The sequence below is a fragment of the Centroberyx gerrardi genome, chromosome 2, assembly GCF_048128805.1.
Source record: "Centroberyx gerrardi isolate f3 chromosome 2, fCenGer3.hap1.cur.20231027, whole genome shotgun sequence".
Lineage (NCBI taxonomy): Eukaryota > Metazoa > Chordata > Actinopteri > Beryciformes > Berycidae > Centroberyx > Centroberyx gerrardi.
Genome location: NC_135998.1, coordinates 22,280,730 through 22,344,602, shown reverse-complemented (window position 1 = coordinate 22,344,602; position 63,873 = coordinate 22,280,730). Strand labels below are relative to the sequence as shown.

The window sequence follows — 63,873 nt, the reverse complement described above, 5'->3', positions numbered from 1 at the left end:
GTAACTCATTAAATGTTACTCCGCTCCTGCTTAACTCAAGGTTTAATAAGTAAATGTATGACATACAATTAGGAAATAATAACAAAAGTAAAACCCAGCTGCTCACAGCAATCAAAGGTTGCTATGGATATATAGTCAATCAAACAAAGTTGGACTGGTAGTAGAAACCCTCTAACCCAAAACAACCCTAAAACAAAACAAAGACATTTTTATAATACATATGCCAGAAGATACTTCTCAGATAGATGCATGCTGAAAGCAGTGTCTAATGGCACATCAAACACGGGTGCACACTTACACATACCATCAACTGGGAAACAACTGTGGTCATGGCACTGTTTGCAGAGCTGAAGGTGGTGGTTCTGACACACGTCTCCAGATCTCCAGGTCATGTTCCAAAAGGGGAACAGAGTCAGAAAGGCAAGGTAACACATGTTTAGTTACTGCTTCCTTACCAAGTACTTAAGCAATAATTAAGGAACCATATGTGAAATGTTACGCTCAAATCTACACTTTCAAACCATGCCAGCAGTTATACAGAGTAAAGTTCACACAATAATGCATCTTTCAATCCTAACAGGGCTGGACCAAAAATGCAAACTAACCATTTAGGCCCATTTTTCCAAACTCTTCAGATGTTGATTTATTTTTTTTTGTATTGAAAATGTTTTGTTTACCACATAGAATGAAGGTTTTTATTAAAGAGAATGCAGAGTGACAACAGATGTGTGTGTTTACTTTTCACATTTTGCTGTGTGTCACCTCCAGTAGAGTTGGTCCTGACCCATTAGCCCACTCAACAAGGGGCAGAGCAAAATATTACATCCTACACTTACTTCTCCAGACTGCTTGTCAACAAGTTATCTCCAGTCTTGGGGACCTTGAAAGTTGTCTCTTTTTTTTCATTTTTTGTGGTACGTACTGAAATAAATACATTTTTCATGTCATGCTTCAGGAGAGGAAGGCAGCAATCAGTTCTGTGTGCCACTTAAACTGCAGTCTCACACTTCTCTCATGACAACTTCTCTTGTAATATCTTGTGATAATAAAAAGGAACCTGAGTGTTTCATTGGAAGCTATGCTGTGAGAAACCTAGATGTCAGGTGATACCAGAACACAATGTTTTCCTCTGGTCTAGTTTCTCTCTAGATTAGCACATGGCATGACCATAAATTAGAGCTATTAATGAAAATTAGGATAATTTAGGGTCCAGCATATAGCTGTGTGTGGACTGTAAATTCCCATCTGGTTATGGGTTCTGAAAATGGCAAAGGTCCTTTCTTTGTTCAGTGAGTGTGCTGCAATAAACATATATTATGTCTTAAAGACTAGGGCGAGGAAGCTTTGCAGTCGCTGTAAATGGTAGTCATCAGTCTTCCACGCACCAGTAAACTGATTATCTGAGCTATCCTGTCTGTCAACAGGAGGGAAGGACTGTCTTGAGTATGTCTCATTCAGCGTGTTCTCTTAACACTTGTGGAGAGAGTTTAGCTTCACTTGAATGTTCCCAGCAAACAGCAGCCCACAAGGCCTTTAGTGGCACTTCAGTGTGTCTTTTCCATGCACTATTAATACCTCTGGGAGCCATATCAATGCAGTGCAGTTCACAGAGGAGGCAGGAGTTGTCAATACTTTTCTGAGGAGACAAAGCATCAGTGACATGAAGGTGATGCAGCCTGTGGGGAGTGTAAGAAATAAAATTAATATTGTGCTTTTTTATATGGATAGTACACTCTGTTCTTGCTTTCCTTTGTCCTGGAAAGTGGAGTGTTTTTTGTCCTGCTTACTATAATGATGTAATCAGTGCTTGAATGCATGCATGATCACTATATATGGTTATGTGTGGTTTTGAGTGATTCTATAGGTGGACATGCAGTTAAAAGTCTGAACTAGTGGGTTGGTTTTGAGCCAAGTAGGTTTGGCTATGGGCCAAGATTTATAGTTTTGTTTACTTTAACCTATATAAGTGGATCCTGAACTCCGTTCTTTGTCACTTCTTTGTTGCTTGTTTGGAACACTGAACTGAACCATGCATGTCTGAATAAAGAATCCACAGAAGACTTTTGAACCTTGCTTAGTCATTTTGACCCACAACGGGTGAAGTAAAATTTTGCATTTACAGTTTGGCGACGAGGATGGGATGGACACAGCACTGAGCGACGCCTGGGGCTAGACTGAGGGTCAACTGCCGGCAGGAGTCTCTAGGAGACTCAGGGAAAGTTCCGCTCCAGCAAAGGAGGTCTGGATCCCGCCCAAAGTCAGGCACGGGTGGCGTTCAGTGGGTCGTCCATCTATTTTAAAGAGCAAGTGGTGAGTTTCTGTGAATTTTTTTTCTCTTCCTCAGGGAGGGAGTAAAACATTTTTCCTCAGGGAGGTATTCTCATAGTTGCAACAAGTAAGAGAAAAGAAAAAACCTAGGTAGTTAATGGGGGCGTAAAATTTTAGCTCAGGGAGGATAGTTAGGCCTCAGGGAGGTTGCCGTTATTAGATAAGGAAGATTGTCAGGGACAAAGCCCAGGGGGTAGAAAGAGAAATAGCCCAGGGGGTAGAAAGGGATCCTAAGTGAAAAAAGAAAAGAAAAAAAAAGGAGGAAAAAAAAAGTTTTTAAGGGGAGATATTGTTTGTGATATACTGTGAGTGGATGGGAATGAAGCAGTGATATCAGTGTCCTGTGGGTATTTATCCACACAAAGGGTACGTTGCTCTGAACGAAAGTGTCGTACAAACTACCTGGCTGATATCATGGTTCATTTCATTGGCATTGTGTGAATGAAGTTGTGAATGAGTGATGGGTGTGTAATAGAGTAGGGTGAAGTGGTTGTCAAGGTACCGAAATTAATAGTGTATGTTGGAATAATAATAATAATAATAATAATAGTAATAATAATAATGATATATGTTTATCATAGCGGGTATAGAGGAGTCATCGCCTATAAAATTTAGAAAATAGATACTTATTGTGATATTTAGTGTAAAATACTTTTGACATAGTTATTTGTCAAGGGGGATTTTATTGTGTGGTCCGAGTGGTAAAAAGAAAGAAAAAAAAAAGAAAGTGAGTAAAGTTGCAGAGCAGAGAGAGCAAAGAGGGGAGAAGTAGCTTGTCGGTGCTGGACACCAGCATCATAAATTGTGTCTAGGGAAGAGGCCACACTGGCCTTCTAAAAACAAAAGAAAGCAACCACAACTGAGAGCGAGATGGAAAACACACTAGGAAAAGTAGAACTACTTTCAGACCCACTTGCAGGTCCTGTAAAAGTGATAGAAGAAAAATGGGGAAAAAGCGTGGTTGAGGATGTTCCGTTTTGGCACTACGTTACTGAAGGTGTTTTTCCCATAAGAGGCACTCTGAGCGTAAACTGTTTAACTAGATGTAGGGTTATGCTAGAAGAAAAAGAAGAGCAGGAAAAGATGAAATTGAGTGAGGAGAGTAAAAAGAAGGTAAATTGGAATGCGTTCCAAAAGTGGGAGCGAGAAGCAGAAGCTAAAGCAGTAAAGTTCATAGCTAATGTGATGCTTTCAAAAGGGACAGAAGAGATGACTAAGAGAGAAGAAGAAAGGGTTAGCAGAAGGAAAAAGAAGAAAAGTAGGGACAGAGAGAGGGACCTGCTTCCCCCCTATGCTCTTTCTCGCACAACTCCACCATCAGGAATGTGTGACGACGAGAGTGATGATGAGGAAGATGACAACAAGGGGGCGGTCCTAAAGATGGCAGCTTCAGCCCCTCCTACATCTCAGGCTCCACCTCAACCATCCACTGTTTATCCATCACTACAAACTGTGGGAGGGTCTGAGCTCAAGGAGAAGGAGGTTTCATTGGGGTTTTTAGCTCCTCCTTCAAATGTAGGTTCCACCTCTGTCACTCCTGTTTCACACCGCCCACAGACTCGTAGCATGGCAGCGAACCTACAGACAGAGACAGTGTACCAGATGCCTATGATGATGTATCCGAATCCACAATCAGATAACAGTCAAGGCCTCTGGCAATCGCATGTCCTGGTCCACAGGCCATGGCAACCTGAGGAACTGAAGGAAGTTTCCAAAGAACTGCCGGATCCCCACAAAACCGGAGGTGAGAAAAGGGAGGTTGCAATGAAACAGTTGTTGATAATGTATAATCCTACGTTGGCAGAGGTGGAAGCAGTATGTCGCAGGTGTTTTCTGTTAAGATGGCCAAACATCAAGCCAGCCAGCTGGGACACAATCTACGATCCAGGCTACCAGGAATACAGAGACCAGGTGGATGAGCTCTACTTTGCTGTGAAAACCGCGCTTTCCCTGCGTACCAGTTGGCCTAAAATCTACAGGACCAAGCAGAATGATGGTGAGTCTGCTACTGATTATCGTGCTAGAATGGAATCTGTGTTTGCTGCCCATTCTGGTGTTGACCAGGATAATGATGCCTACAACAACCTGCTGAAGACTGCGTTGATACAAGGCCTCCATCCAACTCTGAAGAATCAGACCATGACTACGTGCATCGCCTGGGAAACCAAACCCCTCAGCGAAGTCTGGGCTCATGTCCTCCATGCGGAAAGGAACCAGACTGACATCGAGCAAAGACACAGTAAGAAGATCCAATCTGCACAGTTAATGTTTTATCAACAGACGGGAACTTGGGGCAATGAAATGCGCAGAGGACGAGGAAGAGGACGAGGACGTGGAGGAAGAGACTATGGAAGAGGGCCACCCACACAGTTTTACAACCAGCAACGTCTAAGGTGTTTCAACTGTGGGGGGTATGGTCATATGGCTCGTGATTGTTCATCAGAACACAGGTCTGGCATACAAAGATGTGAGAATGCACCTGATGGATCCTGGCCACATGCAACCCTCAAGCCTGTCTGTGAATGCTCCAGGATTCCAGCCAGCTAACCCATAGGAGATAGCGGGGACAGGTCAGATAGGTGAACAGGATAGTTTAGATGGACAGGCAGACACTGACCCTATTATAACTCATGGTCAGTACTCTAAATTAGACCCAAGGAAACAGAAAGCAGCTAAATTAAGTTTGAAAGTAGGAAATGTAGTGGTGCCCTTTTTTTTTTTTGGGTTGATTCTGGTGCTGATGTTTCCGTTGTGCAGTCCAAATTACTCCCAAATGCGCCCAAAATGACAAAATTTCTTAAAACAGTTGGCTCATTAGGAGTCCCAGTGTTAGAACCGATTTCTGAACCATTTTCTGTCACTTATGGTGAATATTAAGGAGATCATCCTTTCTTACTGACAGATTTTTGTTCAGTGAATTTGTTAGGGCGTGATCTCATGTGTGCTTTGGGAATAAATATGTACTGCAGTCCGGAAGGTATCATTCTCTCTTCTAAGATGCTAGGTATTTTTACTATGACAACATATGAGGGTTATTTTTAGGATCTCAAGAGCATGTAGATGAGGATGTTCTTCTTCACCAAGAACCAGACACCACCTCTTTTGTTCATATGCCTTTAACAACTGAAGAAGAAAATATGATTTCCAAGGTTCCGCCTATACTATGGGCTACTAGCGGTTTTGATTTTGGTTGTAGGAAACTGCAACACCTGTAGTGGTAAAACCTAAATCCTCTTTCAGACCATGTAAGAGGCAATATCCCCTCAGCCTAGAGGCTGTGGAGGGAATTGCTCCTGATATTGAGTCACTGAAAAAACAAGGTGCCATCGTGGAGCATCCTCATTCTCTTTGTAATACCCCTCTTCTGCCCATTAGGAAGCCTAATGGTGGTTGGAGACCTGTTCAGGATTTGAGAGCTGTAAATGACGCTGTGCAACATCCAGCGCCCACAGTACCAAATGTGGTAACTCTGATGTCTCAAGACCCATCTGATTCTTGTTGGTTTACTGTGATTGATTTGGCTAATGCTTTTTTCAGCATTCCTGTGCATCTTAACTTCCAGTTCTGGTTTGCTTTCACTTTCAATGGTAAGTGCTACACATGGACTCGTATGCCTCAGGGTTTCTCAAGCAGCCCCACTTTGTTTGCTTTGGCTGTAGCTGAGAACCTCTCAGGTTGGGAGGTTCCTTGTGGTAGTACATTGATACAGCATGTGGTTGATTTGTTATTGTGTTCCACTTCTGAGCAGGCCTGCAAAACAGACACTGTCTCCATTCTCTGTTACTTAGCAGAGAACGGACACAAGGTCTCAAAACCAAAATCCAGCTGGTTTCACAGTCCGTGCGTTATCTAGGACATATAGTCACACCTGAAGGTCGTAAACTCGGTCCCGAATGCGTTACAGCAATTTTGGAGGTACCAAAACCTCAAATAAAACAGCAAATTATGTTGTTTTGGGGTCTTGTAGGCTACTGCCGCCCATGGATACGTGACTATGCAGAGATATCTCAACCACTGTATGACATCGTGCACAGTGGTAAACATTTGGCCATGACTGACTTCCTGACTTGGACTACTGAAGCTGTCAAAGCATTTACTAACTTGAAATTAGCTCTTTCTAATTTTCCCTGTTTAGGACTTCCTGACCATAACCCTTTGATCTGTTTGTCTCTGAACGAGATGGGTTTATGTCAGCTGTTTTAACTTAGTCCCATGGTGACAAGCAACGCCTTGTTGGTTATTTTTCTAAACATCTGTCTACAACTGAGAGAGCAATGGTCTCGTGCCTAAGGTCTGTTGCTGCAGCTACTGAAGCTGTCCTTGCAACTGCTGACCTTGTTGCTATGTGTCCCTTAACTGTACATGTTCCATATGCTGTTCATTCTCTCATCCTTTAGGCTAAGACTGCTTACCTGACTCCTGCGAAGATGCTGCATTGGGAGAATGTTCTATTTATTATGTCTTATGTTACTTTGAAGTGTTATACTGTCCTTAACCCTTCCATACGTCTTCCTACAGCAGAGGAAAGTGAACCCCACTGCTGTTTGCAAGTGATTGACATTGCTACCAAACTTTGTGATGCCTTGTTTGAAACACCACTGACTAACCCTGATTTTGTTTTCTTTGTAGAGGGTTCAACAGGACATCTTTCTGCGCAAGCAGCAGAACTCTTTGTCTTAACCCATGCTTTTATTCTAGCTGCTGGAGAAGATATCATGGTCTATGTAGACTCTCAGTATGCTTTCAATGTGTCATAATTTTCATGCTGTTTGTAATTGTCAGGCTCATACAAGTGGTGTTGATCCAGTTTCATAGGGAAATGCTGTTGCTGATGCTGCAGCTAAAGCTGCTGTTCTTTTTCCCTGTCTGTCCCATTTTGCAAAATGCATCTGTCTTCTAGGATGATAGTGACAACGACGAAGCAGCTCTTAGATGAACGAGGGGAAACCACTCTGCATCGAATGTGCTAGTAAACCTCTCCAGAGTGGTAGCCCTCTACTGAGTGTAAAGCTCATGGGTTGAAGACGAGGGTTTTTTTTATTCCTTTTTTGTTTTCCTTTATTTCTGGTTTTTATTCGTGTTGATTGAAGCTTGTTTGTAACTCTTAGAAGAGATGTTTTCCTCACTGTTTAAGTGAAGTATACATAGAGTAGGATGTATCTGGCATTATTTTATTTTAATCTTAGTTGTCACCTTGTGACAAAAGGGAGGAATGTAAGAAATAAAATTAATATTGTGCTTTTTTATATGGATAGTACACTCTGTTCTTGCTTTCCTTTGTCCTGGAAAGTGGAGTGTTTTTTGTCCTGCTTACTATAATGATGTAATCAGTGCTTGAATGCATGCATGATCACTATATATGGTTATGTGTGGTTTTGAGTGATTCTATAGGTGGACATGCAGTTAAAAGTCTGAACTAGTGGGTTGGTTTTGAGCCAAGTAGGTTTGGCTATGGGCCAAGATTTATAGTTTTGTTTACTTTAACCTATATAAGTGGATCCTGAACTCCGTTCTTTGTCACTTCTTTGTTGCTTGTTTGGAACACTGAACTGAACCATGCATGTCTGAATAAAGAATCCACAGAAGACTTTTGAACCTTGCTTAGTCATTTTGACCCACAACGGGTGAAGTAAAATTTTGCATTTACAGGAGTCATGCTACAGTATGAGTGGGAGAACATTGATAGGGGATGTTGAATTGCTTTAAGGGTCACCAGCAGCTCTGCACCTTTCAAGGTTTATCCATTGTCGTTGTCGTTGACAACCTTTTTGCACATCTAGCTGATACTTCCTTGTGATTTGCTCCATTACGAATTTCCTATTTTTATGGGTGTTTTCTTGTGCCCTTAATATCCCTATGTCTAAGTATTGATTTTTGCTTAATTCTTAACTTCCATTTCTGCCCATTAATGGAGTGGGAGCTACATTTATTTCTCTTGTGTCTTTAGACTCTGTTAGCATCAGCTCCACTCTTTTCTCTGCCTTTCTTTTGGGGATATCATACACTGCTCTATGTTTCCTACTCTCTCTGTAACATACACGTGCCAATGCACATATCACACCCCCCATATCAATTAACAATGTGAGTCTGTGTCAGCTTGGCCCTGGGAGCTGAAGGACAGTTTATCCAGGTAGGTGTGAGCCTTGTAACTGCAAGCCATCAAGCCACAGTAGGTCTCTAACTGTGAACATTTTCAAGCCTCCTACCTGCGTCGTTCCACTTCCCATCTCCCTTCCCCAACTGTCCCCAGCTCCTCACTGGCTATCCCAGCTGAGCTGATAGTGGTAACAGGCAGCGTCGTAGCAGATGTGCTTCTCCCCTGACAACCGGGCACTGTGGGTCGATGTCACACTAGCCCCCTCTGGATACAAAGGCCCACAAAAACATCAGCTGGCATAGGGCCATGGACTACCGTCGATGCTACTCACACTTTCCCAATCACATGCTGGGACAGAGCATAGGCTGTTTTGGCACAGGGAGGTAATCTCGGGATCCAGAGGATGACGCTCATCTCATATCACTCTCTGGATGACCTTCGCTGGAGGTCCTCAGGGTGCACGTGTTTCTCTTCTCTGAGACTCACGGCAGCCTCTCAGGGCAGGCACGTTGTCAAACACACCTGACACATTTGTCAGCTGGACAAAGCAGGCCACTGGACAGAGGATCAGCACCTAGCAGAGCTCCAGCACTGTCTTCTCCATCCAGCCATGGAGGGAGGACTATAAACTCATTATGGCCTTTTGTGCAGCAAAGATCTTGTTTGCTGTGAAACTGAAGTCTAGAGTGAGGAAGAAGAGGTCAGACTTAAGGCAATAAGCCTATCCTAACCCATTTAACCTGTACTGATGAGTAATTTGCTTTGCACTGAAGGTAGGGACAGATTACTGAAAGTCAAAACTGCACCCACAATCCATTAGAGGAGCTACTGCAAACTGTCATGGGTGAAATGTAATTACCAGGATGCTCAGGTCACACTATGCAACCAGGTGATTGTCCCTGGTGAACATGCCAAAAACATGAATTTACTACTATGCACAGACTTCAATGGGACAGTGGAGACAGACAGGGAAGAGAGGAAATTGAGATTTTGCTGAGCATCAGTTCAAAGCACACATCCATGGCTGGCATGAGAAAAGAGGAGAATTCTATTTCAGATGTTTGCCCGCTCTATATGAGAGGGAGAGAAGAACAGCGCCGTCAGAGAAGGATTGGACATGAGAGACCATGCATGCCCCCTCCTCCCTTCCAGCCTTGGGAAGTTCACATCTCAGGTTTTTGCTCATGGTACAGTCACACTGAGTATTAGGATCTGTATTTCCTGTAACTGATGTTCTGCATTTCTCAACATGTTATATTCATTGTGATACATTTTGTGATTGAGTTAATCTGGGAAGCATTGTGTTTCTGCTGTACGTAATTAGTCATTTAGTGTATTGGTTCTGTCATATCTTGAGCAAGCGTCCAGATCAAGGGCACAGCCAGAAATTATATTAACTGGCCGTGGGTTGTGCTCTGAACTATCAGTGTATAATTTTAAGAACAAGAATAACTCCCCAATTTCTTTCAGTATTAACACTTGACCTGTAAAGTGTTTATCTGATTCCTCCTCTAAAAGTCTTCTCTGTGTAAAATAGTGTTCACTAGAAGCTGTCATCTGGAAACCTCTTACTCCACACATATTAGCAGCAACACTATAGCACATAGAAAGGATTTCCACTGACAGGTAACTCTTAGCAGCACCATTACATGCTAGCCAAGAGTGTCAAGAGTTTTACTGCCCATAATATTTGTTTGATTCACATTTTTCATTAAGCTACCTAGTCTCATACCTTCTCAGTTTTTTCCTGTTGATAACCTTGTTTTATAGTTTTTGATTCTCCCAAACCATAGTCACATTCTATTATTATAGGGCTTGCAGCTATAAGGTGGTAGTCACCTAAAAGTCAGAGAAGAGCGTTTGTGACCAGGTGTCCAGTGTGAACTACCATCCAGGTATCATTGAACAAGGTATATGTTGAAACTATGCTACTTGTTTTCAGCTGCTTTTGATAATGTTCAGTTGTTATTTGAAGTAGTGAGATGATTGATTTATTTGTGCAATATAATGCTATTTGTAAAATTATTATATATCATTTTTTTTGTTTAGGTCTGATGATCAAGACTGAATTTGAGATTCAACTGGGATTCTTTGTTATCTCCACTAGATGGCAACAGTTTGGTTCTGCCTCCCTCAGTGGTTAATTAATGTGAAAGCCTCTCAGCCTTTTAGCTCAGTCTTAAAAGTCCTAACTGCTACAACCAGTGACATTACATAGTAGTTAGGTCCGTGGCCACTATATTTAAACAACCAAAAGCACATTATTTGCATTTCTTTGACATTATCACACCAAACACATGAAGAGTAACACTTTCATGTGTTCACCATTTGAAATTTGCCATTACTTTCATTAATTTCATTAATAAACCTTATGCATCTACAATTCATACCAAATGATCCTTCATGGAAGATCAGATACAACCTGATGTCACCTCAGAGGTGAAGGCATTTGTGATGTGAGAGATCATCTCTGCTCACACAGGTATGTGCAATTGAAAATTAAACTCAAAACAGAAATAGAAAAGATGAAACAGCAATTTGAAATTTAAAAGTTTCATCTTAAATGTAAAAGTCAAACGGAAAATCCAAACAGTAAAGATACAAATAAATGGTTAAAAAAAAATCTAGAATAAGTTAAATTCAAAGGCTTTGTTATAAAATTAGTTATTAAGTTGAAATTATAACTGAAACTACAAGAGGATCTCCTCATTGCCAGCATTTCACCATAACCTCTCATCCCAAGAGTAGGGTGTTAACCCAGGTGATCTGGTGGCCTCTGTGCCCCCCATGCTGTCTGCCAGAGAGAGCCGAGGCTCTGCCGTCTCTCTGGGTTTGCTCTATGTGGCGGAGTGAGCTGCTGCTAGAAACTCAGCACAGCTGACAAGTTTGACCCGGAGAAACACTGGCACCAGGCACCGGGCTGGGAGGGACTGTGTATGTGGGAAATTCTGATTTTTATTTGAATTACCAATCAGTGTACATTATCAACCTATTGTATTTCCCATCCCGTCTCCTCTGTGTTGTGAGTGGTTTTGCACCTTCAGGTGGTCGAGACTGTGTTCCACACAGGTGTCCTGGTTGCTCAATGGGCTAAGCTGCATAGCATGTTACTGTGATGTCTGAGGTTCGAATCCGGCCTAGGACCTTAGTCATATGTCACACACCCCCCTCCCTCCCAGTCTGTCCTGGCTGGCTCTCTCTACTGTGTCTTTCAAATAAAGGCAAAATGCCAAAACAAAAAAAAAAAGATTGTTTTGCAAGTTTACTGTTAACTGTTTTAGTTTGTGTCTCTGGTGGTTTTCAATAGTTTGCTCCTGGCTGTTGGAGACCCGAATGGAGATCTGTGAGCATAAGACAAACTCATAGCTGGTAGCCTACCTTATTTACAGTTTTTCCTCAAAAGAAAATATCATGCTCAGGCAATCTCCCATATCCTATTCTGTGCACAACAGAATATGATACGTATAGTATATTTTTTAGTTCACACTGCTCCTAGCCCTAACACCTTCGAGGTAGGGTAGTTATCATTTTTTCAGGATCGTATTAATCTACTCCCTAGTCCATTGCAGCTGTTAGCAGGAATGCTATCAGTGACATCAATAATCAATCACAATATCACAAACGCTTTCCATAATGCATAGGCTGAAAAGAGATACACCTCTCGTGCCTTCCTCTAAAGGTACACATTTGCACCTAAACCTCAGATCCCACTTCTCAAAGACAGACCCGCAATGGAAATCAAGAGGCCCAGAACCTCCAACAGATGGCGGTAATCGCTCTCCCTTCATCAAGAGTTGAGTGATAATTCAACATTTATGTCATTAGGTGTACCACTCTACCTCAGGAAGGAAGGCTGTCACAACTATTCTGTTGCACTGCTGAAAACGTGTCTCCTGCATCTCCAGGTGATCTTTTCCTCGGACACAGTGAGCCAGATTACTTCAAACTCTTAAAAGATTCTCAGTGTTTTGCGTCTTCCCATTTAAAATAGTTATACTTGGAGCTGTCTGCCCCAAATCCCCCTGAAGCGGCCCCGGAAGATGCACCTGAATAGGTGAGGCAGCGCAGAGGCAGAGATCTTCCGGGCTTTTAAAAGAGCGCGTGCTTTCTCCGGGAGTCCACTCCTTGGCGGATCATCCTCCGATGCAATTAACCCAGGAAGACGACTCAGTCAAAGGGGACTCAGCATCGACCACCGCAGCTCTTCACTCCGACGGCACCGCCGGCTCTCCGGCCAAAATGTGCAGTGAATGTTACGTGAATCAATCATTCGTGTACGATGATGGGACCGCGAACGACCACAAACCACGGTAAGAAAAAAACAGACAAAAAAGTAACGAGGCAAACTTTAGGTGTCCCTATATTGTGTGGAGATTGGTTGAGACAATGGCTTATTAATTAGGCTGTTGCTTTTAAATAAATTATCATATTTTCAAATGAATTGGCGTGTTTGCAGTTTGCTCATATTTCTAGGTGAGTTTAATAAGTTTCCATCATTGGTATGATTTGCAGCTGTGGGATTTGGATTTGTGAGAATGAGAAAGGTGGATAGTAGCCTACAGGTTGGCTGTGTTTACACATTTATTCAGTGTGTTGTAGTGCAGTTTGAGTGTGTATGATGAAGTCCAAATAAACACCATCACTTTTTACCCCATTCATCTCTTTCTTTCAGCATGGCTCTCTTCTTCACCAGGGCTCCATCCATATGCCACCCACCCATGTAGTACTGTCACCACTGCTGTGTGTCCGGCTGTTTTGACTTGCTCTCTCTGCTTTCTGTGTTACGGGGTGGAGATTATCCACTATAAATGTAGTTCACATTGTAGCTGGATTAGACTATACTGAAGCCCATAGAGGGTTAATAAAGTTTACAAGAAACCCATCATCCAGCCTGATGTTTTGTTGTCTGTTGTGCTTCTGTTGGATTGTTTGCTTCAAATAACCTGAAAGGTGATTTATGGGATCTGTGTGGTGCAGTTTGCCACTGGGTTGTATTTGGTTTTGTCAGATGATTATTTTTTTTTAAAAAAGCACATGGGAAATATACCCCACATCTATTATTTAGGAAGTTTGACAAGCACAATATACAGCATGTGCAAATAGACAAAGGGAGATGGAGAGAGAGAGGGGGAGAGATGGAGGGAGGATGAAAGATGACATGGTCTCCCCTTGCTTCTCTTTGTTTTCTCTTGTACATCAGTGGTTGTATTAAGTTCACAGTCGCTTCATTAGCAAGGCCACTGAATCATCTGGGAGAGACTGGAAACAGAAGCACACACCCTTCAGCCAGTAGGAATTCACACCAGAGTAGTGCGCACAAAACAAGGAAAACATCCATTTGAGACCAGTTCAAGTATCTTAACTGGCATATTCATCATTTAAATTGCATGACGTTGTTTTCAAGATCACTAAATTGGGCAGCCAGCTGGCCAGTGCCGGCTCAGAACACACGTAGGCATTGCGTTGCATCTGAAAAGGTGATTAGAGGTAACCGCACTGTGAATCCTATACATTATCTCATCAGAACTGGTGACTCTGCCTTGAAATCACTCTGGGATGAGCAAGAATTTAGGAAAGGATGCATTCTCCTGCAAATAAGCGGCAAGTGCTTGGCTGGTAAGACTCCTAGCAAATGATGGCTTAATCAAATCTTTCCTCATCCCTGATGCTGTCGTCACCTTGCAGTATACTCTGATGTTAGTACAGCTTCAGGACTTTACCCTAAGTGAGATGACGATGTTATTTAAGGTTTAAATCAATCCATTCACTGAACCCTGGGATTTCTGATTCCTCTGATTCCTTCAAGAGGCAGACATTGGTTCATCTTCACACACCCTCTGCTCACGGGGTCACAGGTAACATCTCCCTATATTGTATTTTCCCCCTTTGCATGTTTCTCAAGGACCTCTTTGGCTGTGACTGGATAAGGCGTGGATGTAGAAGTGACTCAACATCTGCGGACATCCAGTACAACATGCCCCCTTCAGCTGATCCAGCCCATCAGATGTTTTTCACTTACAAACAGTTTACTTTAATTATGGTTTAATATAGAATAATCTGAATCCTGGATCTGTGAATGTCGGCAAAGTCCACCTCAACTTGAATGATGGCATGTGTTGAAACCTCCCCACATCTCAGTGCATAATGGGAGTTTTGACTCTAAATCTGAGTTAAACCCTTCTTTTCTAACATGGAAGCACTGTCTTACAGCTTCAACAGATAGTATCAGAACTTAAACAGCATTTTTCTATATCAGAGAAGTACCTGTATGCATATATATCTACAAAACAAATGTGTTGCTGCTGTTAATAACGCTGATACCATGAATTTTATTGGAAAGTGCTTTTCAAATTGTGAGCTGTAAGAGCAGCGTTGCCAGATATTGCTGATTTCTGCTGATGATTAATCTCACTGTAGAAGAGTAACACCACTCATTTTTTTGCATTCAGTATCTGCACTATCCACTTATCTTGTCAAACAGCTAACCTTCACTGGAATGCATGTAAACGTCTGTTGTTTGTTAACTTTGATGTATGCTTAAATGGGCAAAATGTATGCTTACAGCCACAGTAACTGCATTGTGCGCCTGCATCTGCACTACGGTATCGAATCAGCATGCATGACTTCTCAGATGAACCGATGTTGACTGGTTCTACTTTTGCATTGCCTGTATGACTTTGAGATGTTGTTCGAACATGTTTGAACTGGTCATGTTACAGAACAATCTGCAACCACGCAGCTGAATATCTCTTCGCTGTTTGGAGGCTAATGACATTGCTAGTACACAAGTATAGAAAACTCCTCCCTACCTCTCTCCATTCCTACCACCTCCACCCCTCTATCCCATATTTACCTTTCTCTGCTTCCTCTCCTCCTCTCCCTGCTCCCTATTTCTGCTCTCCCCCTCTCCTCCCTTTTGCCCTCCTCTCCTTCTCCCTTTGCTTTCCCCTCTCCCTCCCCCCAGCTCCTCCCCAGCGCCCCCCCAGACCAACAGCAACAGCAGCGGGGTCATCTTGGACATCTCCACCCTTAAGATGGAGCAGCCGGAGAGTGAGGTGCTTCCCCTGCCGCCCCGCTTCCGCTTCAGAGACCTGCTGCTGGGGGACCAAAGCTTCCAGAACGATGACAGGTAGGCAGCACTGTGGACATGAAGACAAATACTATGAAGACATACTGAAAAATGCTGTTCGGCACTAGTGAAAAACATGGTAGAAAACGTTTTTAGTACATGATGGTGAATGATGAAAATTATGTGACAAAGACAAGTCCAGTTTTGTAGTCTTATCTAATCCATTAAAGCTGTTATGGTGTATGCAATGTTTGTGCTTAAGACTCTTTGCAATTCTTGGACTGTAAGCTTGCGAAAGATCAAATGAGGGCAGACCAACCATGTGTTGTGCGTTGGCTTAACCATGAATATCATCATCTGTGCAACGGCAGAGATAGTGACGCTGTCCGTGGTGCTGAACAAGACTGGAGTTTCTGCAGCACTCTGTTTCGGGGAGATATTGTGAGGTGTGTGTATGTGTGTGTGTGTGTGTTTGGAGGCTCAGTTGGATGGGCTGCAGGTTTACTTTTGCCAAGATGTATAAGAAGTTTGAAATCTTGTAACTCTTGGTTTGTTTTGGAACAGGTTTTTTCAGCACCAAAAAATAAATTGTGACCTAATTCACTATGAGAATCTAAAATTAGTCGAATCAGTCCCGCTGTTATCTACCTTTCCTCATCCACACACTGGCTTTCTCCTCCTTCTCCTGTCTCCTTTACTCTGCTGCCTCTGGGGCCTGATAGGAGAGATCAGCAGCAGTCTGCATTGCTCTGCTGACTGATTGAGATCTGCTTATTTTTTCTATCCTGAGATTCAGAGAATGGATTTACATAGTTCTGCTTCTGAAGTCTAACCAAAGAGTCAAGAAATAACTGGAAAAATAAAAACACATCTCCCTTTTTCTGTTATTGCAGTTGTTTTGAAGAGCACTGAAATCTATATTCTAGCGCAACGAGGACTGTGTTCACACTTGCTGTTCTTCAAAATATTTAGTACATCATCTGGGGTTCTGGCAGATGGACCTCATGAGAATGACGATCAAATCTATCTTTAGGTGTGATTGCAATGCCAACAAACCTTTGCTGTGAATCTGAAATGCTGTTTATAACATTTGACATATCTATTTGACAAGGACAAACAGTGCTGCCAGTGCTTTCAGCCAAAGGTGAGCTTTTCCTCAGCTGTCCTTGACAACCACAGTCTTCTCTCTGATAAAACTGCCTTTTCAGGTATTTAGACGGTTGCTTTACTTTTTCTGTTCTCCCCCTGCATATGAACCTGTTTGCTGTTCCTGGTAGATAGTGGGGTTTGAGCTGACTTAGTTATTTAATTATCAGCCTCCAGGCCTCCGAGCGCCAGCTGCCTGTGAACTCACAAATGTCACTGGTCACATCTGCCCAGGGATCAGCCTCATCCATCACTTTGCCACAGTGACTCTTCACAAATGCATGAACAGAAACACACACACAATCAAGCATGCAAGCAAACAATATCTACACTGCACACCTGCAGATAACAATTGACCGTTCTTTCTGTCCTGCCCACCTCCCCATTGGTACTTTTTCTGTACCTTTTGTAATATTTCATTCTCTGTGTCATATCTTTCGCACTTTTGCCTGTCAAATGCCTCCATTATTCCTTCCACGTAAGCTAATCCATCATGCACTAAAATTAGCGATACATAAGTGCAAAATGGATAAGTGAAAATGTCACAAAGGAGCTGTGGCGTAAAGGTCTCAGACTTAATTCAGGAGCCATGTTGCGCACCAGAGACAAAGAGCCTGTGCCAGTGTGGGCGAGAGGGGAATAAGTGGAAGGGGCTCTTCCGGTATTCTCAAAAGCACTGACTCATGGAGGAGGTCAGCTATAAATTACTACTTCAAACTCTTCAAATTTGGAGAAGAGAAAAAGGTGGGAGGGATAGGGAGGGTCAGAGAAGAAAGAGTGAGAAAGAGAGAGAGAGAGAGAGAGAGAGACAGAGAGAGAGAGAGAGAGAGAGAGAGAGAGAAAGAAAGAAGTGCCTCCCACATTATTCTTGTTTTTTTGTCTGCATTTTCTCCTCCAATCCCAAGTCAAAGCAACTCTCTCTCTCTCTCTCTCTCTACCTATCTCTATTTCTTTCTGTCTGTCTTTCTTTATCTAACTTAAGTTGCCAAAAAAGCCACTAACAACACGAACAGAACATTCTCTCCCCTCTTGCTTTCTTCCAACATGCAGAGTAGAGCAGAAAGAGAGAGAGAAAGAGAGAGACAGATGACAGCACGCTCAGTCATGAGAGGTTCGGATGACACGCTTGACTCAGACCTCAGATACAACTTACCTACTTATGCTGACGTGCTGGAAACTGTTGAATGCCTCTTTTCTAATTTTGAGACCAGATACAGTAGATCAGTGCTACTCATAATGTACAGCTGAAGCATTTACAGGTCACCTGCAAAAGAAAACAACAACAACAACAACAAAAACATCAGTATTCATGTGCGTCTGATCCAACTGACCCTTCCCATCACACAGTGAATGTTTGTCAGGAGCACTGGTGCTTCTGAGGAGCTTAACAGGACCATGCATTGGTTTGGGTTATTCTTGTCATAGCAATGTTGCTGTGGCAACAGGCCCATGAGAGAGAGAGAGAAATGAAGAGAGAGAGAGAGAGAGAGAGAGAGAGAGAGAGAGAGAGAGAGAGAGAGAGAGTTGTTTACATATCTCAAAAACATGTTCCATTAGTACTTTATTCCCATAAACAGTATGTTAAGCAAATCCATTTCGATTTTCCCTCTCATATAGCTCTCTGCCCCCATTACCGTGTTTGGATTTTTTTTATTTTTTTTATTTTGCCAATGCTCAAAAATTAATTCATCTTGCGACAAACAGAGACAGTTGTTAGTAGCTATTTTAGAGCTGTGTGGAGGTGCATCGGCCAAGACGCTTACAGTAGGATAAGACTGACCGCGCGGCGCATCATTTCAGAAAGCTCAGCGGCTACAGGTGTTCCACTATGGATCCGAAGATCATCATCCCAACCTGGGTGAATCCGTCCTTGGGCACCTGGAGGGTGGACCCCTTTGGTAGTGATGCTGGGCAGAGGTAGGGCCGCCTCAGGAGTGTACACTGACATATAGAGACAATAAGGTTTCTCCATAGCTGTGCATAATGTCACGAAGGTGCGCTGGATGCGCTGCATGGTGTGCGGGGGCAGGACGTGGTAATGCGGCTGTCAGCACTGAGTGCAATCTCTTTTATTTTACCTACGAGACAAATATCAATTAAGATAGATCGGTTATGGTTTTATTGTTTTTTTTGTTTTTTTTATCTATTGGGATCTTATGCAGTTAATTTGCAGAGGAACGAACCTAACAGCGTGCGCTTTGACCAATTTGATAAGCGCGCGCAAAAATGCTTGGAACCACATAAATGCTGGCGTGTAGGACCAGGATGGACCAAACTAGACTTACAGGTAGAAATACCTGGTGTAAGATAGACTCTCTTATGTGGTGTCAAAATGTGGTGGATTTTGCATTTTACTTTATGCAATTGCGGGTAGCCTTGTTAATGGAGACTATGCCTTGAATTGATTTGAAAGTATTTGACAAAGAGCCGCATTTTTGTTACACTTGCTGAACTTGCTCTGCCGTAATTAATCATTTAAAGGACCTAATTACTGTCTCAGAGCCGTGGGTCTCTCGCTCCTGATCTCCATAAAAACTGATGTGACTCCGCAGTATGACTAATGTCAGACCACTTCAGCTAGTAATTGTGTGCTCTATAGGAGCTGATCATTATGTGCACCATTGTGTGTGTGTTAGTGTGTGTGTGTGTGTGTGTGTGTGTGTGTGTGTGTGTGTGCGTGCGCGTGTGTGCGTGTGTGTGAGGGGTGGGGGTGGGTGGGGGGTAGGGTTGAGGGACTGAGACAGCGAGGCAGAGAGAGAGAGCAGTCTGTAGGGCCCTCATATGTGCCAGCTAGCTACAGTGCGCAGAACAATTTTAATGAGTGGCTTTCAGTTTAAGTGCTTACCTCCCAAACCCATCTCTGCCCTGCTGCAGTCCAGATCAACTCTGAGAGCTGCTTGTCAGAGCCCACTGCAGAGGCTTTCTCTTCCTCTGCTCTCTGACTCCTCTGAATGATTTTCTCCAATCATGGTGCTGTTTTACCATCAAGCAGGCCTGAAATAGCTGTTGCATTGTAAACTGCCGGATGTGTTTGTATCTAACTGCCCACACTGCTTCTCTTTGCCCCCGTCAGCCACCAGCCAAACGTTGGGATTACCGCAGCAGCACGCAGGCTCAATCTCTCTCAAACTCTCCCCATCACTCTTATGCTTGCTCTGTCTGTCTCTCTCTCTCACTTCTCTCTCTCTCCCTCTGTGTTCACTCTCTCCTGAAAGCAAACTGTTGAGCACACAGTTTGTATGTAGACTTTCCCTATAGGGATGCTGCCAAGCTACCTTTGAGTCAGCTGGTTGGACTTCTGGGGTATCACTGTGGTTCTCCAAGCTTCTCCAAGTTGCCCGCGGCCTCCAGGGCAGAACAGCTGTGATTTGTTGATGGAAGGAAAATGTTTTATTCATATTCTCTCTCTCTCTTTCTTTCTGTGTCGCTCTCTCTCACACACTCACACCCAACACACATACTAAGGTTTCACAATTTATCTAAAAATTAATTGAGGAAAGTTGTTCCAGATTCCAGTTATGGTGTATCCCCAGCTAGCAATCCAACGTGCAAATCATGAAATTTTTTATTTCATAGAAAAAGTTGTGTTCACTTCACAATTCATACTGAAATTGCATTATTCAGACCAGACTCTTCTTTGGCTCATTTTGTCTTAGCCGCATGTTCTATATATGTGATCATAAAGAGATTTCAGAGGTAGATAATTATCTCGCTCCCCGCAGGCAGATGATTAGAAAAACAACATCATGAATATTTATGCTGCGTCAAATTTGGTGCTTCGAAGACCGTTTCGAAAAAACAGCTGCATGCCTGTTACTCCAAGGGTTTGGATGTGTGTCTCTCTGTTTGCGGTGCTGATTTTTGTGTGATAATTACTCTCTCCCTCTCTCCCTTGTTAGGGTGCAGGTAGAGTTTTATGTGAACGAAAACACCTTCAAGGAGCGCCTGAAGCTTTTCTTCATCAAAAACCAAAGATCAAGTAAGTGGATGGTGTAGGCCGCTCTATTATGTCTCCAAACAGACTCTTGCATAATTGAGAAATCGACAGGGTCAACAAAACAACAACTCAATGAAAGCAATAGCCAAAAACTCCTAATGAGACCCAGATCCATAGAAGAAGTCCCTCCTTTGCATGTTTTCTGCGCTGCTGTGGCATTACTCAAACCCAAAGAGGATTTGTTTGGAAAATTGGGCCTCCTCTCTCCTTCAGGCCTGAGGATCCGGGTGTTCAACTTCTCCCTGAAGCTGCTGACCTGTCTGCTGTACATCATCAGAGTGATGACAGACAACCCCGGTCAGGGAGCCGGCACCAGCCACAGCCCGGGACAGCCGGCCGGGCCCAGCGGCAACAACAAATGGTTTGTTCACACTGAGAGCCGCGTCTAAGTCTCAAATCTGATTAAAGACTTTGCTGAGAGCGCCTCAGTAGGTACTGATATATTTACACCATAGCAACATATTGTGGACGTCATTATCTTTCTGTAGTTTAGACTGAGATATTAACATTTGTACTATGCAGCACACTCAGGTGATGTCTGCCGCATGTCAGGGTTTCTTGCTCTCCTCTCTTTCAACACATGCATCATCACTGTGTTTCTCTCCCTGTGGCCCCCCCCCCCCCCTTACTTTGCAGTGTTGACTGCGAGTGGAACGGATCAGTGCAGGACAGCGAGATTAACTGGTGAGGAGAAGTTTTGATGTCTGTTAATGGGAGGAAATAGGAGTATTCTATATCAGAAAAGATTGCGTAGCCTCTAGTAAGAGCAGTGTTCTGTGTTTGTGCAGCTCCTCGTTTTGATCTCTTTCCAGATTTCTTCCACACCCTTTATTATTTGACCTGGATGAGACCAATATTGGATATTGTTAATAGGATCAATTGTCCTATCTATAAAGGTCCCATATGGTGTAAAACAGGATTTCCTTTGCCTCTTTGATTATGAAGGAGTTGGATGTGCTATCTAAACATGGTGAAAGTATCAAAACACGGTTGGCAACTAAATCCACACAATCCATATTAGAAAACCGAGCCTCTAAACGAGCCGTTTGGACTTCAATAACTTTGTGGCATCACAAAGCTTCGCTCATTATCATTTTTGTAAGAAATAATAGACTAACAAAGTGTTTTTTTCAAAGCGGTTGTCATTGTTTATTTACCGGAGAGTTTTCCCTGCCTGTAGCTGCCGGCGCTGTGGTGTCTCATGTTTCACTCTTGAAACGGTTAGCCAATCAGAACAGAGGGTCGTTAATGTTAATCAGCCTTTTTTTTTTTTTTTTTTACCTTTATTTATTCAGGGGAGTTTCACTGAGAGCAATGCTCTCTTTTTCAGGAACGCCCTGATCACATTCACACACATTCACACCTGGAAGCTGATCAGTACAACCACAGTCTGATCTGCTGGCCACTGAGCAGCTCCACTGGAGCGGTTGGGGTTAAGGGCCTTGCTCAAGGGCACCTCAGTGGTGGTAATGAGGGAGGGGCAAGCACTGCTTTTCACTTTCCCCACCCAGATTTATCCTGCCGGTCCGGGGGATTAAACCGACGACCTTCCGGTCACAAGCTCGCTTCTCTAACCTTTAGGCCACCACTGCCCAACAGAAACAGTCTTAAAGGCACAGCAACAGAAACAGTCTGTTCTTGGTAAGGCTCAAAGAGATGCTGGAAAATTAATGTGTAAAAATGGATTGAGAGTGTTTTTGGTACATGACACCACACAAACGTTTTTTTAATGGACCTCAAGACATAAAATAAAACACTGGAAAGTGGAGAATATGGGACCTTTAAGACGGCATTATTTATATCACAACTGACTCCTCGTTTGACTTCAAACCTTATTTTGAGGACTGGGTTTACCCTTCACTGATGGGATTTAAGCTAATGATAGTGAATTTCTTCTCTGATATAAGATATGTACTGCCTAGTTTCTTATTGTCAGCTGAAGCACTGCCGCACTGTTGCTCAGTGTTTCTGCTCTCTCTGCCAGGGAGTTGATCTTCTGGGTGGATAGGAAGGTTCCAGTCTGGGCCATTCAGGTGAGTCACCACAGAATAAAGACAGAAAAAAATTCTATTAATTTGTTCAAATAAACAATATAAACACTAAGAACTGCAGTTACATGAACTGAGCTTCTGTGGTTTAGGTGAACAGCCCAAAGAGCAAATCAAATTTCACCAAGTCGCTTTCTCAGAAGCTGATTTATGAAACCAGTGGTAAATCCATTCTCTTTTAAAGAAGACACAGACATGGCAAAGTCATGAGTCATTCTTGACTTTATCTTTGCTATTTTGTTATCAAGCAATTACAAATCTGTTGTTTTTCTTTGCTCAGGTGATTGTGGCCATCATCAGCTTCCTGGAGGCGATGTTATTGATGTATCTGAGCTACAAGGTGAGGCACTCTCACACACACACACACACACACACACACACACACACACACACACACACACACACACACACACACACACTCAAACACATGCTCCCAATCCATCAGCCTAATTAATACATTCTGTACAATTAGTCACATACAGTCTGTGAGACTGGCAGTCCAAAGTGGAATAATTAGTAAGTCATTTGTCAGTCACAGATACATTAAGGATGTAGAGAAGATGGTAATTATAGGATCTGGTTGAGTTGAAGGATTAAGTGGTCCTGGTCTTGTTGAAAGTGCCAAGCTACATTGGAGGGGTGTATCTTTGTGATGACTCACGCTCTATTTGTGTGCTAACAGGTAAAACTGTGTGTACGTGTGTGTGTGTGTGTGTGTGTGTGTGTGTGTGTGTGTGTGTACGTGTGTGTGTGTGTGTGTGTGTGTGTGTCTTTAATCATAGGGGAACATCTGGGAGCAGATATTCCAGGTGTCCTTTCTTCTGGAGATGATCAACACAGTTCCCTTTATCATCACGGTAAAACTTACACCATCTCAATATTGGGAGATACTCCCTACCTCTCCTGTCCCTCATTGGTAATCCATACACTCTCAGCTTAGACAAAACTCTTACTATGAGAATATCCACTGGAGGGCATTAGGCTCAAAGACACACATGTAAATCACAAAAATGTCAGCACTTTTTCTCTCTTGTACTCTTTCCATTAGTGCGAAATGATAGCCTGCAAGGAACAGAGGCCATAAAAAAGTATTGAGAGTCAGCCTCAGCTACAAAGCCCCAGAAAAAGTTAACTATATGCATTAGGAACAGCTCCGGGTTCATTTGAAAAAGCTATAGAGACTGGAGACTATATCTCAGCACTACAGTAGGTTTGGGAGTCTGAGTGTCATAATTGCAGGTAATAAGTGTTCAAAAGTGAAACATCAAAAGGTAAGTGTGGAAAGTGTTTAATGTGTGATTGACACTGTTGGAGAAAGGTGTAATGAACTGGCTCCTTTGAGAGTCGCATATCAGTGAGTTTAATTAATTCACATTCTCCTCAGATCTTCTGGCCCCCAATAAGAAACATCTTCATCCCTGTGTTTCTCAACTGTTGGCTGGCCAAGTGTGCACTGGAGAACATGATAGTGAGTCAAAAGCATGAACTTCAATGTTTCTGTCAATGACCTTTTAAAATAATAAATAAACATTTTACTGACATTTATGGTTAGCGAACAACGTCTGATGGACCCAAGTTGATATTCCTCATTGAATATCAATTGTATGATATATACATGATATCATTATTGTACAGAATGATGTCCACAGAGCCATCCAGAGGACCAACTCCGCCATGTTCAACCAGGTCCTCATTCTCATCTGCACCCTGCTCTGCCTCGTCTTCACCGGGTGAGGCTTCAAGCACCGGATACACTTACACCTTTGAGGATTACTTGGCTCTTTGTAAAGTCATTCTGTCATGCTTTCCCTAACCTGTACTGTGCAGCACATGTGGAATCCAGCACCTGGAGCGAGCGGGGAAAAACCTCTCCCTCTTCAACTCCTTCTACTTCTGCATCGTCACCTTCTCCACTGTGGGCTTTGGGGACGTCACTCCCCGCATATGGCCCTCCCAACTGCTGGTAGTCATCATGATCTGCGTGGCTCTGGTGGTGCTGCCTCTCCAGGTAGGAAGATATTGAAATGAATGTGCTGTCGGGGCAATAAATGGGGATATTCTCTGTCCAAAGTGGAGTTTTATACCAGTGTTGTGTAAATTGTTGGTGAAAAATACATAACACATTGCTGATTTGTGAATGTCATGAGGTAAGCTTGTATTAGGCTTCTAGTCCCCTGCTTTGGGTAACCTTTGAATGTTGCAATTGCCATTTGGATCTTCTCGTTTAACTCAGTTTTACTTGTTGTGTGTGTTAGTTTGAGGAGCTGATCTACTTGTGGATGGAGAGACAGAAGTCAGGAGGGAACTACAGCCGCCACCGGGCCCAGACAGAGAAACATGTAGTGCTGTGTGTCAGCGCACTCAAGATAGACCTGCTCATGGATTTCCTCAATGAATTCTATGCCCATCCCAGACTGCAGGTACAACTCATGCACACTGCACAAAGTACACACATGCACATTCATACACACATATGTTAACAGTACAGATGGCTGACGCGACACGTTAAGAAGTTAACATTAGTGGTCAGTTGTTGTGACGTTGACTGGCCCTTTGGCTGTCTGCATATTGATCTGCTGCATGGTTCTGTATGCGCTCCACAGTAGGTGTTGATGTGGTTGTTGTGTAATCTGTAAGGATTACTACGTGGTGATCCTGTGCCCCAGTGAAATGGACCTCCAGGTGCGGAGAGTGCTACAGATCCCTCTGTGGTCTCAAAGAGTGATCTATCTGCAAGGATCTGTTCTCAAAGACCAGGACCTGATGAGAGCCAAGTAAGTGAAAGATCCTGAAACCGCTGGGCTCAGAGGAGGAGGACTGGAGGATGTCAGGTGATATCTCAGACTCCACGGGTCTGATTTGGATGGAAGTTGGAGGGATGGTGCATTTTCACAGTGGTCAAAATTCCAAACTTTGAAAGGCCAGATATTTGAAAATCCAGCTATCCTGGCAAATTACACCAATTTGCCTAATGGGGGCACTATAATTAAAGGTCAAAATGTTTTATATCTCCGACACCACTAGACCAATTGGGGGGACGATACATCTTGTTAGTGATTGGTCCAAGGGGTGCCTGAATCATCTGTGAGGGGCAACATTATTTTCTTTTTTTTCTCCCTCTTGTTTTACTTCTATTTTCTGATTTTATTGTTTGCCTTGTCAGTATTTCTTTTATTTTTGTTTGTCTGATTTCATTCCGTTAATTATCTTTTATTGTTGCTGTCCCTTTTGTTCTGTGAAGCTCTTTGTAAGCCTGGTTCTGAAAGGTGCTATATAAATAAAGATTTACTTTACTATTTACTTTAGTTTACTTCTTTTAAACTGTTGATGTGTGTCCCGATGGTCCAGGCGACTTCCTGGATGAATATCTTTGGTTTCCTCCTTGCCAATCCAATATGCAGTTTGCACCTGCGTTAGCTCTGCAGCTTTCTCCCAGCTCAAACTGTCTATAGTGGATGTTAACATTTTGACATTTTGCATTGTGGGATGGGTATAAGTGATGACATCAAACCATGAGGCAACCATCACTAGGACATGTATCTTTATTGATATCTCTGTTGGCATAGACAAAGGTATTGTCCTGCCATTCCTAAATATCACCCTGATGTCCTCTCAGTCTCTCCCTAGTAAATAGGCTTGTCAGAGCTATTGTGTGACCTCACTGACCTGAGTATACTGAGACAACATGGTAAATATTAATCCAGGCTATACCTGCTGAGACTCTGTGGAAAGTTAACTTGATGTGGCTTAGAGAGGTCTCATATTTTCCAACTCTTTATGGTTGAGTCATGTACGTTTTTGTGATTAAGACTTTGAACGTCAACACATGTTGATAAGATTTAAATCCTACTGATGAATTTGCTGTCCTCTTATTCTTTTGATTACTATTGGCACTTGGTATTGGGACTTGGAATACCTTACCCCGGAATAAGTGTTATTGTGATGGAAACAGGCTGTATAACTTCATTGTATACATTTGCTATGGCTTTGTCAGAGCACAGAGAAGTCGAGGAGTGGGTGAGTGTTGAATTAACATCCGTTCTCTGGCAGTGTTTCAGAACCTCCCGCATACTCCGTTTGTGTTCTCCACTCCACTGATTGCTTTTATGCTATGCAAATACAGTCGCACACTCACCGCACATATACAGAGCATTTCAGGGGGATCTTTGTATACCTCGCAGGCAATGTTGAATTGAACTGCACTATTTGAATTAATGAATGATGTTCTTGTCTTTTCTGATGGGTCAAATGTCATGTCTGTTGTTACCTGATTGGCTAGATTGTTAGCTCTTTTACAATTGGGCTTGTGGTTTTTCTGCCTTTTTGTAATTGGGTAATTTGCCTTTGTTTATATGATTGTCAATTGTGTCTCACTGCTGCAGAATGGATGATGCAGAGGCCTGTTTTATTCTGAGCAGTCGTAATGAGGTGGATCGCATGGCTGCAGTAAGATTAACTGTTAATCAACTATCAATTAATGATCATAATAATTTATTAATAATCAGTGGTTAATTCAGTTGTTTACAACAATTCAATTGTTATGTTATTAATTCAGTCAGACTGACTTAGTAATTAATTAGAGAAGAGTGATGACTGAAGAGTGAAAATAGATCTTTTGATCTTTCCCTCCAGGACCACCAGACCATCCTGAGAGCCTGGGCAGTGAAGGACTTTGCTCCAAACTGCCCGCTCTATGTCCAGATACTCAAACCTGAAAATAAGTTCCATGTTAAATTTGCAGGTGAGATTTTCTAAACTTGAAACTGAAAGCGAAATGCCATATTTACATCATATCAGCCTTATAATTTCCCACGCATAATGCACCGTGCTGACATAATTTCAGATATAATTTCAGAACCACGGACAGTTCCTCTGATCGACTCAAACTCATTTTCTCTATCCCGTTCTTTTCAGATCATGTTGTGTGTGAGGAGGAGTTCAAGTACGCCATGTTGGCTCTCAACTGCGTGTGTCCTGCCACCTCCACCCTGGTCACCCTCCTTGTCCACACCTCCCGTGGACAGTCAGTAATCTTACATTGTCAGACGTTTTGCTTTTTCTTTAGTAGGATCACAAAGTTCAAATGTCTTGGTCTCTCTGAATAGATGTTCATACATAGCTTCGATAGAACCGGCACAGAGATGTGAACAAAAGTAAAGACCAAAGACTTGCTTCATTGCTGAACACACCAGGAAGTAAAGAGAGTGCATCAGAAGAAAGCAAAGAGCAGGAGGCACCTAAATGGAAATTGGATTGAATTTTTTTTTTCTCTCTATACAACAGTGTGAAAAGCTCTCCAGTAGAAAATGATTTTTCACAGCATGAAAACAGGTCACTTTTTACAGCTGATTACTATAGCAGAGGGAAACCACATTAAGAGGAAATCAATGGGTCATTGCACTTCCTCTGTTGCTGACGACTTTGGAACCTTGCAACTTTATGTCATTTTATTAGGCAAACACAGTTTGCACATGGCCACAATAGTCACAAAGGTGTGTATGTGTGTGGTCTGCATTTGTGTGTGTGTGTGAGAGAGAGAGAGAGAGAGAGTGAGAGTGAATACATTCAAGTGGTAGTGAGTTTGTGTGCATGTGTGGGTCTCTCTCTGAGTGTGTGTGTGTGTGTGTGTGTGTGTGTGTGTGTGTGTGTGTGTGTGTGTGTGAGTGTGTTGATGTGCAGCTCATCAAGGTTCTTCACTGTGACACTGTTTTAGTGGGGATCTGGAGAGTTGCTGATAATGAGGGGAATCTTATTATTTTGTATTATTTTACAAGGAGGTGTGGAACCCAGGGGGGCTGAAAGAGGATTTATGTCATCTTATGTAATTAGTAACTAGTAATAATTAGCAAGTAAGCAAGTAGAATTTGTCACCTTAAGGTTGTTTTGGGCCGCTTGCAGCCTATTACTCTCAGTCAGGGGGCTGCAACATTAAAGTATAATTAGCGAAAGTCATTACAAAGGGACAAGTTAGAGCCAAGCAGACTGGCTGACAGATGGATCAAGCTGTCTCTCTCCACAGGAGGAACCAGGAGACCCGGAGAGGCCTCAGTCTGGAGGGATGGTGGAGGAGGAGGGGGGGGGGGGGGGGGGGGGTTTGCAAATGATGACACCTATTTAGATTTAATTGTGAATGATAATGTTTGAGATTGTGTTTAGTTTGACAAAGGGAGGGGAGGGCTGAGTTTATCAGGATTGCATGTGTGCAGGGTAAAATTGAGGTTTTTTTTATATTGCTTTCAAAGGAATGGGGGTTACTGTTTGTGTGTTTGATTGTATTTTCATGGCATTAATGCAGAGAAGGACAGCAGTCTCCTGAACAGTGGCAGAGGATGTATGGATGTTGCTCTGGCAACGAGGTCTACCACATCCGGCTGTGTGACAGCAAGTTCTTCGGAGAGTACAATGGCAAAAGCTTCACATACGCCTCCTTTCATGCTCACAAGAAGTGAGTTGACATGTAAGCTAAAGCGTCTCCTCAGATGCTGACAAGTCGGAAATATTCCAAAACATTTATGGGAATAGTTACATATTGTGATACTTGTCTGTTTGATCTGGTGACACCTTGTATAGCACTGCAACAGTGAGCTATTATGTTTTTTCTTTTGTCTTATCTATTATGTAATATGAATTTAACAAAAAAGATATCAAAGATGTCAAAAAGAACAAACTAAACTCTAAGCTTTTGATTGTAGGTGTTTATTTGTCTTGCTAAACAATGGCATCAAATGTGGTAATAATGGGCAAGGACAATACAATACAATACAATGTTACAATACTCTCTTTTAACTTTGTTTTTGATGTCAGAATAGACAGAAATATCTTGCATGCCCTGTAGTTTCTTTTTGTTTTTGCACCATGGTATTGGATCAAACAAACAAGTATCACATCCTGACCCATGGAGTCCTGATTGAAGTACATGACTTCAAATATGATGACAAGGTTCTGTCACTTTCCATATATTAGAACTTGCCGCGAGTATGCACTAACAAGCATGTGATGTCCAGGTACGGCGTCTGTCTGATTGGAATAAAGAGGGAAGACAACAAGAGCATCCTGCTGAACCCTGGCCCACGCCACATCATGGCTGCTACAGACACCTGCTACTACATCAACATTACCAAGGAGGAGAACTCGGCCTTCATCTTCAACCAGGAGGAGCGGAAGGGGCGCGCTGCTGGGGGGATCTATGACGGACCCTCGCAGCTGCCTGTACACAGCATCATCGCTAGCATGGGTGAGAATAATAAGCTGCTCTTCTTGGTGAGAGAAGCCACTTATGGTTATTGTTTGGTTTCAGGAGATGGTTACTTGTCTGTGTTTTTAAATTCAAGTAAATATATTCCACAGGCACTGTTGCCATGGATCTTCAGAATACAAGCCCGCCTGACATCCCAGGTGGGAAACTGGTCCCGCCCACGGTGAACGGAACAGGAGGCCGCCGGCCGAGCATCGCTCCGGTTCAGGAGATCGCTGACTCCTCCTCAATCCTGCCATGTGACCTCCTGGGTGACCAATCAGAAGACGACACCACCTTCTCGGATGAGAAAGGCTACTCCTCTATTGAGTGAGGGTTCTGTCTGTGTGTGTGTGTGTGTGTGTGTGTGTGTGTGTGCATGTGTGTGTACGGAATGCAGCATTTTTTTCTTTTAAAGTGATTTTACTTGTTAAATGATATACCAAACCACAAGGTAGGCGAAGCAAATAACACAGGACAAAACAAATTATGCTTTGCACTCACTTTGCCACTTTTCCTGTTGGCTCTCTATGAATAGTAACTTACTCAACATGCAGTTGAGGCTTAATGTTTTGATTTGCTGTGCTGCATGGGGGCTCATTTCCAAGATAACATGTATAGAAAGTTTTGTTAGTTTATAGTGTAATTTTCTATCGTACTCATTTGCATGACAGTATATCACTCTGAATTGGGCCTCTGTATGAATGCTGGCACAAGAGATAGTAACATCATATCCTGTGTATTGATAGTGATTAATTTTGATTATAGCGCAATATAGTGATTTCAAAAAAGGTACAATCATTGTCGTAATTACTGCAAAGCATGACAAAGTACAATCTGTTAGAATAGATGATGATTGCTTATTTTTTTTTACCCCCTTTGTAATAATGTGTAATCAGTTGCTGCCATTGAATATTTAGCCAGCATTCACCAACACAATGCACTCTCCCACTGTTCAATTCGGAACTTACTTCCCATCCATATTTCCTTTTCATCAGAGGAATATGTCATCAACTGAGCTTTGATTTCTGTTACAGAAAGCTCCTTTTAAGCTGAAATGTACAGTAGCCTATTGAATTCATCTTTTTTTCAAACATCAATTATTTTTCTCATAATAATGAGATCTTTTCTCATAATTATCAGATCTTTCATGGTTGCTATGAGAAAAAGGATCACAAGGCTGAAGTTGGTTTCCGATTTGCAACTTCTTATTCACATGTTAAGAAACCTAAATCCGTTCATAACCCCATAAAACATGTCAGTACCCACATTTTTAATTTCAGCTATGTAGAATAGCATATTTTAACGTTGTTCAGTTAAATTATGTTATATATCAATAACTATGACAGAGATAGACTAGAAATAATTTGTTTGGAAATTAAATGTGCTTGTAGTTATAATTCAGTTGTCTCATCAGTGGCACGGAATATATAAAACCAATACAAATCTGGGCTGGGAACACCGATAAGATTATGGGGACTACTTCAACTATGTCATACATATTAATATATAACATAATTTAATTGAATAATGTTAAAATGTTACTCTACATATCTGAATTGAAAAAAAAAAAAGTGTTTTGACATGTTTAAAGGGGATGAAAATAGATTTGGGTTTCCACTTTAATTTTCCCTTAACTCATGAATGAGAAGCTGCAAACCAACTTTAGCCTTGTAAACCTTTTCTCTTTATAAAGGGAAAAGATCTAATTATTACAAGAAAACCTGACTAAATAGTTTTTCTAAGATGAATGCAATACGCTTCAATAAACATGTATGGTTTATTATGTCCTACATTTTTTTTTTTTTGTTTGTTGCCAGGTATGTGAAAGGTTATCCCCCTAATTCTCCCTACATTGGGAGCTCCCCCACCTTATGCCATCTGTTGGCTGAGAAAGCCCCTTTTTGCTGCCTGCGGCTGGACCAGGTGAGCGCTCGCTGTCACACTAACTTAGTCCTGCAATCACTGACTGCCTCCATCATCCCCCTTCATCCCTCCTTCACTCCATAAATCCAAATCCAAATATTTGTCTTCCTTTTGCTCCCTATGCAGGGTTGCCGGCACAACAGTTTTGAAGATGCCAAGGCATATGGCTTTAAGAACAAGCTCATCATTGTGTCTGCCGAGACAGCAGGGAACGGTCTCTATAACTTTGTAGTGCCTCTCAGAGCCTATTACAGACCCAGGAAAGAACTCAACCCCATTGTCCTGCTGCTGGATAACCCGTGAGTTAGTCCCCCTCCAAACACACACACACAAAACATACACAGCCATATATACGTACATGTATACATACTCACATACGCAGTTCCTTTCTTTCTCCTCCTCTCTTTCATCATTTCACACTGGGCAATACTGTATTTGCTAAACGCTCTCACGTAAGTCTAGCGTTTAGGACAAGGTTGTGGGGGTGGGACCCCATTGTCAGACCCGGTGTTCGGTTAGAGCTGCTGCTCACAGTGACGGTGTGTTTTGAGCGACAAAGAAAATAAAAGCGCTGCGCTCGGTAGCTCCAGACGGTAACCATAGCAACTTGCTTTGCCTTGAACCTGAATTATATATATTGCTGCGAGGGGAGAAAAAGATGGAGAAAAGGATTTCTTTGGAGAACACCGAGCATGCTTTCATCAGCAGCCCTGATGTGTCCCTTTTCAGCCCCCACATGCATACTCTCAGGTCTCTCTCGCACATAACAATAAACTCTCTCTCTCTCTCTCTCTCTCTCTCTCTCTCTCTCTCTCTCTCTCTCTTCTCTTTCTCTTTCTCTTGCTGTCGCACACACAAACATACACACCCACACACACGGACACACGCAATTCAAGCACTTACGGCAGCCTTGGGCCTCTGCTCAGCAGGACTGTGCAGAAGCAGAAAGCAGCGCTCTCTCAGTGGTTGTGCAGTAATAGAGAGACTAAATCTCTTCGACTGTGTTCAGCACCAGGCGGACTCATCCCTCAGCCTACAGACACACTAAATGGGGCGTTGAACCACAGAGGCTCCTGAGGCCCTGGTACTTACTGTTACACACTAACTATCACATGCTAACCAGGGGGACACACTTGCCCATACAGCAGATGTGAAGTAATCTCTGAAACAAGTTTTCAGTGGGTTCACTCTGTGCTCAGCTAGGAATTGTGGTGATTTTGACTTGACTAATGAATAAAGTTTTCTTTCAGTGTTTGGTTTAATCTAACTTTTGTGGATGCAAGTGCTGGAAAATATTTGCTAAATCGATTGGCAAGAATTCATTATCCAAAATGGACATTGTAGAGATTTTAGTCATCGACACACGTGATTTGTACGTTTGATATACGTTTCCTTTAGACCAGATAACCACTTCCTGGAGGCCATCTGCTGTTTCCCTATGGTCTACTATATGGCCGGGACCATAGACAAGTAAGACTTTCATCCAACATTCTGCTGTTCTGGGTCTATTCGAGTGAAAGGGTTTTAAAATCATTACAATTCTATTATATATTGCATTTTCTCCATCTCTTATCAAATGATTTTTGGGGGAATTTCCTACTAGTCTGCGATTTAATTGCAAGTATGTTCCAGGCAATCTGCTGTTATGCTCACTGTTTGTGTGTGTGTGTGTGTGTGTGTGTGTGTGTGTGTGTGTGTGTGTGTGTGTGTGTGTGTGTGTGTGTGTGCATGCTTGGTTCAGTCTGGACAGCCTGCTGCAGTGTGGCATTATCTACGCCGATAACTTGGTTGTTGTGGATAAAGAGAGTACAATGAGTGCTGAGGAAGACTACATGGCTGATGCAAAAACTATTGTCAACGTACAGACGATGTTCAGGTAATAAGACTTTGTATCAGATTTGAGTATTAATGTCCTTATATTTTTAATGTAGTCTTTCATTTCATAACCTCAGTTTATCATGAAATAATTGAACTATATCTGTCTAAACTGTATTGCAACAATGTTAGGACAACAGTACTATTGCCACTCGCCCCTTGTTATTATTTTATTTTCACCACTTACTTACTTTAACTGACACCTTTCCCTCTCGCTCCAGGTTGTTCCCCAGTCTCAGTATCATCACAGAGCTTACCCACCCATCCAACATGAGGTTCATGCAGTTCAGGGCTAAGGACTGCTATTCACTGGCTCTCTCCAAGCTGGAGAAGGTGAGGCGTACCAGAGAAATCACAAGAGGGCTGACAGTAAATTATACTCATAGTATATAGTTAGGATGTAGAAAATAGTAGTGCTTCTGTATATTTTTTTTTTTGACATGCAGTGCTCTCCTGACAGAGTAATATTTTTCATCTGATATATATACTTCTGCACTCAGTTTTGGAATAAATGCCGCTGGTTGACCATTGCTGTGCTTTGTATTTGTCCTGCTTTTCCCTCATAGAAAGAGCGAGATAAAGGCTCCAACTTAGCCTTCATGTTCCGCCTACCCTTCGCTGCGGGCAGAGTGTTCAGTATCAGCATGCTGGACACCCTGCTCTACCAGGTTGGTACCCGCCTTACAGCTGAGCACATAGCCTCAGATGGCTCTGTTCAATACCAGGTGTAAGGGCTGTATGAGTATTGCAACAGCAGGGCAACATCACCTGAAGCAACACAACAGGACTGGCATCACGTAGCAAAAGTGCCCTCTGGTGTTCAGTCATGAGTAGAAACCTCACCAAAGTTTCTTTATGCCCTCTGCGTTTTTTTTTAGCTGTTCAAATGAAACTCTTACAGCAGAGCTTTGGATTGCATCATGATATAATGTCATGGATGTGTTGTGTATTTTGCTGTGTTTCCATGTAAGTCTTTTGTGAAGGACTACATGATCCTTATCGCCAGGCTGTTGCTGGGGCTGGACACCACTCCAGGATCAGGATACCTCTGTGCCGTGAGTTAGAAACGATCTGAAGCAAACAGCTGCTCTCCAAACTCAGTGTGTATTTATTGTATATGTCTACGCCTGCATGTACCTATATGTCTCTATTCTTCCAGATGAAAGTAACTGAGGAAGATCTATGGATTAGGACTTACGGCAGGCTGTTCCAGAAGCTCTGCTCCTCTAGTGCTGAAATTCCTATTGGGATCTACCGGACAGAATCCCACATTTTCTCCACTTATGAGGTGAGGAATATCTTTATTACAAATGAGCCTGTGGCTTTTAGTAGACTCTTACCACATAAACCAAACAAGCGTAGGATATAAAATATATCATGATCCTCACTGGAGCAGCATTGTTTCCATTTTTCCTGAACTACAATATGGAAAAGCACCCTGGCCTTAACGGTAACCTCCGGTCTCCCCACCTCTAGTCTCAGGTGTCAGACAGTGTGGACGACTGCGAGGACACCAAGGACAGGGGGGAGGAGTCTCGGAGCAACGACCAATCAGATCACCCCCTGCTGAGGAAGAAGAGCATGCAGTGGGCGCGTCGCCTGAGCAAGAAGAGCACGAGGTGGCAGACGGTGAGCCGGGACTCGAGCAAGGACCACGCCCAGCGCATGGCCCAGCAGCGCCTCAGCCTGTACCGACGCTCTGAGAGGGAGGAGCTGTCCGAACTGGTCCGCAACCGCATGAAGCACCTGGGCCTCCCCACCTCCGGATACGGTGAGGATGGACACATGTTTGCCTTATGTCTTATTGTACTCATTGAGCAATCTGTTGAGATCACTTGTCTTTCTCTGTTTATGTTCCGCTGCTGTCTGTCTGTAGAGGATGTGGCTAATCTGACAGCCAGTGATGTCATGAACAGAGTCAACTTGGGCTATTTACAAGGTAAGCACTTCAGTTATGATCCCACGCCAGGCAGACGTCTGATTAGAATATAAAATTGTCATACAGATGACTGTTCTTTCTATCTCCTGTTTCAGATGAGCAGAACGATCACCAAAACACCCTGTCCTACGTCCTGATCAACCCCTCACCTGACACCAGGCTGGAGCTCAATGACATTGTGTATGGACTACTCTGTACTGCCACCCCTCTGTGTGGTGTGTGTGTGTGTGTGTGTGTGTGTGTGTGTGTGTGTGTTTAGTAAAAATGGTACTGTAGACTATTGGGATTCGAGCTACTGCATTTGCACCTGTTATATAATAAAAACAACCTGCAAGCCCATTGAATATAATGTTATGCAAATCAAAAAAAGTGAATTTCTACCTGCATAATCATCCAAGGACTGCAACCAAGTGTGTGTGTGTGTGTGTTACTCAGTTCTTTACCTGCCTGCCTGTTGTCCCGGTCAGGTACCTGATCCGTTCGGACCCCCTGGCCCACGTCCCAGAGGATCCCCCAGTCCTCAGCAGCAGTCTGAGAGAGAGACACGAGTCCAGCACAGACACCAGAGAGGACACCCAGCTCTGATACTGCGCCACCCTGCACTGGTTCACACTGGCACCCACAATGACTCCCTTCTGCTTTCATGAGGGTCTGGTTATCTCCATGCAAGTCCAGTCTGGAAGAGGACGATTTGTGCTGCTGTGCTCCAGCATTGTGGTTTACTACTGTACTGTAAGAGTGCCTACTGTTTGATAGATGACATCTTCTTGCCATAGACACTGTATGTAAGAATAGTGTATTTTTTGAAAGCTCTCATATGAGCAGTCAGGGACATTCCTGTTAACAAATGAATGCAGCTACCTAAAAGGGATTTCAGTCAGGTCCATCATACCTGCAGTCTTGCCCCTGGCTGCATTTCTGTCCGTGGGCTAAGCTGATTCACCAAACAAATGACTCAAGCTTACAGGACCACGCTTATGCATGTCATCGGTTTGAGACATTGCAATTGCATTTTGAGCTGAATTGGATTAGGAGTTTGTATTTTCATGCGATAATGAAATTGATCTTTGCTGTGAGAGTAGTCTGTTGCTGGAATGACATTGGAATGCATGGTTTGGGTTACTGGCAATAGCCACATAGGAACAGTAGCAAAATTTAGCTTTTCAAGTCGACTTTATTTGTATAGCTTTAATCACAGTTACAGTCTCGACGGGCTTCCCACATTATGAGACAATAAATGAAAACGACACCGCCCAACCCTAGACCGACAATGAGCACAATGAGTAGTGCTGCATTTCCCCTGTTCTCAACCTGATTTCAAGCAGCAGGAATGTGCTGCTTGAAAAGTCCAAGGGTCCAAGGGTTGGCAGGTCCTCATGTCAACATGTCCTAACACCTGGCCCATAGCCTCATTTGGGGTGTGGCTCCTTCAGGAAGAGCGCAGGTTGATCAGGTATAGACCAGATGGCCTGAGATGCAGAGGTAGGCGGCTCTAACCAGGGTGGAGACTGGGGTTTATCCATCTTTTCCTGAATTGTAGTCTTGGGTATATGGTTGTGTCAAGTTAGGCTAAGGATCCTACAGAGACAAGTTAGGATGGAGCTAAGAAGCCAGTTGCTCAAATGGGTTCATGTTTTAAGGGATGGGCAGCATTGCTTTGGCTTGCCATGGTCGCAGCCAGCTATGTGAAACTAAATGTCAGTGTTGCCTCCGTTGCCAGATGGCAGCATAGGTAGAAAACCTTAACAACTAAGCTAAATAAATGAAGGAGCCATAGCTAAATTTTGCTTTGTACAGAGATTACCAGAAACCCAAACCACATATTTTAAATTTACCTAGGCCATTATTTAACAGTATGTGACATAATTTAAATGTTATGTACATTTAGTTTTCCAAGCTATTTTTTTTGTAGCTGAACCATTGAAATAGTTCTTCAGTGGTGTAGGAGTCTTGATTAGTAAGTTATGTACTAATAATGATGATTATTTATATGTTCTCTCAGTGTTATGAAGAATACAGTACATTTCTTAGGTTAGACAAGATTTTTGCACTATACAAGAGGTTAACAGGTTTAAACAGAGCGTGCCATATCATACTCAATATTGTGCCATAAAGGATTTATTTTGATATGTATATTAGTAATGAGATAACTTTTATCTTTCATTATCTAACATTTATCTTTCAGCTCTGCTCAGTGAAAGAAATTGCTTACCATTTTTCATTTGTGGGTATTTTTCTCTTGTACAAGAATATTCTGATCATCTTTAACTTCATATACTGTATATTTAAATGTTGAAATTAACTGTACATTTGAGTATTTCATTTGATTAGGCTGTACATTAAAGTGCCATATTATGAAGAAACATCTTTACAAAACTATTTTGAATTGCTCATGTTTCATAATTTAGCCTTGATATTGCTTCATTGGTTAGTGTAGTAATGACCAGTTAGGTGGATGTGGATTAACCATATGAACTTTCACAGAAATGGCCCTTGTGTGGATTTAAATGGTCAGTTTTTGAGATGTTAGTACTAAATGAGGGCTTAAATTAAACCTTTATACACCTTAGTCTAATAGCCTTGATTATGATCATAGACTCCATAGTCAGTAGTAAACCCAATGTCGGCCATGTTCACTCAAGAGGGTTTCATCCACTTAAATGTGTAACTCAGGTATCTCAGATTAAATCTTATGTCTGGTTTTAAGGCACAGAGAAGGCAATGCCAATGCTTGTCATTTTCATATCATATCAAAGATGACTATCTAGTTACGGTAGTTAGGTTTGAAAGACAAAAACATGATTTACTTTATTCAGACCCAGCTTCTTTCAGAGGAAAGTCCTCTGTTCTGTGTCGGTGGGTTGCAGCAGGCAATGAACCTCAAAGACCAAAACACACTGATGCAGATAATTGACGTGATAATTCACTAACTTCAATGGTGCAAAGCAAGTGGGGAATTTTAAGTATTAGCAGCATCTCACCCCTGCAGTGGGCAGCATTATTATATCATATTTCTTTAGAGATGTCCCATCTACGTCTGCTTCTTATATTTGTAGACCAGCTGGTAGACTAGCTGGACTAAACAGTTTTCATATTTTGTCCATGCACCAAAGTATTTTTTTGTTCCTACATCTGAGCAATCAATCGAGAGAAAACAATTTTGATATTTTAAGAAAAACACACAAATTATAGTTATATGTAACACAAGAGCCACCCACCATCCATTAGATTAACAGTAGAAGCATTTATTAGTGTGCTTGCGAGGTGAGCACACTACTGTTGTTACTCTGGACAGATTCTGTCACTGCATCTCCTACAGTTTTTACACTAGACATACATCAAAATGTTCAGCTCATTGCGGAGAAGTGTGCTATTACTTTTCAAAGCAATACCTTGTATAGTTTTTGAGTAGTTTGAATACTTTATAGTTTTTAAAGTTTTGTTATTTCCCAATACACATGAATGACAGAATGTTCAGAGTGGGCGATGGCGTCAACTGCTGTGGACACCTGCACACACACACACACACACACGCACTTGCACACACCCACAAATATACATTCACACAAGTGCGTGTACACAGACATACTTTCTCCACCCACCATATTTGGAAGAGACAGAGAGAGAGAGGGGAAACAGAGCGAGTCAGAGATGTAGAGCAAAATGGGGAGAGAGAGTGAGACAGGAAGGCAGAGAGAGGGAGAGAGACAGAGGGGAAAGTGGGAAGAAGGGATGAGAAGGGAGAAGTTTAGAGAAGGAGTGAAGGGCAAGGGAGGGAGAGAGAGTAATAAAGGGAGGGACACATGCACGCGCGCACACAAACACCACACACACACACACACAAACAAACAGACCATCGATTTTTCAGCGAGCACACTCACATTTTCTTCAGAAAATGTACCTAAGTACATTTTATTAGTTCTCTTCAAAATAAACATATGGTAGAACACAGTGAATTAAAACCCATAACATCTCTGTAAGCCTGTAACAGAATAAACCTCAAAATAGTGCCAGCTTTTTAGTAAACATAAATTGTACATTTATGTACAAAAAACACTACTCAAAAAATGTACAAAATGCAGCAAACAAATATCAAGTATTGTGCAGTTTCCCTCGCCTTGAATGAGCTGCAGACAGTCAGTCACGGTAGGGAATTACTAATGCTGCCAGGCAGCAGGTTGAGAGTCGGAGGCTACATCGAAATCTGATCTCTTACCAGAATCCAGTGAGCAGATAAGGAGCAGCAGACGTCTCGGTGGCTACAGCAGCACTTATTCACACTAGAGGGCCACTTCTGCCTTGTACTGTAGCACAAGGTTACTCCTTCTCACATTGTTCTCCTCAGTGCAGTTCCAGCGAGGCCAATGCAGCGCTGCATAGCCCAGTTCATTTTGGTTCAGCAGTATGAGCCACTTTGAGATCTCAGAGGGCTCATTCGGGTGGTGGGATATACATATTGAAGTTAATATATAATGCACTATTGATACGGTATAATGCACTGAGCCTCGAAGCGCTTGCTGTTGTTTGGAATAAATACTAGTACCATTTTCCCTGCTGTAAAAACACTACATTATTTATAAGACCTCTCTTCCACCATGATGGCAACACACAGCTCCCAAACGAAAGAAATAGTGGTGGTGCTTTGCTCCGTTATTCCGTTGCATGACAAAAGTTTTAAAGCATAATCCAGAGAGTAAACACATTCAGAGCAAGTTGCACAAGTGGCGCACACAGCCCCCCACCCCCCCTTCCCCAACACAAAAACACACACTCACACACGTCTGCACAAACACACTAAAGAGAAAACAAGACTTAACATTACCATCCGTTCCGTACTTCAATAATAAAAAAAAATGTGTTCAAGGCTCCCTATTCATAAAAGCACTAGAGTGATGACCAGTAGTAGTTACTGGTGAATAAACAGAGCCTCTATGTGAAGAGCCTGGAGGAGTCACAGCAGCAGGGTTTTTTTTTGCCAGGCTGAAATAGCAAACCATCTTTTAGTAAATATCAAGTCAATGTTCACTAATGCCTGTCTGTAGTTGCACTTGTTTCATTGTTTCAGTAGTCTATACTGTAAGTAGCTTCAGTAGTATTTGACTGAGTCCATCTCCCCTTCCCTGCTACATAGGAATCCAGGAGTCCATTATAGGAGGGTATTTAGTGCCAAACTAATTCATGTAGGATGTATACCTAAAATTTTAAACATAAAAGTGTGACATGCAGAATGAAATGCTAAATAAATAACCGAAAGTAAAGGAAAATACTTGACCATTTGAGTGCATTCAGTTGGCAGGTGTTTCAATTATATTCTCTCACTGTGATGAAGCCCGACATCTCCACCTATCAGACCACTAGAGTACACCTACACAGTGTTAGACCATTCTCCCTCGCACCAGCAGGCTAAACCCACTGACTAATGATATGTCAGTCACATGATGACATGTCAATCATCTCCGAGATTATTGGGTCCTGCCCAACAGTAGTAGCAGAATAGCAACTGTCGCTAACGAGTCCACTTTCTCTTCTCCTCCTCTTTCTCACTTCTTCCTCGAGCTGCCTGGCCTCTTGATCTGCCAGAGGTAGTTGTGGATGGTCAGGGCGTCCATGCAGACTGACACAGTCTTGGCTGGGATGATGTTGAACTGCTTGCGGTCGGAGCTGTATTTGTAGAGCTTGTCAATCATCTTCCCGCTGATGGTGCGTGGGCCAGTGCCTGTGAACTTGATGATCTCCTCAGTGTCTGGCAAGTATGAGTAAATGCCGCGGAACTGACAGCCACCATCACGGAAGAGGATCATAAGGTGGTTAGACTCACATTTGTCCAGCTCCTGTCACCAGTGAAATAGAAGCAAAAGGTAATCACTGGATATGGAAAAAGGTGGCTCAGAAAAGCCAGTAATAAGCTCAAGAACCAAACCTACTTTTACCTGGCACCGACACAAAGTTCACTGACGGTCATTAATTCAGAATAGTCTTAGTCATCCTCTACCTATTGACACAAGCTCACAATCGATAAATTGGTTTCAATGAATCACACTGACCTCCAGGATAACATTCTTCTGGGTCTCATTAACCTTGCCAGCCAGGCAGCAGTGGGCGATGGCATTGATGATGATAGGCTTGTTGGACTTGGAGCTTGGCTCCTTGAAGAGCTTAGGGCCTATTACAAACAAAGGATAATTTATTAGTCATAAACATTATTTCTACGGCACTATTCAAAACAGAGTTGCAAAGTGCAGGAGATAACCTTTTAAATAAAAACTGATAAGAGTAACATTTTTTTTAAATTTCAGACATTAAAAACAGGATTACAGAATAAAACAGGCAAAGTAAAGAGTAAAGACAGTAAAGTACAAAAGTCAAGTACAAAAGTCTGTATGAATGTGTAAAGTAGGTGACCAAGTCCCAAACACTTTTGATCTTTAGCCTTGACATTGCAATGGCTTGAAAGGCCCTGTCTGAGGACCTCAAGCTGTGCTGTAGCTCAGATGGGATGTGGTACTAAGTTTAGTGATAGGTTAGTGGTAAATGCTTGTTATGTGTGATGATGGCAATAAAAATAAACACTACAGATATTAGCGTGTTACACAGCTGGTATTTTGCATCTGTGTTTCTGCTCACCATTGTACTCTGCAGCTGAAGTGATGGAAGAGGCTGTGGAGCCGTTCTCCCAGTCCCTCTCCATGTTCCTGCTGGACGCCCTGCTCAGCATAGGGAACGACTCCACCGAGCACACAGATCCAGCCCTGCCAGACACACTTGTTAGTGAAGTACTGTGTGAATAACCGAGACAGGAACAGAGTATTGCCTCTCCCTCTCACACACACACACACACACATACAGACACAACATAGCAGTTCTCACCTCTGTGACTCTGCCCCTCCGGAGGTGACGCTGTCTGCCTCAGTAGCCAAAGAGAGAGTGGATCCTCGATGGCTACAGCTCAGATCGGCTGAAAGTCACAGAGACAGCAAGATTTAGTTAATTTACTAAATCTGTAATGAAATTCCATTCTCTTTTTCCCCATCCCACACCAGTTCCATTTCCATGCTTTCCCAAATGACAGGCAGTGACACACATTGGCCCTCTAATGTTACTTTAATGCTAACAGTCTTTAATTTAGACAGGCCAAACGATCTGTGTGCTCCCTGTGATTGAAATGAGAGACAGAGAGGTGCAAAGGAGGCTGAGAACAGGCTAGTCCAAAAACAATAGAAAGATCACTAAAGTCCCAAGGGACTGTCACAAAAGGAAGAATTATGGGATGCATATGCTAGAAGTGTTATGATCACATCATGCCGAGCAGGTTAGATGGTTCACCTCCCCTGCAGCCTGCTGCTGAGCCCTGGGCTTTGACCAACATGGACACCTTCAGAGAATGACCTGCACAACACACATATACACACTTAGGGCATGGATAAACACACAATACATGCACACAGACAAACCTAACTGAAAACACACACATGTACACACACACACAACAGCCTATCAGAGAATACTAAGACATATAGACAAATCCACTATACTAAACAGACAACAAACAGTATTTGTTAATGTTAGACGCACACAAGGGCTACATGGAGCACTACAGACAAAAATACACTTGTGGTAGTAAAGGTTAAGTAGAGCCCTGTTTTAGACTTCAGTGTGAGCCTGCTCTTACGTGTGTTGGATGCTTTGGAGAGGCTGTTAGACTCTTCACGGTGCAGTGACTTGGGCCTGCTCTTGCGGGATTTAGTCCTGGGGCGGGGTTTGACCATACCCTGCTCTTCCAGCAGCTCTTGCTGCTTCCTCTGCAGGTACTCCTGCTTAATTAGCTCCCGTCGCGCCTTCTCCTCCTCCTTACGCACACGATCCTCTTCTGCCTTACGCCTGGGAGGAAAGTAGGTAGAGTAAGACAGGTGGAATTTCAGAGTGAAACAATAACTACCCACACAAGTATGCACATACACACTCACACACCTTACGCACACCTGTGTGTTTGTGTGTGTGTGTGCGTGTGTGTGTGTGTGTGTACGCACCTGGTCTCATCACGCTTGAGCTCGCTCTCGACTTCCTGCTGTTGTTTGCGTACTCTGGCCTCTTCAGCTTTGCGCTGCTGTTTGAGGAGGAAGGCAGCGCGACGCTTTGCCATTTCATCCTCCGCCTTCTCATCATCCTGGAAGACAGAAAACAGTGATTATCTTTCATACAGCTGGGCTGCATATTTCAATGAAACCTCATTAATAATCACGCTTCTCAGATGAGACTGGTGATGAGCTATGCACACATCACAAATTACACACACAAGCACACATGAACACACTCGCACTGAATTGTACCTTAAAGAAGAAGCCCAATACATTCTTCTGCTCGCCGTCTGCTGAACTGTCTGTAACGTCTGCTCTGCCATCCTCCAATGGGTCCTTGAGATCTGATAAGTCGACTTCAATCAGTAGACCCTTGACCCTGGTACTCTCCTCTCCGCCCAAAGCCTCTGTCCCTGAGCCGGTAAGTTCGTTTCCATCCGCATCTGCAGCCTCTGAGGGAGACATGGAGGTTCTGGAAATGACTGGTGGGTCCTGAGGTAGGGGATGGTCTGGAGGGTGTCCAGGTCCCTCTCTGGGGCTGCGTTGGTTGGGGTCATCATGGACTCTGAAGGTGGTGTTTCTCAGGCAGCTTCTCTCTAACTTGGAGCACTCCACATACACCCCTCCGTCCTGGTCCCCTCCAGTACTTCCTCTGGGGGAGAGCCTGGAGTCCGGGAGCTGAGTGTTGGGCCTGATAGACACCGTCCTGCTGTTCTCTTTAGTCTGTTTTAGCTCTGAGGTTTTGGTCCGAGGGTTGCGCTGGCTGGAGCTAAGCTTAGGAGGACGGCGAGCAGGGGCAGAATTGCTGCCACTGATATCTACAAAGTGAACCGCAGCACAAGTTGTGGAGTCAGAGGTGGTGGCTGATGTTTCTGTTGTGATGGGGGCTGTGGTAGAGACTGATTCTAGGGAAGCTGGAGGTGAGACCACACTCTGCTTCATCAGCAGTTCCTGCTGTAAGGAGAGATGCATCATCTGCTGCTGGATGGAGCTAATGGCTTCATTGAGTAGGTCTATGGAACGGCTGCACTCACTCAAGTCCGGTTCAGCCCCATCATCGTGGGACAGGGTACTGCTGTTCAACCTATTGTCTCTGTCCATCTGTCTTCCCTCTGTCTGTCCTGCCCTCCTCTGGACCCTCAGGGCCTCAAGACAGGAGTCATCTTTGCAGGGATGGGTCTTCGCTTTACTCCTGTCAGCAGCTGTCAGGTCTGAGGTTTCCTGGGGGTGTTTCAGGGGTTGAGGCAGGGTGTCACTCCTCCCTCCCCCCTTTTTCACTATGTTCAGGAAGGCAGCTTTCCCTAGCTTTAGTCGCTGTCGTGCTGACAGGGTCTCCATCTTCTTCTTCTGATGCTCAATGGCACGCCTCTGCTCTTCTAGCTGCATATGAAGTTGTACCAGCTCTGAGGGCACTACTGGGGGACCCACCACCCCATCCTTCCCCACCACCCCATCTTTCCCCAACACAGAACTAGGCTCCTTCCCTAGCCAGCAAGAGCTGCCATCACTCCTCAGTCGCCAGGGACCTCCCAGAGGGTAGGGGGCGATCTCAGAGCCGTCAGGCGTGGTCTTCTGGGAGCTGCTAGTGCTTGAGAACCCGTCACGGAAGCCAATCTTGTGGAGCTTGCGCTCTGCGAAGCTGGTCATCCTGACACTGTTGCTGCCCGAGGCGCTGCAGCTGCTGGCCCAGGATATGGTACTGAGGCAAGGGCTAGAGCGTCCACTACCACCTTCCTTATCATCCCGCTCACTCACCTTCAAGTCCTCTCTCAGCTTGGCTGACTCACCCTCTCCTTCCCCAAAATCAGACACCTCTCCCTCCTCCAGGCACTTCCCCCTCATTCTCTTCCGCACCTCCTTAGCCAACTCCATCTGCTCCTCCTCTTCTTCATCTTCCTCAAGGTCTGCAATGTCTGAGTCCGAGTCACGGCCCACCTCCCAGGCGATGGAGAAGGGACTGTGGCGGACCTGTCCAGTGAGGGTTGTCTGGACCTGCTCCTCTGGCTCTCCTGACAGATGAAGGAAAAAGCCTTGGGACTGTTCTCTACCAGACTGAGAGGTGCCTACTGCCCCCTCTGTGGGTGGCCTGAGAGGGCTAGTGGCTGATTCTACCACAGGTATGGGGGTAAAGGTACTTTTGAGGTTGTTTGATTCAGCCACAGGGTTTTTCCTCTGGGTGGTGCTAGGGATATTGATGTTTGCTTTCCTGGCAGCTACTGCTGTTCTCGAGCGACTCTCACCACTCTCCTCTTCCTTGTTCAGGCTAATGCTCTTCTCTTTGGCTGGCTTGGGGATGGCAGGCATCAGTGGCTCCAGGTAGTAGCTGTCTGCCTGGGGGTCTGGAGCACAGGGAGCAGGGCAAAGGTCAAAGCAGGGAGCATTAGAAACCCTAGAGGTGGGGGTCCCATTCTGGATCTCCAGCTCATCCTGCTCCATGTCACTCTCAAATCGACGTCGAGGAAATGCAGCAGGGTGGATAATAGCAACCAGCTCTTCCTCCTCCACCTCCTCTTCCTCATCCTCTATGCGAATATGACCCAGCAGGCCCTGACCATTGAGCCTGCGTGGAGGCAGCTGGGGACCTGTCCCCAGCATGTGTTTGGGGGTGATGCTCAAGATGTTTGAGGCCAAGCTGTCTTTGCTGATGGAGCGAGCAAGGCTGACACTGTCCCCATCATCCTCCAGGGTAAAATGCAGGGCATAGGGCACTGGCTGGGATAAAGGCCTGGGTAGGGGAGTGGGAGAGAGGGAGGGTAAATAAGATATACAAGTAAGAGAACACGGTAAAAACAAGAAATTATCTGGTATAGTTATTCCTACCACTACATGAAATGTGTTAACTATAGTGAGTACAGTAATGGTGAAGGCTGTAATCAAATTGCTCACCTCTGCCTCCTCTCTGGCCAGGCCAGTATTGAGGCCTGAGGCTGCCCATCCACAGGTGTTAGAGAGTTGGACCTATTTCTCAGCCCTGTACAAAGAAAATATGATTGGTATCGGAAACTGGACATCCCAAATATGTAATATTGATTTTGGATGATTTTAACAACTTTAGTTTGAGGAGTCTGGTATAGCTCCACCTTCTCCTGTTCCAAGGACAACCTCCAGTGTGTTTCCTGCACTGCTGAGTGGGTGATTGGCTGTTGGTATGTTTTCAACTGTCACTTTGCACTGTATGGCTGCATTTCAGAGTTCAGAGTGGAGCCCAGTCCACAAAGCAAGGATTTAGCACCTATTATAAAACTCCAAGCTGTCAAATCTCTGCACTAATGTCACCTAGACGAATTCAACATAGATTTAATTCAACCTAAGTGAGTAAATGTGTCTGATATTACCTGAAGAGCCGTCCTCATGTATCTGTTGTTGTCTCTGTCTCAGGGGCAGTAAGGAGCGAGAGGGGCTTGATGATGGGCTCAGTTTGTTACTGTGAGGGAGAGGCATACAGTTTTGAGTTTAACAGTTAAAGCTGGTTTGAGTTTAGCCACTGCGATGTTTGTAAAATGTTATTACTTACTGAATGGCCTCCTTAAATTAAGCCCTTCTAAAAAAAAATATGTCCTGCTACTGTGCATTCAAAATCTAGGGCCTGTATGTAGGCTATACAACATCTCAGAAAGTTGTCTAAATTTGGTCTCAAACCAAAGTAGTCCTGGTTAACTTTAATTAATTTTACCAGTCACTATAATAGGCAGTATAACAATATATCATCTTTGCAATGAGAGTCAAATTCGGCACCTTATTTGATGTTATGTCTCGCAAAATCATTTAAAAATTAACAACAAATCGTTTCATGACCTCTGTGTCGTCATAAAGCAAAATAAATATATACGTATGTGTATTATTTTGTGGGGAAAGTGCCACAAAATAATCCCCCTCTGTCTGAGTAATGCAACCACCTGCTGACATCTCCTGAGATGGGGGAGCGGTCTTAAATAATTTAGGAGTTGAATGTATTCCCAAGACTTAAAAACACTTATGCATAAGTCTCAGTCTTCCTTCTACAAGGAATACATTTGCATCACTAAATCTTCTCTCTGAGCAGCTTTATAGATACAGATACAGGCCCCGGTGTCTAGGTCAGACACCAAAACAGGATCTTGAAGCTCACACATCTGTTTCCCAGAGTGATGGACGTAATCACAACTGCACAACTTATATTTAACAGTGCTGTTTAGAGCCCATGAATTGCTGTTATCATTAAACTATTGAAGCATGGACTTTGGATATTTTTATGCATCATTTAACTAGAAAACACTACAATAGTTAGCAATGATTTACTCAAACATCGTCTAGAAGAGGTGATTTCCTGACACTTTACAAATTGTAGCTTTAAGGCCACATTCATTTTGATCCAAGTGCAGCATTCAACATAATGTAGAAGCAGATAGTTGTAGTTGTAGATGTAGTCAGTTAAAGAGGTGTATGTATAATACCTGGGGTCTGGACTTGTGGGCGTTGTCAAGACGTCAGCAGAGCTTGATGAGGTCAGGAAACTACGTTTGGTGGCGTTGGAGATGGGGACGTGGGGTCGAGAACTCTTAGGCTGCAGCAGCAATCTCACTGCAAGAATGGTGAAAGAGGGTGTCAACTATTACACCAAACCACTAGCATCTCATTAAAAGACAAAAAAATACAACATAAGTAGAGCATTTATTGTACCATCTTTGATTTCTTGAAGGTCCCTGGGCTGTACAAATTCTGGCTTCACAATCTCAAACCACCAGAAGAGCTCAGCAACGAAGACCATCACATTATTCTGGTATAAAGACACCATAAACATGTTCAAGGTCAATGGCAAGACACAGGACAATAAACACTGGAGTCTGTTTCTTATTTAAAAATATTCACTGGCAGTGTGTGAAGTGTTTTCGGGCTCACCTTGAGTACTGGCGGAGAGTACAGCATGTCCTCAGGCCTCAGATAGAAGCTTTTGTTCAGGTGTTCATTGGAGAACTCCCTCAGTAGCTGGATGTTGTACACACTGTCTGCTATGGAGGGAACCTCCTTCAGACAGATATCTGCACAAAACAGGACAGTCAATGCTACAATGAGGCTAATATATTGTAATACAATTAAACAGCATCACAATTAAAGCTTTTTAAACCTATAGCTAATTCATTTCCTCTTTCAACAACTTTGTACACAGTATAAGAAGCCTGGTTAAAAGACACCTTAGATAGTGTCACCTGGTGTAAAAACCAGCTGCACCTTCTTAACCTATCTCTCAGTCCAGTCTAGTGCTGGACCTAGTGGTCTGGTGTTACCCTACCCTCTAGTCTCATGAGTTCCGGGCAGTAGAAGTGGATCACAGCCAGCAGAGCAGTGCCGTCACACACGTCCTTCATCAGGTCATCCAGCAGGGGGAAGTGCTGAAGCGTCCGACCTGACAGGTGATCTCTGCGGTAACGCACCTACACAGCCAGAGTGTGTCAGAGTTTAATTAAGCTAGGCAGACAGAAGGAATTTATCTAGACTCAACACTGAGTTACATGATCACAAGTCACACAGAAGCATACACATTTCTCACATACTTAAGATCAATAATTTCTGATGTAGAAATCTGCTTTCTATATTCAGTTTCCTTTTTGTCACTCTGTCTCTCTCTAACACACGTGCACATACAAATACAGACGTATAGTGAGTGGGTATCTGCCCTTGGCATCCAGTTCTTGTTAGCAGTGACACAGCAGATTTGACTGGCCTTTATTTAGCTGGGATCAGATCAGGGCAGTTGGAGCCTTCTGAAGGGCACCTTGTGCATCCCAGAACCATCAACCTGTTATGTGTTACATTTAGAGTGCTGGTGTCTCTTCACACAAAAGGATTGGCATGCCAGGGAGGATCATTCACAACTACTGCAACAAATACACCAACACATATTCCTGAACAGCAGCAAATCAAACAGTGAGTGACACTGTCTGAGCTAGGAGATAACTAAATCTATGTTAATGCCATCACTTTTCAGGTACAGAGATTACACCAAAACTGAGGTATGTTTAGCAGCTGGAAGTGGAAGTGCTGAATGACAGAAAAAAGGCAAAAACACTTAAGGGACAGGATGAATTAAGATAAGGGTTTATGGAGTGTACATTACCACACGAGAGAACTCCACAGGCTCCAATAAGCAATGGGCCAGAGCATGCATTATATCAGGCTGGTGAGGGAAGAAAGACAGTAATGATTGGGAGGGAGTGAATGACTAAGTGAGACAAGTCAGGACAGATGACTGGAAGTATTATAATGCACTTGAGCCATGCAGACACTGGGCTCCACACTGGTTGCTTTATGGAGACAATGAGTTAGAAAAACAAGGCAGCCATTAAGCGTCTGATGGTTGCTGCTTGCTGCAGCTGAGGGGAAACGCACACCAACAAAAAGAGAGCATAGAAAGGGGATGGTGGTGGTGGTGGTGGTGGTGGTGGGGGTCCATTTCAAAACTCAGCTGAGAAATGAAGGGACAAGAGAGGACTTGTTAAAGGACTTCATGCAAGGTAAAAGCAAATAAGCAAGGGAAGAGGTTGGTGTGCATGTTGTGTCTTCCTTCGCCACCAAGGGGCACTGTATCATCTTTTTCATAACGTCTTCAAACACATTTTTACAGACAGGGTTTTATATTGTTTGTTTTTACTTCGTTTATTCTCATTGTATTGAGATGTACCCTATTTCTCTTCTATAAAATTGGTTTTAATTAATGCCTGGCATTTTTGTTGTTTATCTTATTAGCTTTCATTTATTATTGTTTTGGCTATAGGTATTGATTTTGCAGTATATAAAGTACTTAATAATTATAGTCTAATCTAGCAGCATATAAAGTACTTAATATAATCTCCATTGTGCTACCCCATCCGACATTAATTTACACATCTCAAACACACACACACTCACACAGGAGATTGGAGAGGCTAGCTGTTGCACTTACAGGTACAAGCTTCCAGTACCATTTGGAGGGAGACTAGTATCCAAGAGGCAGGAGGGAAGGAATTTTGGGGGAGACACAAACAGGAAGAGCAGCAGACAAGTCAAAGGTCGGATACAGTGACAGGGAATCAGATTGTCCCCTCAGCATCTGTTACCATGGAGACAGATCTGATCTCAAAGACAGTTGGAAAGGGTTAGGCTGAACAAACCAAGCAATTTTTAGATTTACAAAACAGGCCAATGCAGGAAAAGAGATAACAGGCTTACATGCATATTCTAATGGAGAGCTCTATCAGTAGAATTAGACTTTAAGCCGTGACATTGTTTCACCGGACAATCTAATATGCCCATGCAACCCTCTGCCAGAATAGTGAGGGAAGAGCCCAAAGCCCAAACAACAAATAGAACAACAGTATTGTGAAAAAGACACTGCATTTAAAAGAAAGGAGATTTTTTTCAGAGAGAGAGAGAGAGAGCGAGACCGAGCGAGAGAGAGAGAGCACAAGATGGAGAAGGGCATAAATACAGAAAGAGATAGGGTGTTACCTTCTGGTGACTGGGTGAATCCAGCAGATGTTGCTTCATTTTCAGCTCTTTATCTGTGATCTCCCTCATCTTCATGTTCACCTGTCGCCATAACGACAAGTGAGCACAGATGAAAGAATGTGCAAATACAAACACAAACAAACGCAAACACAAACACACACACGCTTCTCACCTTGTTGATCCAAAAGACCACTGCATCTTCCAGGTCAAACGGCAGCTCCTTGGAGGCACTGAAGTTGGAGAAGCGCTTGACACTGGCCACTACCCTCTCTATGCTGATCATCTCCACTGTGTAGGCCATCATCAGGGCATCAATCAGGGGGATGTGGGAGCTCTGGAATAACACATAAAATGCAGAGGCAAAGAGGACAGGATATTAGTTGATTTTATGGTAGCAGGAGTGTTGTAGGAGAGAAAAAGTAATGTCATGTTGTAGGAGTAGTAAAATATTTATTTTCAAGCCAGAAGGCACAGTTCATTTGAGGTCAGTTTGGACACATGAGAAAGCACGCCATAAAGTCACGTCTGAAACCTCATATTCTTGAGAGGCATCAGTTTGAATCCAGAAGGGAATGAAAGTGGTTGTGTACAGTAGAGGTACAACCATAACAACATTACCATCATACCTTGGTATTTGAAGATTCACCACACCAACATTATCACCCTGACAGCTATTTTTTATGTTCCATGTGTTGTTTTCCCCTTTTTGCAGGAAGACGTTAACACAAACTGAACCTCACCACACATCTTAAATAACAATAATCCTTTACAAATTGCAGCATTGCTCTTTGGACAACCCATTGCCTATACAATTTTGTTCTGATTCTTTGTGTGTCATTATTTTATTTACAAGTGCTTATAATAGCCCGAGTCAAAACCTGGTTATAGCCTTTGGACCCATCTGTATCATGATCCATTAATAGTTCTGATACTTTGGGCTTTTTTTTTTACTTTGAGTAGTGATGCATATTTTAAATACATTTTCCACATTAAATAGCCTATAGCATGCTGTGATGGTACAATTCAAGCCACGTTAATTTCCACAACAATACTGCTAAAAAAAAATAATTTGATAAGCTCTCTCTGTGACTGCACACAGATGAACCTAGAGAGAAATGGGGAGTTCCGATGTCAGATTAAGGGCAGGGATCTCAGAGAATGGGGTAAGCTTAGGCTGGATATATTGCAAACAGTTTCAACGGAAAATGGTCTTTGATCTGTAATTGACTTTGATGATCTATAATTGTATAAAACCAAAGGAATAGAACTGAGAACAAATGAAGGGAGTAGATTTGTGAATGTCTGCAAACATGTCGAGGCCCCTAATGGGCTGATCCTGTTGATCTGACTCACAGTTTGTGAGTGTGTGTGTGTGTGTGTGTGTGTGTGTTTTCCTGGAAGCCTGGCACTTAGATGTCTTCTCATTGACAACAACTGCGAAACACAATACTGTTTCTTTGGCGTTTTAACTGTAACAACATGGTGCACATCACAAGAATGTCAACAACTCTTTCTCAAACAAATGCACGCATTTTTGTGAAATATTCCAATTAGGAGCCTATTTAACTATTTAGCTACTTTGGGTGACTCCTGCCCACTTGAGGAAAATATTGATCTGGGCAGCCAAGAGCAACCAAAATACATTCATGTCATATCAACACTTTCTGTCCCACAAACACAGCATAAACAGCAGCTTATGGGCCAGCTAGTTGCTTTTTCTGCTTTCACCCCCAAGGAATACAGATAATACCCTCTAAGGCTGGTTCACGTTAAAGGCAAAATGCCAGCCCCTTCATTCATTTTGCATTATGAATATTTTAGTTACACAGAACTAGCAAAGCAGTCTTATGTTGACCGGTGCAGTATTTATTCTATTAGCAGGTGGCAGGTGTAGGTTGCCAATTCACCAGGTTAGCACCTGTTATGCTATACTACTGCAAAGGATGTACCTAAACTTGTAAAAATTTATAGCAAAAAGTGAAAAAAAAATTCCTGAACCTACAATCAAGGCTGTGCCACTGGCAGGTGCCAGTGGCACAGCAAAAGACATTAGCTTAAAAATCCATGTGATTACAACTGCAACTGATTTTTTCAGTTAATGTCTTAGGTACAACTAGACACTGTTAGCAAAGCAGGTTCAAAGTTCAACCAGAAAGCATCCAGAAAGCAAAACACAATGGCATTTCAAAACCTCAGAACAAAAGTGGGAATATGATGAACTTATCTATGGAAGACATGGGGAGAGTGTGACAGCACGTGTGACTCACTGTCAAATTCAGCATCTATTTTAATCGGGGCTTTAAGCACACAAACAGGCAGCAATCATCTTTTAAGTTTACAGCTTTTACAAATTCACAGAATCTTACGTACTAAGTTGCCAAATCTACACTGAGCTCTTGGCAAAATGATTTTGGTTTGTTGATGAGTGTTTGTCTATTTAGTCTAGAGATATGTAGGCTTATATTTTAATCACATCATAATCATTACCACAGATGTTTGTTTGTTCAGTTTGCATTTGAGGTTGTCCTCAGAGCAGTGACACTGGCTAGCAAGGTGCCGCTCTGTGAATTCATATTATTACACAAGAATCCTGAAATACAGACGCTTCACAAATGTATCACCTTGCACACTAATACACACTGGCCAAATATGCTCTATTTGCAAGGTTACATTAGACTAGGTTAGCAATGCACTGACCAATTCGCTGATGTCCTAGTGTGAGCTATGAAATTGGCTGTGGGACAGAGTGGGCAGAGTTTTAACAGATGGTCTCCCTACTACTTCCCAACCTACTGCTGACAGACGAAAAACAACCCTAACAATGCTGGGACTCAGGCCGGGCAGATTTACAGTGCTGCTATGTAGAGCATCAGTAGAATAAAAGGACCGGCCCAAGAAAAGACCAAGCAAAAACACACAATCCCAACCCAATCATCATCAACCCCTCTCCATCCACACTGTACCCACTACTCTAGAGAGCAAAAGAGCCCAATGCTTCCCTAGAGAATGTTCAAGAGGCAGCACAATACCAGGCAACAGTAAAATCTGAATCATTAGAGGCTTAAATGGTTTCAGGTGCCTCAATGTTGGACCTTGAACAGACACAAGGCTTTGCTACCCACCATCTTGATGGGAGCAGAGCTAAGGTCCCGGTCACAGACAGGTGTGCTGTCGCTCTCCAGGACGTAGATGCCTTTCCTGGACAGGGCCTGGATAACAGACTGGTGGCTGTGGAGCGAGGCCGCCTGCTCGGCCTTCAGGATCAGTCCGCACACCCGGCAGTAGAGTTCCCCAGACAGCAGCAGGCGGATGATGGGTGGCTTGATGTGCTCCTGCTCATACTGGTCGGTGTAGAAGGGGTCCCGCAGGTCCTCAGGGATCTGGTCTGGAGAAAAGATGGTAATGGTGACAAACATTAGCGTGTGGATTTTGTCTCATGTATAGACAGACCCAAATTTATCCAGTTTCTTTAATGTTTAACTTAAACAGGGCTGCAGGGCTGTGCTTTCTAGGTAACAGTCAAGTCTGGGGAAAGTCTGGGGTACTAACATTCTAGAAGTATTATAAGAGCAGGAATGTTATTCTTAATTTGTGGGGAAATGCCATAGTTTTTAAGTCAGATGTTGCTGAATCCACATGGAAATGGAAGAACCTATGAGAGTGTTAGGGGAGAGGATATCAGCTTTTTACATTATGATCTCCTCTCTTTCTTTGTTTTTGTTTTTTTATATTTCCCTATATTTTAGATAATTTAGAGTCCATGAACTTTATGTTGCCATAAGATGCAGTGCGACCTGGTGCACTACTTTGTGTGCCAGTGTGTGCAAGTCTTTCACACATGTGATGATTAAAAACTAGTTTGATCCTCCGCAGTGAAACAAATGCTTACAGAGGGGCAGAGCTCTCACAAGACACAGAAATATGAGTGTATGAGTGATGTGACTTTATTACACTGGGTACATCTTGAACCACTTCAAGATGCATAAAAACAAGTGATTCAGGAAAAGACTGTCTGCCACTTGTGTTTGAGCACTTTCATGTTCTTTTCATGTTTCATGTTCTTTTTGGCACGCTGAAAGCCCAAAACATCAATCTGCTTTTAGGCTACTTTCGTTACACCTGCTTAATCTAGGTATGCCTACTTGATGAGACATACAAGGTCAGCCAATTAATTTACAAGGAGATTTTACCTCCAACACCATAGCTGTATCAAGCCAATGCTACACATCACCACACACATCAACACCCAAACTATTTTTTATAAGCATGTACAGACACATGTCCAGCAATTCCTAGCCTGTTACATAAGTAGCAGACAGTAGCTGTCAGGGTATTAGACTGTCTAAGTGGAGGGGAGGGGGGCGGGGCGGGTTGGGGGGGATGAGGCATAAGTCAATGGGTAAACAGCATGCCAGCCAGCCAACCCTAAAGGGCCATAGGTGGTCCAGAGGCTTTAAATCCACGAGCTGGTAGGATTTAGTGGTGATACTTAAGGTGATGCCATTGTCCCCAGCCAGCCTGGTGTTTCCCTGCTCATAAACTAAGACTCGGGACTGCTATTTTTACCCCCTAGGGTGACAGAGGTTCTAATTATACCCCGGTCATGTTAATCCAGAGTTAAGCCCCAGAACGGTCATGACATTTAGCTTCAAGCGCTCTCTGTGTTGGTTTGTGCAGGAGTAAACAGGGAGACTGTTGTATTTTCAACCTGTGAGGAAGCAATTAGCGTGTTTAAGCATAAATGAGGACAAAATGAAAAACGGCCTAGGAATTGGAATTAAGATGATGTGCAGGATTACTTCTAAACTGCATGGGATGAATATGACCAAACAGCAGTATTTCTTGGTTAAGAAAAAAAAAATCCTATGTGACTCCTGATCTTAGGATGGGCTAGCAAGCATCCCTCCCTACTGGAAATAGACAGGATGATACTTGCATCAGTGTTCATCAGCCATGAAAGGGTGGAAGCAGAGTCAACAATGGTATCTGTTCTCATTTGCTTGGCATCACAAGCCATGCTGACAGAGATGAAGAGCCAAAGTGGGCCGACCCTCGCAGGAAAACCTCAGACTCAGACGATTAAGACAACTTGGACACAGTCCACAGGAGGCTCAGATTAAAGCTACAGCTCACTGACCACCAGTGAAGACCCCCGCCCTGCCCTTCACAACAGACGGCTTACTTGGCACTATTTCCTCTCTGTTGTTGTATAGTGCTGCCATCTAGGCCTGCATACTGAGAATCCGTCATCATGTGAAAACCCACACAGTCTCTAATATACCTCTCCCTGTCTCTCCCTGTCTCTCCCTATCTCTCATCCCGTCATGTTTCCCCTAACAAAGCCTTGCCAGGCTCTTGCAAATCCTCCCCCAGCGTCCCTCACACACACCTCGTCACGCTGCTGCTTCCTCCACCAGCAGGGAAAGCCTTGCTGTCCCCGGCTGCCCCCTCCGTCCCCAGCCCCCTCACCCCACCCTGGTTACCCTGGAGATGGAGATGAGGAGTGCCAGCATGGCCTGAAGCGGGGGCTGGGTCACCATCACCATCCCGTCCGCTCACCAAGCCAAAGCCCTGCTCACTGGATCGTTTTATGGCCAGGCGGCAGGCCCTTGAGATCAGGAGGAGTGTGTGTGTGTGTGTGTGTGTGTGTGTGTGTGTGTGTGTCTGTGTGTGTGTGCGGTGGGGGAGGGGGGGTACTCTCTAATCCTGGGTGCTAATACTCAGATATTTAATATCCACCTGATCCCAGTGTTATAGCCCAGCCCGGTGTGTGTGTGTGTCTGTGTCTGACTGTGTGTGTGTGTGTGTGTGTGTGTGTGTGTGTCTGTCAGGGAAAGCCTTTGTTCCTATTCTTTCAGACACAAGGTCAGATTGATCTGCAGAGATCACACTGACAGTCGGGGCAGTGCAGCCAGACACTGGGCTCTGCAGGAGAAAGGCATGACTATTCTCTCAAATAAGCAAGCTTAATGGAGAATCAAAAGCCATTATGTTGGGTAAATATAAACTCTAAGACCATGTACCCACTAGCCGCACTACTGAACCAGAACTCAGAGAAGCACATTTTCACAATATTTCTAGGATGTTCTGGATATCCACTGATACTCACAGCAAAGACATTAACATTTTCATACATGCATTTGTACATATGTAATGATAGTAAGGGTTATGGCACTGGAGAGCAAACTAAAGGGATTATTTTTCAGGAAGTCAGGGTCGCATAGTTGCTAACAGTATCTTGAGGAAGTCTGCAGTTCTGACAAGTGTCTCCAATTATTGTTTACATTCCACAAAACAACACATGATCTTTCATTGTATATTGCTGAATGAAATGAATAGGCAATGCATTTACTTTTTGACCATGTTGCAGCTTCGAGATTATCCAACTATCACACTGATTGATAAAACAATTAAATATGATACTAGTGTTATTCTAAGTAGACTTGTCTAGTCACGTTTCTAAATATTTATGATTGCAAACAGGAAGCTGTGGAAAGGAACACAGAGTCAGTCATATAGCTACATTACAGAAAATAATGTTATATCATCAAAAACCAAAAGCAAAAGTATTTCACAATTTAGGTGCCTTTAGTGTGTGGCCTACACACTTGCCAAATCAGCTTTTGGTTAGGCTTAAAGGGTAACTTCAGTATTTTTCAGCCGGCAGCCGCGAAATGGGCTGCAATGTAATCTGACGGGGCAAATCGCACCGTCAATGTACGTCCACTAAAAGTTCTTGTTTTTGCCACTGACAGGCTCAGATTGTTATTATAAGTGTCTGACAACATTATGGAAAGGACCCTACAGAGAAATGAAACGTTTTTCTTTACCTTTCGCTTGATCCGGTCTGTGTGTAACTTCCTGCAACAACTCAACTCTTGCGAGACTTGGTTACACACGGACCGGATCAAGCGAAAGGTAAAGAAAAACAAGCACTTTTAGTGGACGTACATTGACGGTGCGATTTGCCCCGTCGGATTACATTGCAGCCCGTTTCGCGGCTGCCGGCTGAAGCGATCTCGCTCAATACTGGACCAATTTCAAACATTTTTGTCCCCTTTAATCACTTAGACACAAAAAGATGGGAAAATAGGGTCCAGGTTGAAAAATACCAAAGTTACCCTTTAAGGTTAGGGCTTTTGGTGCATATATATTTCATGTTCCTAAAATATTACTTGTGGTCTCCTCTTTTCAAATCTCAATTGCTTGAATAGGTCAAAGTTGGCTAAGAGTGTGGTTCCTGTCCTAACATTAAACAATAACTCTAAAACTCATCATTTGGGAAAGCATGTAGGTTGGTAGAGGCATCTAAACTGTGAAATAATCACGCTGATATAGCTTGTTGTTATATCCTGAAAGAGCTTGTCATATTAACACTTCTCTATAATATATCTCACTTCTCTATAATATATCTCTCTATATATCTCTATATATATATCTATAATATTAGAATGAATTCTGTCTATAGGAAGAAATTTGTTTTAATTCAAAGGCCATCAATGAAACCCTCATGACTTGAAGAAAGATACAAGTCTTCAGGTTCCAATCCCATTAAACACTTAAACATGTGACTTGCAGTAGTGACTCTCACACCAGTGCAGACAGACAACACTGTTCAACCAGCAGCACTGTGTTGGTGGGAATGCACTCTAATCCCATAAGAGTGGTTTGACTCTCCTGATCTCCCCACTGTCTGTCAAAGACCAGGGCTTACATCACAGGAAACAAATAGCAACATGAGTTTTATTCCAAAATGAAACCGCCATTTCAAAACAGTGACACACAAAATTATTGCCAACACTGAAGTACAAGTCATTTTGGAAAAACATTTGATTTATTAACTTTTGCCTACCAAATGCTAACATATTTGAGAATGGAATTATCTATCATTTTGAACTACAGAATGACAAATGTTAGAAATTTTCAATTAAAAAAAATAAAAATGGATAGTAATCCCTGAAATGCATCAGCGCAGGGCAATAAACTATTAGCAGTAATCCAAAAATCCAACAAAAGATATTCTTATGATTTTGGACAGTTTCATCTAGATACTGCTACCAGAATAATCAGAATAACCACAATATTAACTCAATGTATTGTCAAAAAGGACAGACCTGTTGGCCGAGCATCACTCAATATGAGATGAGAGAGCACGGTTTAGTGTTACCTCAGAACAAACTACTGAGGGACAACTCAACAACTGTCAGGCACTGACTAGCAGTGAGGAGGTACTGTAACCCATAAAATGCATCATTTCAATCGGTGATCGGGTCGGTGATTGGCTGATCACACTGTTAAACCTGACCACAAACACTGACCACTCCCAGCATTGGCACATCTGGGAGAAGGTAAGGTATGCACATAAATGGGGGGAGTGTGCAGTAGGGGGAGATCGCCAATCAGATGCAGATGATCTTGTTGAATACAAGGAAGGATTGTGGGAGTTTAACAAAAATTCCACTAAGGTTGCGTGAAAATTCAGAACTCTGTTATATGTTCACAGTTGTTGAACTGCTACTAGTAGTATCTAATTTATCTAAATTAGGTACTACTCAATAATCCAAAGAAGACACAAAAAAAAACAAATTATCTTCTCAAGTACTGCAAATCAATTTGATAATGCACTGATATATGGGGGTTAAGTGTCTGATGACAGACCCAAACTAATCGACTGACTGACCTGAATTTGGCTCCTGATGCCCATGTGTTACGCCCTGGATGCACTTACAGCTACACTTAGGCTACCTTTAGCAATTTTTTAATTCATTCAGACAGTTAGAAAGCATAGATGGAGGCAGAGTGGGGGAGGTACAGCAGAGAAAGTTCTGGTGGGACATCAGCAGGGGGGATGTGTTTGGTTCCAGAGGCGGCGGCCTTGACCGCTTACCTATCTGGGCACGAGGTTTATCTCTTGATGACATCACAGCCTTAGTTCTCTGGGTTCGGCTTTGGGACAGAAACCATGTGTACCGTTGTATGACATTGTTAAATGATAATCGTCATATCATATCACACTGGTACTGTCCGTTCTGGGCCGATGAGTTATGAGTGAGTTAGCTAGTAAAGCAACGCCTGTCTGTTAGTCTCATAGTCTGTCTCTTGACGTAATGCCCCCTGCTTAGTGTCCCTGGCACCGTGACGTCAGGAGAAGCCAATCAGATTAAGGGCAGCAGGAAGCTTGAGGGGGAAAGGTGATGGTGTGATGTTTATTATGGGGATCTGATCTCTGCCCTGGAACAAAGCAGTGTTGGGTAACAGAAAGGGAAAGCTTTAACCAGCAAGATACAGCTAAGGCTTTTCCAACATCTAGGCTAATGCAGGCTGGGAAATAACTGACAACCATTTTGAGCAAAATTTGATGTCAAATATGCTGGTACTGTGCAATACTGGTTGTGTGGGAATGTCCTAGCTTGAATAACCTAGACATAAGGTGTGTCTCTGAATATGTGTTACATACGCATTGGGAGCAAAAAGTGTCAGTAAAATGTGGTGTTCGAGCATTTTCATTTTCATGCCATCCTCCCACGATTAGCTGCCATGCTCCTCAGATCTTAACACATTACAAGCCTTAGCTATGACATCAGTAAACCAACAATATAATGCACAACACCAAGGCTATTACAAGCCAACATCAGGCCCACTAAGATCAGAGCTGAATCCTGAACAAGTGCCGGTTCAACCCGTTTCAGGGTCGAGGCTTGATACTGAATCATCCGCCGCTAAGCAGGGGTTAACTCTGCAGGGAAGGATTCGTCTGGCTCATGAAAACTGACATGAAGACAAAGAGGAGAGTTTCCCCTCACTGAATGACTGTCTCTCTGTCCCCTTCAGGAATGCCTCATCATCACACTGATGATAAAGTCAGAGAGACTAGTGGGCTTGTCATGGACGGCACAGCTGACCTCTTACTCACACTCTCCAGAGCATTCAGTGAGTGACACAAAAACCCACATTCATGGAGGAACTTCCAGACAGTTGCTTACAGCCTAGTGATGGAAGGCAAATCTTTTTAATGTTTTAGTAGATATCGTCAGAGCTCACGCAGCAGTGTAAAAGCTAAGCATGAGAGTTTAGCCTAAGCCTTCACTCACAAACACGAAGGTCTGGACTGCTGCTGTGTTCTCGTGGTATTATCATCATTCCCTCAGGAAGTCGTTTAGCGTTTAATAGCAAACTGGTCAACCAGAAAACAAAGTTGTTGAAGAGTCTGATCATCAGCTGTTAAATCTGTCAGTTGTCGGGAAGGTTGTCAACACAATTACAGTTATACTACTCGGTGAGAATGGGATATATAGCCAAAATATCATATTGCAGTATCTGTCGTTTTTGACTGTATACATGAAGATTTTTTTTTTTTTTCTAAAACCAATTACACCGTGATGTGATATCTTTTAAACATAATTTTGGAACAAAATTATCAGTGTCTTACATTCAAAACGGTCTATTCTAATCTAACATCCATCACTTTATTAAAATAATAATAGTAATAATGCAATGTAGCCCTAGTTAACAGTTAGCTGTCATGCCATAAGTTTGGACAGCTAATTATCATTGGATTATATACTATAAATATATTATTTATTAACTGAATGCAGTTTTGACAAAAAATGAAAGTTTAAAATGATCTGTGTCAAAATAAGTACAATTTAAAAGTAATTTTAGTTGGTGAGTATGACAATATTTGCACTAGCTGCATGTTTACATTGAGCCAATTAATAGTCCTCTGTCCTTTACCAGCAAGGCTATTTTCATTGATTACTTAACATGCAGTCAACATTTCAGGGGAGGAAAAAAATAATAAAATTAAGTCATCATATAGTAATAACAACAACAACAACAGGAAGGCATGATAAGGCTAGCAGTTTGCAGACGGCAACAGAGAAAGCAACAATAAAAACAGTAATGCAACAACAAGGACACCACTATCAATTAAAACATACGGTAAAAACATGCGACAACACTGGCAGAGAAGTTAGTGTAGTTGCATGTTTGCCTCTGATAGAGTCCTTGAAGGCAGAGAGAGTCTTTTCCAACTCATCCCAGTCACTGGGAGCACCAAACGATACTGCTGGGTAATCATCTCTCGTCTAGGCTCAGATCATAATGGATTTTTTTTTTTACCTTTATATATCCAGGAAATGATTGCTGAGCACACACACGTTTTTTTTCAGCACTGCCCTGTTTCACACTCAAACATTCAGACACATTCACACACATGGCAGCTACAACCAGAGTCTCCTACTGTTGGTCACTGAGTTACTCCACTGGAGACATTAGTGGGATTGTTGCTTTGCCTTGCTCAAGGGAGGGTTGAGGGAGGAGAGAGTGTCACATATTACACTTTCCCCACAGAGATTTTATCAGCTGGTAGAGACAGATTCAAACCAGCGACCCTCTGGTCACAAGCCCGCTTTTACAGATGAACACAGTGGATCAAAGTGAGAGTTGGGTCTTACTCAGTGTTAATGCAGCAGTGGTTCTTGGGGCAACTGCGTTTTTGGTTTTGGTTTTGGTTTTGCTTTGGGCCCAGTCAGGCTGTGATGCAGGTTGCATTTCTAACCACCTGATGCTTTGGGTACATTATAAGGAGCAGCCTACATCTCTTTGTGTTTTAGAGTAATTTTAATTTCACATTTTCTGATGGTGGTAACAGTGGTGGTAATTTTCTTGTTGTGGTAGCGCACCACTGTTGAATAAACACAGAGGGAACACTGGCCAAGCCATCTGTCAGGTCTGAGGCCAAAGACATCCTGTCGGGTCTTTCCTAAAGTCTTCCATTACAACTTATCCATAACAACCAACCAGACACTCTACAGCATATACACATTAGCCTGGTCGTATACTGACTGGATGCAACACAATCCTATGCTGCAGAACTAGCTAATCCAGAGATCTAGGAATAATGCTCTCTTTGGGCTCACAGTCCTCGAAAGACGGGTATGTGTTTGTATTTTATCATGTGTATGTATGTATGTTTGTGTGCAGTCATTAAGATGATCTAGACATGTTACTTCGCTGGCTAGGAGTAATCTCCACTCACATCATAACTACTTCAACACACTATGTGATAATCTCAGATGTACTGCATGTTGAGAGATTAACTCAACTGTCTGGCACAAATGCCCAACACCCTGTATGCATACTGAAGTGACCAGCCTGATCGCTCTGGCTAGCCTAGCCAAATACAGTGAAGAGTTGTTATGTTTTATGTAGGTTAATTACTGGCCTTTCTAACATAATAACAATATTACCTCAATCTTGGTTGGGCTAGTGCTCAACTATCCCTCCTTCTAGCACTCTACTGCCCTTTCATCAGCTGAGTGAGGTGCACCACACGCTTGTTTGTATTACTATACTTACACAGACTTTAATGCCTTGACCCTGAACAACTCAATGTTTCGCTCCCCAACCGTAATTCTAACCACACAACCTGACCCTTAATCCAAGAAGAAACTGACAAATTGTCCTCACATTGGAATATTATTCTGATCTTTCTCCTTGTGAGATTCTAGTTCTGGACCACTCACTTGGATGGGGTGAGTGAAGGCTGCTACTCACATTAAAAAAAACAATCTTTGTCAATATGCAGACTTGATGGATGTTATAGACTTTAGAAAGAATGTGTATCATTCAGTGCTAGAGCTCTCCAACACCACGTTTCAGAAAAGGACTCTG

The 63,873-nt window shown here is 43.0% G+C and overlaps 2 protein-coding genes across 4 annotated transcripts; one reads left to right on the top strand and one right to left on the bottom strand.

Moving 5' to 3' along the window:
- The first annotated feature begins 12,483 nt into the window (after nt 1-12,483).
- On the top strand, nt 12,484-37,901 carry kcnt1a (potassium sodium-activated channel subfamily T member 1a). Of its 2 annotated transcripts, XM_078287412.1 has the most exons (32): nt 13,143-13,165; nt 14,232-14,280; nt 15,390-15,554; nt 20,540-20,619; nt 20,851-20,998; nt 21,274-21,321; nt 22,622-22,670; nt 22,966-23,025; nt 23,468-23,542; nt 24,070-24,153; nt 24,321-24,415; nt 24,513-24,693; nt 24,941-25,105; nt 25,323-25,459; nt 27,068-27,131; nt 27,318-27,426; nt 27,600-27,708; nt 28,981-29,130; nt 29,690-29,919; nt 30,033-30,249; nt 31,740-31,845; nt 31,972-32,144; nt 33,244-33,315; nt 33,587-33,721; nt 33,942-34,053; nt 34,287-34,388; nt 34,692-34,775; nt 34,880-35,008; nt 35,197-35,491; nt 35,597-35,659; nt 35,755-35,839; nt 36,127-37,901. In XM_078287412.1, the coding sequence occupies exons 3-32, from the start codon at nt 15,460-15,462 to the stop codon at nt 36,242-36,244; spliced, it is 3,570 nt and encodes a 1,189-aa protein (XP_078143538.1). In that variant the 5' UTR covers nt 13,143-13,165; nt 14,232-14,280; nt 15,390-15,459; the 3' UTR covers nt 36,245-37,901. The 2 variants fall into 2 exon arrangements, with proteins under 2 accessions (XP_078143542.1, XP_078143538.1); XM_078287416.1 differs by lacking the exons at nt 13,143-13,165; nt 14,232-14,280 and adding an exon at nt 12,484-12,735.
- A 2,611-nt stretch (nt 37,902-40,512) lies between these two features.
- On the bottom strand, nt 40,513-51,279 carry camsap1a (calmodulin regulated spectrin-associated protein 1a). 2 transcript variants are annotated; one of them, XM_071895801.2, is made up of 17 exons: nt 51,199-51,279; nt 50,654-50,686; nt 49,004-49,145; nt 48,613-48,752; nt 48,394-48,490; nt 48,168-48,294; nt 47,070-47,158; nt 46,621-46,705; nt 44,435-46,459; nt 43,987-44,386; nt 43,687-43,823; nt 43,329-43,537; nt 42,983-43,045; nt 42,527-42,614; nt 42,284-42,408; nt 41,704-41,822; nt 40,513-41,490 (listed from the first exon to the last, which is right to left on the bottom strand). In XM_071895801.2, the coding sequence occupies exons 1-17, from the start codon at nt 51,271-51,273 to the stop codon at nt 41,200-41,202; spliced, it is 4,245 nt and encodes a 1,414-aa protein (XP_071751902.2). In that variant the 5' UTR covers nt 51,274-51,279; the 3' UTR covers nt 40,513-41,199. The 2 variants fall into 2 exon arrangements, with proteins under 2 accessions (XP_071751902.2, XP_071751901.2); XM_071895800.2 differs by having other exon boundaries at nt 43,987-46,459.
- Nucleotides 51,280-63,873: the final 12,594 nt, after the last annotated feature.

Coding starts and splice junctions, on each gene's coding strand:
- kcnt1a (XM_078287416.1), top strand. CDS start 12,569: ATGCAATTAACCCAGGAAGACGACTCAGTCAAAGGGGACTCAGCATCG. Junction 20,999..21,273: donor CCCAGCGGCAACAACAAATG/GTTTGTTCACAC, acceptor CTTACTTTGCAG/TGTTGACTGCGAGTGGAACG. Junction 23,543..24,069: donor CAGTTCCCTTTATCATCACG/GTAAAACTTACA, acceptor CATTCTCCTCAG/ATCTTCTGGCCCCCAATAAG.
- camsap1a (XM_071895800.2), bottom strand. CDS start 51,273: ATGAAGATGAGGGAGATCACAGATAAAGAGCTGAAAATGAAGCAACAT. Junction 49,146..50,653: donor GGTACTGGAAGCTTGTACCT/GTAAGTGCAACA, acceptor CTGGCTGTGTAG/GTGCGTTACCGCAGAGATCA. Junction 48,491..48,612: donor ACTCTCCGCCAGTACTCAAG/GTGAGCCCGAAA, acceptor TCTTTATACCAG/AATAATGTGATGGTCTTCGT.